Source organism: Benincasa hispida, chromosome 10 (assembly GCF_027475165.1).
Source record: "Benincasa hispida cultivar pf3 chromosome 10, pf3_genome.v1.1, whole genome shotgun sequence".
Taxonomy (NCBI): Eukaryota; Viridiplantae; Streptophyta; class Magnoliopsida; order Cucurbitales; family Cucurbitaceae; genus Benincasa; species Benincasa hispida.
Genome location: NC_143487.1, coordinates 29,127,152 through 29,199,240, shown reverse-complemented (window position 1 = coordinate 29,199,240; position 72,089 = coordinate 29,127,152). Strand labels below are relative to the sequence as shown.

Genomic DNA, 72,089 nt, shown 5'->3' with positions numbered 1-72,089 from the left:
TTAAGAATATAATTACTGAACTTAACAAAGGTGAAAAGCTTAATAGAGATAACTATGAAATATGGCTACCAAAATATAATATCTCCTAGAAGAGCAAAAGAGACTCTAGACATTTTGAACCATGTTTTAAGTGGGTCTGAGGAAGGGAACTCAACTCAACATAGAAGGAATCGTGAGGCTTATGATACCTAAAAAAAAAAACTCATTAACTCGAATCACTCTATAGAGCAACATGGACAATGATGACATACTTGAGTTTTGATCTTATGATCTTGTCAAGGACATGTGGGCTGCATCAAAGTTGAAAGTTGGTCGAACTTCTATCATCAAAGTTAGGTAGCTTACAATGAAGTTTGATACATATAAGAAACACGCTAATCACAACATGAGACAACATATGAGAGAGATGTATAACATGATAAGGGAGTTGAAAGAAGCTCGGTCCAAGGAGTAAGAAGAGTATATATATCTGACACTCAGAACACTAAAAAAGATACGTGGTTATTGGTGAACAAGCTATTGAAGTGTCACTGAATTCGAATAACGAGATGCAATTTTCTTGGAGAATGGTTTTCCAAAAAGAGGTGGGATCAATGTTGAGATATCCCTATATGGAAACTATAATAAAAATGATTTTCTTTTATCAAATCAATCATGGAAAACTCTAAATGAACCACCAACAGTATCTAATCTAAGCAGGAGAAATTTGAACACTATGTGATCTAGAAAAACCACAAACAACTCGTGATACATTAATACAAGTATCAAATCAACAAGTGAACGATAATTAAGAGAACCCCAAAAATGGCATAATAATCCTGGTAGAATACCAAAACGTTATTTTGAAGATGAAGTATACATGATTACACTCGAGGATGATGAAGAGTCAAAGATGTTCAGGAGGCTCTTCAAAGTCCTAGTAAAGAACATTGGGTGAAAGCGATGGAAGACGAAATGGAATGAATGAAAACCAATAAAATATGTGAACTAGTTAATCTCCCTAAAGGACAAAAAGCAATTGATAGCAACTGGATACTTAAAATTAAGCATAAGTCTGTTGGCTCTATTGAAAGATATAAGGCTTGTCTTGTAGCCAAAGGATTCACACAACAGGAAGGAATAGATTATGAAGAGACTTTCTCACCTATTCTGAGGTTTACATCTATAAGACTCATTCTAGCTATTATTGTCAATTTAGATTTGAAATTACATCAAATAGATGTGAAACCAACATTTCTAAATAATGAATTGGGAGAAAAAATTTACATGCAACAATCTATTGGTTTTGTCACCGAAGTACACAAAGATAAAGTATGTAAATTAATGAAATCTATTTATGACCTTAAACATTCTTCCAAATAGTGATACATTAGATTTCACTAAGTAATTATCTCATATGATTCTCATATGATCGATGAAGACCACTATGTGTATGTTAAAAGAGACAAAGATAAGTTTGTAATTTTTTCACTATATATGGATGTCATACTAATGGCGGGAAAGGATAAAGAGTATGTATTAAGCATTAAAGAATGACTATCCTCAAATTTTTAAATGAAGGATATAAATGAAGCAGCCTATATACTTGGAGTCAAGATTGAGAGAGATTGATCCAAAAGGATTTTAGCCTTGTCACAAGGGCAATATATCAAGAAAATCTTAGAAAGATTCAAAATGTAAACTCATCGATACTTCCATCACAAAAGGCAATAGTTTAAGTCATTGAAGGTGTCCAAAGACTTCTGAAGAAATAGAACAAATGAAAAAAGTTCCTTATTCGAGTGTTGTTGAAAGCCTCATGTAAGTCATCATGTATATGAGATCAGATATCTACTTTATTGTTGGTATGGTGAGCAAATACTAATCAAATCCAGGACAAACCCATTGGAAAATTGTTAAAGAGAATACTTCGATATCTCAACGCAACTACGAATTATTCGTTGTGTTATCAAGAAAATAGTTTGAACTTAGAAGGCTAAATTAATGCTGAATGAGGAGGAGATATGGTGAAAGAAATCTACGTGGTTGAGTTTTATGCCTTAAACTTGTGGTTGGTAAATAAACTAGTTATTGATATTTAATCAAATAAAATTATTATTTTATTTGTATTTAATTTTGCATTATTTAATCCAATAAAGCAAAATACTAGGTTATTGTATGAAACCTTGAATAATATGTAGTTGACATAGAGGTGGATTATGTTCAAGTAATAACTTAAAAGGTCTATAGTATATGGTTAATGTTGGATATCTTATCCTAATGATACTATGGATACGACCCATCTTGTAATTGTTACATATGATTTGATCCAAATCATCCATGTGGAGACACGTGAATGGTAGGATCCTATACAAAAAGTTTGTATAAGACTAAACCGTGAAATAATTAATCTATCTTTGTAAATCTGTTAATTGAAGAGATTAATATTTCATAGGATGATCATGTGTAACTCAATCTTAATCCTGAGTGAGTTATGAACCCTTACCTATGAGGGCTTGTTCTTTAATTTGTATGGATGAGAGAGGCCCGAGCCGCGGACTCAATAAGCAAACCATTTTGAGGATTTGACTGAACAGGGAGCTAAGAATATAATTTCAGAAGATGGAATTTGCTCATTCCCGTATAGGGAAAGTAAATGAGTAATTCTCTTAAGTGTTGATTTCGCGACTTGAACAATAAGACCCCATCCTTTCATCGGCCCAAGAGAGACTTGGCATGTTCGGACCATAGACAAATTATTCATTAGAGGATTGATGGTACTTAAGAATATAAAGGTAATTATAGGTGTAAAATGTGAAGAGATTAATCCCATATCAGAAACGAGTGATCGCTTGGCTTCGATTTTGTTTAAAATTACAAAACATAAAAGAAGAAACATACATCAATATGTAGTAAGTTAAGCATAAAATTAGAGGGAAGACAAAACATATTTTTGAAGAACCGTTCTTCAAACTTCTCTGGGTATTCACAATTCCTCAATGAACTGATCTTCCACAAACAGTATTGTGATGCCAACATATGGTCTTTCCTACTATTCTCTTGACAAGGAGTGGTTTGTGGGAACCGACTTTTGAAAGAGAGAGGGAATCTTGTTGTGGAGGATTTTTTTTTTTTTTTACATAAAACTCTTTTAAAAAGAAAAAAAAACTTGAGAGAGATGATGAGAAGATTGATGAGATAGGAGGAGGTGATAGATGGATATAGGAGGAAGGGGGTTTTCTCGACAATAACCAACTCCATATGGAAAAAAAAACTTACCCTCCTAAAAAACCATCAACTTCCTATTTATTTAATCAAAATTAAATTAAAATCAATAATTAATTAATCAAATAAATAAATTGATTTTAAGTTAAATATCTCATATTTAATTAAATGTATATTTAAATCATATTCAAATGTACATCTCTCTCAATCCTATGGTTTTAATATGAATCTTATTCATATTATTGATCTATAGTTTTAATATGAATCCTATTCATTTTAACTATATGAATCATATTCAAATAATAAATCTCCTTTTATTATGAAGTTTAATTTTGAATCTCATGCAAAATTCATTCAAAATTAACTTTATGTAATAATATATCTATATACATTATATTAATTGTACATATAAAATTAACATTATTCTCTTATATAATTTGAATATCCAAATTCTTTTAGAACTCTTGGTCCTTGTTTACCCATTGTGAGCTAGAAAAGGGACCTAATGGACCTATAGATTAAAAGCTCCAATGATTTGATATTAATTAATTAATCTCTTTCATTAATCGTGGGTCACTCCACTAAATACCCACAGTTGCAGTCTTCACACTATAGAAGATTTCTGCGTCCATGGATTTAACATTACAAGTAAGTTGATCCTTCACGAGTTAATCGTAATTATAGTTATGTTAAATTACCATTTTACCCCTATAATTATCTCTTACTCCTTAAGTACCACTAATTCCTCTAATGAACAATCTGGTTATAGTCCTACCATATATCAAATCCTTATTGAGTCAATGAGAAGGCGAGTACCTTTTGTTTGAGACTCGGATCAACACTTAAGGGAACAACTCCTCTACTTACCCTAAAGGCATGAAGGAGCGAATTCCATCTTGTGTAGCTATTTATCCAGCACCCTACTCGGACATGTCCCCAAAATGGTAGCCTTATTGAGTCTTCGACTCGGGCCACTTTCACCCATACAAATCGAATGATTGCCCTCATAGACAAGAATCCATAACTCACTCAGGGTTGAGATCGAGTTACATAGTTATCCTATGAAATATTAATCTCTTCAGTCAACGATGTTACAAAGAAAGAAATCACCACTTACATGTCTCTGCATGAACGATTTGGATTACATCGTTTATAACACTTACAAAGTGGGTCGTATCCATAGTGTTATTAGGATAAGTCACCCAACCTTATCCATATACTATAGACCCTTTAGATTATTACTTGAACATGATCCACCTGTATGTCTACTACATACTGTTCAAGTCTCATGAAATAACCTTGGATTTTTTTTTGTAATGGATAACTAATTATTGCATATTTAAAATAATAAACTATTATATCAAATAACTAATTTAATTATGAGGCTTTAGGACACAAATCCCAACAAAATGGACATTTGACTTAGATGTAATTATAAACAACTCATATCAACTTACGTGTAGTAATTATATCCATGGACACAACATGTCCTACAATGCATAAGAGTGAAACTATAGGTCTTTAGTAGTTTGCCCCATAGTTAATTAATAGAGGTTAATTTATCAAATAGTTTAATCAATCAATCTCTGACCATTAGAACTTATAATTTGTAGGTCTAAAAGGTCTATTGCTAGTTCATAACTGATCAACAAGGATCAAGATATTGAAAGAATAATTTGAAATGTTAAAATTAATTTAGAGAAAAATATATTTATTGTATTAGGTACAATAAATATAGAATGTAATTTATGTAGATACATATATAGTTAATTGTTATTGTGATTCATAATTAAACTATATAATATGAGAGAAATAATGTATTTGAATATGTTTCAAATAATAAATTACTATGAATGAGATTCGTACTATAGATTAATAAATTAATATGAATGAGATTCACACTAAATATATAGGTTAAAAGAAAAGTTGGCATTTAAATATGATTCAAATATTCATTTAATTAAATATGAGATATTTAAATAAAGTTATTAATTAATTAATTAATTAGTATTGTTTTAATTAATCAATCAATTAAACACCTTTTTCTTAAAGGAGAGTGGGGCAGTGGTAACGAACCACGGGAAAAACAATACGACATTTTAAAAAGAGAGAATGGTTTCTTTCTAAGGGTGAGGTTTTCATATTCTCTCTCTTAACACAAGAAACACAGAGAAAAAGTTCTCTGCACTTCTTCTTCTTTCTTTCCCATTCTAATTCCACCTTCTTTCAAGAAAGACTCCCACTAGACGGTACCTTGCCAAGAGACATGGCAAGAAAGGTTTTTTTTGGGAGAATAGATCGTTGTTAGAGATCTTGATCGACATTGGAAGAGGAGAAATACTGAAAAAGAGTTCTTCAAAGGTATAGTGTTCTTTTCCTTTTTATGCTTATCTATAAAAACTACAACATGAGATTAGTCTGTAATTTAGATTTTTTGTTTTTTGAATTTCTATCTATAAGAAATTCAAAGCAAAACACAATCACACGCTTTAGTTGGGATCCAATTAATTTACTTAAGATATGTATTCTTACATAACAAAGTAGCACTTTCTTGGAGTAGTAAGAAACAAACTTGTTTTGCCTTATCAACAATGAAAGCTGAATTTGTGGCACTTTCAACAATATTACAAGAAGAAATATGGCTTAAGGGGTTTTTAAGATATTTGGGATTTAAAGAACACATGTCTAACTCAGTATTAGTAAATTGTGATAGTTAGGCTGTCATATTCTTTACGAAAGATCTCAAATATCATTTTAAGACAAAATATATAGATATTAAATAAAATTTTGTTAGAAATATGATTGCACAAAAAGAAGTGAATATGCAATATATATCAATGAGCAACATGGTTACATATTCTTTAACTAAACCTATTCTTAGAGATATTTTCAACAGTCACATCAGATCTCTTGAATTACGTAAGTTTTGAATTTGCAATTCTCAACAAATTGTATTATGCTTATTTTAAATTATGGAACAAATTTTTTGTATCTTATAATGTGTGCACATAAATCTTTATTACATATATTCTAAAGTGTGTCGAGCACTAAATTGGCTTCCTCACACAAACAATCGCTTCTATGGCTTTTGTGTCAATTATAAACGAGATATTTCTAACGCAAGTTTGTTGTTATAATGGTACAAGAAATTGAGATCATATGTTTAAAAGAGTATATTGCAGTGCTAAGTGATCAAGATGAGATCATATTATGATTGAAGATGACAAAATCTCACTGGTCATTTTAAACTGTTTATAAATGCCAGATTGATGTCCTGTAATCATTAGTTGATAAAATAATAAAGTAGAGTAATGGACTCAAGTTGGATATTTGAATGTATCTGAACCATCATCTGTACAATATTGATTGAGACATACAATCTGATGCTATAGATTAAAATACGGTTTTAACATGTATTTCATTCCACATATGCATGATATGACCACATAGGGTAAGAAAAGTTCATTGATCTTTACTTCTTTGTTGTGTGAGACTCTTGAGATTAAGAAATCTCTATTGATACCCTTATGGCCTCTTCGTTGATTTTTTTTTTTTTTTTTGAAATTTCACTTCGATGTTAGTTATCTTAGGGAGGTCACTAATGGTCAAGAATGATTCAATCTAATGGGACCTCCCTAGTAAGTAATTGTTTTGAAAAGGAAATTAAAACACACTAAAAAAATACGTTTTTAGGCTTATAATTTTGTTAGTTTTATTGTTAATTTGTATTCGTCGATGCACTTTTTATGTTTAATTTGTTGGAATTGAGCATTTGGACTGGGACAAGATATTTTGAGATTAAAATGATGAAAATAACCCTATAATAGGTCAAAGTTTGACCTAGGACAAGAAGAGGGATCAAAGTTGATGAAAAGTAGCAAACTAGGAGAAAAAGAGGCATCAAAATTGCTTGGGGGTACTGTCCCACTACTTTAAACCCCACAATATGTATTTTGGTCATAACTTTTGATTTAGATGGTTGTTTTAGGCAACAACCACTTGTTTTCTTCATTTTTTTCATTCTCTATCCATCTACTAAATTAAATTTTAGATTTTCTTCCATCTACTTTCTATAATCAAGTAAGAATGTGACAGATATTATTTTTTATTTATCTAATTCTTATACAATTTGGGAAAATGTTTGCCTATCTAAGTCCTACACAATTCGAGAAAACATTTTCCTATATAAAAGAGGGTTTAACACTTCTCATGATCGGGTTTTAGAGATTTTGAAGCCGAGAGTAGGTGTTCTAAGCAGATTATAGAGGTTCTTTGGTGCCGGAGGAGATTGGAGAGCATTGGAGGGTCGATTCTATCATAGAAATAAGATCGGAATGCTAGATAATTTTTTCTTTCTCTCTCTCTCTGTGTTTTTTTTTTTTTTTTTTATCTTGGATTCTTTTCTGAATTTTTTCTTGCTATGGTTCTATCTATGGAACCATGTGAGGTTACATTTCTCATAGTCTTAGGGTTAAATGAATTCTTTGGTTTAATTGTTAAATACTTTTTTCTTGAATGCTAATTTGCATTAATGCTTTCTAGTATGATCGATCATAATGTTTTTAAATGTTTGGCTAATATTTGAATGATTTCATGAAATCTTGCTTAAAAATTAGGCTTTAAATTAGATCAGGCATAATAGACTATCGTTTGAACACACTAGAGTAGTCGAATAATGGCAAAGGTTGTTGATGGAGGATATTAATGCTTTGCTTAATTATCTAGTTTCAGGAAATTAGTGATTAGTAATTAGGTGAAATAAAGATTGATCTCGAGAGGAACAGTAAGAATAAAAGACTTCTAGATCTAGGTATTGTGTTAATTACTTTAAGAGTCAAAACAACCGTGTTTAATGATGCCATTGATGAACTCTATTTCCTAAAACATCTATTTGTCAATAAACTTCATATTCAATCACTTTTATTGCTTTCTTAGTTTAGTTTAGTTAATCAGCATCATATGTGGTCCCTAAATAAAATTGGAACAATCTTTGAATAGCTACAAGAATATAAATCCGATTTTCTGTGGACAATATTCAATCTTTTGATCGTTTAATTATATTATAACTCAACACGTGTGCTTGCACGTTATTAGAAATATTTTAGAAGAGTGAAGATCATTTCGAGTGTCACATTATAATGTATTCACTGGTTGACCATTTATATTCTTTGTAATATGTTCTAAATACATTAACATATATATATATTTTGAAATATTCAAAAAGAGATCATGAGTTTTGAGCTATGTGACTAAATGAATTTAGGGAACTTCATATCAAACTCTACTAAAATTTTTATGTCGCTTTACATACTTAATTGTTGTAAAGTGACAAGCTCTCGAAATAAAAGTATGACGGTCACATGAGCTATTTTCTTGTATGAAATTTGATGCAAATAAAAGGAAATACGTTCCTTGTTACTTTTTTTAGATATTGGAGAAACTCAATCAAATTGCGAAGTTATGTTTTATCTACCCAATTATGTACGAGTTGAAGATGAAAGATTAATCTGGGTTGTTTTTAAATATTATAAATGAATCAAATTATTTATAAATATAGTAAAATATCACTGTCTATCAATTATAGACACTGATAGATAGTAATAAACAGTGACAATTTTTATCACTATATCACTGATAAACAATGATATTTTGCTATATTTGAAAATATGTAGCAGCTTTATCATTTAAAATAATTACCTTATTAATTTAATATTCTAATACAAATTTGACAATTATGGAGGAGGAAATTTTTATAATTGTCACCTCATGATCTCCTTAACGTTTTTTTTACGTGGGTCAAAAAGAGGACTGCACAAAAGTGTGAAACAATGACAACTCTACATAATATGCAAAAATAAGTTTCTGGTTTTCTTCCTCTCCAAACATTCTCTTGATTGATCTTTATTCTTCTTCTTAAGAAAAATTTAGGCCATGAAAGATTGAGAATTTTCCTAGTGATAATTATCTATTGATTTCGCTTTTCTTGCTCGAGGTTTCTAATTCATTTCGCTACACATTATAAAAGGTTAGTATACTAAATTTTAGAATCCCAACAGACCTATTATGATCATTTCCAATAGTTGATGTATCGATTTTCTTGGAATTCATATTACAACACTTAAAGATTCAATTTGAAATAAACTTCTATTTTCAAGTAATCACTTGATCTTTTATTTGGCTATGAATAAAAATCATTCTAATAAGTCTAACATAATTAGAATAAGTGAAAATAATTTTTTTTTGTTGTGGTTGTCCATTATCTCGAGTAAGATAATTTTGGTGTTGTTCGACTATTGTAATATTGATGTGATAAATTCAATAAATACAGTATAGGCAAGACAATAATTTTAAAAGATCCAACAATGTACAATTGGCAAGAAGAAACTTAGTTTAAGGATTTTGTTGACTTTGACGCTAATAGTTGTTAACATATGTGTATTTTCTAAATTTTTGCACAAAAAAGGTATTTGTGGTAATTTTAAGTGCTTGTTTGATCTTCATTTTATTGGAAAGATGTTCGTGGGAAGCATAATTTTGCACTTCGACATTTTTCTTAGGATCAAAATATTGATATAATACAATATATATATATAAATAGTTTTTATCAATTAATTAGATAACTTGTAGAAATCTGTTTTAAATTTATGTTTTGTGTCGCATAAATCTCTAGATTAAAATATCATTTTGATCCTTATACTTTGGATATAATTTTATTTTGATATAGGTTCTTTCAATATACTTTTAACAAACCTTAAAATAAACCATTTATGTATTAGGCTCTTCAATAATAATAAAAAAAGTAATAATAATATATTATACAAATAAATAGATGTCCATTGGTCCTAAAAGTCACGTGTCAATCTTCATTTTGTTCATGTGTCTTATAGTTATTGGTGTCCATGTAAGACCATATCCTACTAGCCACTTAGCCTATAAATAGTGGCATTTGGTGGATTTTAAAATTACACACGTGGATGAGAAATCCACTTCAAATTTCCACTAAATTTTCATAATTTTAGTTATTTATTATTATTATATTATATTTTCTCCATATCCGTTGTGCCCCGTTGTGCTCCCAATTTCACAACACGTTATCAGCACAAGCTCCTTTTTCTTCCATCAATGAAGGTAGGTCCTAAAGGTAGGTCAGATTTTTTTCTCTTTATTATAATTATAAATTAAATGTTATTTTGCATATTTAGTACATATTAAATTTCTAATATAAATATAATATTTTGTGATAGTGTTGCCATGACAAACCTTACAAAATTAAAATTCACAACCCTTGACATTAATAACAATAATTATTTTTCATAGGTGTTCATGTCGAAATTTACCTGAATGTAACAAACTTGGGAGAAAAAAATCAAATAAGGAAATACAACATCTAGTCAGGACAAAGCAAAAACTATGATTTTTCTTCGCCATCAGAGATTAAAAATGGAGTATCTTACAATAAAATATCTCTGTATCTTGTGAAAAATTTGGAAAGAAAGGTACGATCATAAAAAACAGTTCTTCTTCCTAAAGCTCGTTATGAGTGGATGCATTTAAAGCTACAAGATTTTAAATTAGTAAGTGATTACAATTGCGCATTATTTAAAATCAGTTCAAAATTATTATTATGCGAAAAGAAAATTATTGATGCTGATATGTTAGAGAAGACATTTTCTACATTTCATGTCTCGAATATGCTCTTGTAGCAGCAAAATCGAGAAAAAAGGTTTTAAACAATCTTTTGAACTAATTTCACGTTTTCTCGTGGTCAAGCAAAATAATGAGTTATTGATGAAGAACCACAAATCTTGACTAACTGGAACAACACCATTCTTTGAAGTGAATGTTGTGAATGTTAATAATTGTGGTCGAGGTCGTGACCGTGGCAAAGGAAGAAATAATTATTATTTTTCGTGATGGTCGTTCTAATCATTCAAGTTTCAAAAGAACCACACAAAATGATGATCATAAAGAAAAAGCTCCACAAGATAAAAGTTCAAAGAGTGTTGAAAATAAATACTCCCAATGCAAAATGACTAGGCATTGGTCACGAATCTGTCGTACGTCAAAACACTTAGTTGACCTTTATTAAGCCTCCCTGAAGGAAAAAGAGAAAAATGTGGAGGCAAATTTTGCATACTAGGATAATGACACATTTGACCTATCCCATATGACAAATTTGGATGTGACGGGCTTCTTTGAATCTCCCAAAGAAAATATTGGCACAGTTGATGGAACTTCAAGTGTTTCTTTTGATTTTGAGAATATCTAGACTTGTTTTCTTTTATCTACCTTCATGTTTTTTTTAAATAAATTTTGTATATTTTAATTGCTATTTTTCTTATTGTAAATTTTATTGTAATTATTTTTTTTTAATGAAGAAGTATGGATCATTTTCATATGTTGGGTGATTAAAAAATTAGCAAAGAAGATTTATGTCTAGCAGACAGTGCAACTACACGCAAAACTTACAAATAAAAAAATATTTTTTCAAATTGACGATGTTGAAAGCAAAAGTAAATATAATATTAGGTTTTGCAAACTTGATTGCATGTTTTGAAAAAACAAATATTATTTTGCCTAGAGGAACAAAATTTACAATTGACAATGTATTGTTCTCTAGTCAATCAAAGAGAAATATTCTAAGTTTTAAAGATATACGTTGCAATGGTTATCAAATTGAGACTGATAGTAAGAATAATGTGGAATATCTATATATTATCTCTACTATCTCAAATGAAAAATGTATATTGAAAAAGTTGTTTGTTTTATCTTCTAGATTGTATTATACTCATATACAAGTAATTGAAACATATGCATTAATGAACCTGAAGTTTATGAATCCAAATATTTTTGCTATTTGGCATGATAGATTGGGTCATCCAAGGTCTATAATGGTGAGAAGAATTATTGAGAATTCAAGTGGACACCCATTAAAGAACCAGAAGATTCTTCAATCTAATGAATTATCATGTGATACTTACTCTCAAGGCAAATTAATAATTAGATCATCACCAGCTAAAGTGGGAACTAAATCACCTGCATTTTTAGAACGAATTTATGACGATAGATCTATTAACCTACCAAGTGGACCATTTAGATATTTTATAATATTAATAGATACATCCAATAGATGGTCACATGGGTGCTTATTATCAAGTTGAAATCTTGTATTTGCAAGATTACTTGCTCAAATAATTAAGTTAAGAGCACTATTTCCTGATTATACCATTACAACCATTCGCCTTGATAGTGCTAGTGAATTTACATCCTAAACTTTTGATAATTATGTTGGGATTGGTGTCTTAATTCTCCCAGTGGTCTCGTAGTTTGTAAACATTTTGCACACATATTGTTATTAATAAAATAAATGTTATTTTATAAGAATTTACTCAAATCCAATAAACTAAGATCCGTGGTTATTTCATGTAACTTAAATATGTATGTGAGACATACAAGTGGATAATGTCTTAACTAATAACCTAAATGGTCTGTAGTAGATGGATAAAGGAGAGATACTTTATCCTGTTGACACTACGAATACGGTCTGTTTTGTAAATGTTGTAAGGTGTTACAAATGGTCTGATCATGACCATTAATGTGGAGACATGCGAGCGGGGGTGTCCTATACAAAGAGTTTGTATAAGACCGAACCATGAGATGATTAGTCTCTTTATATAACGCCGTTGATAATTGAGACTTACATTTCACTAAAATGACCATAGGTGACATGACCTTAATCCTAAATGAGTTGATAACTCCTACCTATGAGGGCGATCCTTTTATTTGTATGGGTGAGAGTGACTAGATTGCCAATTCAACAAGCCTACCATTTTGGGATTCGTCTAATTGGGGAGCTAGGAACTCAGCTACACAAGACAGAATTTACTCCTTCCCCAAAGCAGAGGTAAGTAGATAAATTGCTCCCTTAAGGGTTGATTCTGGGTCTTGAACATAGTAGGACTTTGACTTATTGTTCATTAGAGGAATCAATGGTACTTAAAGAGTTAGATGTAACTACAGGGGTAAAATGGTAAATTGGCCTAGCTGTACTTACGAGCAATTTGTGAAGGGTCATCGCACTGTTGATTGATCATATGGACACAGAAATATATCTGTAATGCGAAGAGTGTTGCTGTCGGTCTTTAATGGAGTGGACAACAATTAACGGATGATGGATCTCGTGATTAAAGAGTTTAATAAGTTATTCACGTACCGTTGGAGCTTCAAGCTACAGGTCCATGAGGTCCCCTTATTAGCTCAATGGGTTCAAGTTAAGAATCAGATTTTTGGGTTAATTTGAAGTGTTCAAATTAAAAAGAGGAAATTCAATTATATGTGATATAATTGATATGATGTATTAGATACATTAATTGGACGAATTAATATAAATATGATTTATATTAAATATCATAAAATAGAAAAAGAACTATGGTTTATATGTTTCATATGATGAAATATTAAAACTATAGGTTATAAATATAATATGATAAGTTGGTTATTATATTTATTTATAAGATATTAATTATATGATAATTAATTCTTTTTCTCTAATAACCGAATTGAGTGGGAGGTTATTGGAAGTTTTATGGTAACTGTGACATAAAAGAAAATTTGTTTTCCAAATCAGTTAATAGATTTTTCACTCGAAATAATCTCACGAAAAAAGCTATCATGTAAAAAGGTTTTACTAAGCGATAGCATAGAGAGCATACACGATCAAGCTGACTATACGATAGTTACTCGTTTACTTGTTGCTAAACGATTGAGTAGTAAAGTCTGTATGATAGGCTTCCGTTTACTAAACAATTGATGATTTCATCTACACGATAGATAACTTCATCTCCCACTTACTCGATCGTCTACCTCATGCTTTCCTCAATCCAAAATCATACAGAACCCACAACTCCTGGATTCTCACATCGAGAATACCAAGGTAACCATTGTGGTGGTGTTCTAAATTCGTTCGTCAATCGAGTTGGACTCGATTGGGTTCGAGGTGCATCCAATTGTTTGTGTTGTTGGTTGTTTCGTTCGTTGTGTTCGTGTTCGGCTGATTGAATGATTTGTTGAACAATTGAGGGATATTTGAAGAAGAGTTCTTCAAAGGTTTGCATACTTTATCCCTTGTATCTTTCTTTATAAGTAGCATGCATAATTTTTAATTATGCATAATTTGTTCATTTTCATTTAGACTGTAATTGTTGTGTTCTTTCTCAATGGGATTTGAACCGATCCACTTCCGCTGCTCAAAGGATCTCTTTTTAGATTTCCTTCAAATTATTGTATGTCAATTGGGATAAGTGTTGAACATCCTATAACTCATGTTCATACACAAAATGGTTAGTAGAATCATTTATAAAATATCTACAATTAATTGCAAGACCATTACTTATGAGAGCTAAGCTTCCTTCATCTATATGGGGACATGCTATTTTGCATGTAGTGTCACTTGTACGCATTAGACCAATAGCTTATCATAAGTATTCGCCATTACAATTTGCTTATGGTCATGAGCCAAATATTTCCCATCTGAGAAGTTTTGGATGTGCAGTATATGTTCCAATTGCTCCACCACAATGTACTAAGATGAGTCTTCAAAGGAGGTTAGGAATACATGTTGGATATGATTCCCCATCAATTATTAAATATCTAACCCCTAATGAGTGATGTATTTACTACACGATTTGCTGATTTTCATTTTAATGAGACAAATTTTCCAATATTAGGGGAGGAATTAAATAATTAGAAAAAGAAATTACCTGAAATACATCGTTATTGTCTCATTTAGATCCCCATACAGATTAATGTGAATTTGAAGTTAAAAAAATAATTCATTTGCAAAATATATCAAATCAATTACTGGATGCATTTATAGATGCAAAGAAAGTAACAAAGTCATATATAACAATTGCAAATGTTCCATTAAAAATTGATATCCCAACACAATAAGTTGTCACTAAAGAATTTGAAACACGCTAGAAACGTGGTAGACTAGCGGATTTCAAAGATAAAAATCATCGAAAAAGAAAAATAATTAATAGTAAAAAATACTTGGTTGTGGATGTAAATTTCCATGAAGAAATCCTTGACATGACTAGTGAGGAAGACCTAAAGATCATAATGAGATTTCAATAAACTATGTCATGACAGGAAAAAGATGGAATTGAACTAATGTAGTTATTGACAACATTTTTGCGTATAATGTTGCTCTTAATATTATATCTAAAAATGAGGATCCTGAACCAAAATCTATTGAAGAATGTTGACATAGAAAATATTGACGGAAAGAAGCAATCGAGGCAGAATTAAACTCACTTTCAAAACGACAGGTTTTTGGATCAATAGTCCGAACACCAGAAGGTGTCAAACCTGTGGGATATAAATGAGTATTTGTGAGAAAAAGAAATGAAAAAAAATGAGGTCACATGATACAAAGCAAGACTAGTTGCACAAGTTTTTTCACAAAGACCTAGTATTGATTATGAGGAGACATATTCTCCAGTTGTGGATGCAATTACACTAAGATATTTAATTGGTTTGATTGTGTATAAAAGTTTGGATATGCATCTTATGGATGTAGTTGCAACAAATTTATATGGATCTCTTGATAATGGTAATTATATGAGAATCCTAGAAGGATTTAAGGTACTTGAAACATATAAATCAAATTCCCGATAATTATATTCAATAAAGTTACAGAGATCACTATATGGATTAAAACAATCAGGACGAATGTGGTACAATCACATGAGTGGATATTTATTGAAAGATGGATATCAAAATAATCCAATATGTCCGTGTGTTTTTATAAAGAAATTATAATCAGGATTTGCTATTATAACCGTATATGTCGATGACTTGAATATAATTGGAACTCCAGAAGAGCTTTCAAAGGCAATAGAATATTCTAAGAAAGAATTTGAGATGAAAGATCTCGGAAAAACAAAATTTGCCTTGGTTTACAAATAGAACATTTAGCAGATGGAATATTTATTCATCAGTGAACTTATATAGGAAAAATTTTGAAAAGATTTTATATGGATAAAACACATCGATTAAATATTCCAATAGAAGTCTGTTTATTTGATATAAATAAAGATATATTTTGACCTTGAGACAATAATGAACAACTTTTTGGTCCTGAAGTACCATATCTTAGTGCAGTTGGTGTACAACATTGGAATGCAGCGACTCAGAGATCTTAAATGATGTTTTTCATAAGGAGGAGTAAATATATTGTATTCTTTTAGGAGTATCTATTATATGAATTATGTACTATTTTTCCGTCACCAGGGATTTTTGCATCGGGATTTTCCCAGTAAAATTTTAACAAGACATATTATATATATATATATGGTCTAAGGGAGAGTATTATAAATATTATAAAAATAAATAAATGTCTATTGCTTAGTATCCTAAAAGTCATGTATCAATCTTTAAGTTGTCCATGTGCCTTTAGTTATTCATGCTTATTGTCTATGTAAGACCACGTTCTATTTGTCACTTTACCTATAAATAGTGACATTTAATGAATCTTAAAATTACACACATAGGTGAGAAATTCACTTCAAATTTTCACTAAATCTTCATAATTTTAGTTATTTATTTATTTATTATTATTATATTTATATATCATTATATTATATTTGCTCCTCAATTTCACGATAGATAAAGATTTATTGAATTATTATTATTATTATTGTTGAGACTAAAAATGTAATCTAACCGCAATTTAAATATGACTAATTTGAAATATGTAAATTATTGTTTGGTGGTCTTACTTGCAATTTATGGAGGAAATAATATAATTTACTGTTTTCCCCCAACATAATTTTTCTTTTCCTTCCTGGTCTGATACTTTCACTTATGGCAATCTTTTGACAACATTATAATACTATAAGAAATAGTAATAATTTACATGAATATGATTGAGGTGTATCATCACCACAAGTATTTTCTTTATTTTTTTATATATAGATATAGTATAATATTAATATATCCCTATAGTTTTAAAACATATGTTATCTTTTTCCCCTTAAAGTTGGTATAATGGCACATGGAATGAGTGGACAACTAAGTAGAGTATTTTGATATTGAGATATATAATAGGGGATGAATGAGTTGTTTTCTTGTAGAAGATGTGATGAAATAATTAAATATTTTTGTGGAAATATGAAACTACAAATTTTATTTAGGTTGAAATATTAAAACACTTTATATTATTGTTTGATTTCATCACTGTTTAAAATTGTCATTGATACAACAAAATAAATAAATAAATAAATATATATATATATATATATATATAAAAGATACGTTTAAGTTGATACAATAAGATAGAGAAGTATAAACAAAAGGACAAAAGTAAATTTAGGTCATGAAAATTGAAATGATTCTATTTAGTTCCTATTTATAAACACTATCAACTAAATACCAACAGAGAATCATCATTATTTGACAAGAAGCATATTACATTTGATACAAAAGGGTAATAATGTGAGTGGATAGGTTAAACCAAGATTAAATTGTTGTATAGCTATTAAAGGCTAATTGAATTGGAAAAAAAATTGGTTTATGAATGGTTAATTTTATTTTCATTTAACTCATGTACAAAAAAAAACGACAGGAAAAAAAAACACACTGGTACTTTCAAGATGTACGTTGAATAGGCTGCTTTGGATAAGATTCAAAGTCTACAGGTGTGAGTCCAAACTCAAAGAAAATCGAGAGGTATCATAAGGAAATACACATCCCAAAGGAAAAAGTTTGAGTCTCGAGTTTTGGGCCGACCAACTGAGTCAACAAATATATACCCATCAAGCGAGCTATGCTTGGTTAGATGCCTTTTGTCATAATCGCTCTTTCGGAAGCTTCTCTTAGCGATTGTGCGACACTTGTTCCCGCTCACGAACAAGTCAACCAACTCAAATATGGACTGCCGGTGGCACACCGAGTGCCTCTCGCAACCTCCACCCCCGTTTTTGGGAAAACGGTTTTAGAAAACGGGTTTGGAGAAAAAGGTTTTCGTAAGAATTTTTATGAGTGTGAATAAAGAAAGAAAGATTGTAGTAGACTAGAAAGCAATGAGCAAGATTGTAGTAGACTAGAAAGCAATGAGCAACAACAACGGCTTTATAGAGTACTACTCCGAGTATGAGGAAGTGATGATTAGTCTTATCCCCATATAGTGCATTCTGAACAAAAAGCCAACTGACACCCTTGCATATGCAAAAAGGCGAGCGGTCACTTACAATGGAAATGTAAAGAAAGCAAGCTAACAAACTAATACAATACATGACATGAAAGTATGTTAGAAAGGGGTTGGATCGGGCATGCGGCCATGGCAACAGGCCCTGGACAAGCATGACCGTAACATTCTCTCCCACTTAATTGGTTGACGTCTCCGTCAACCGACCTTGTGCAAACTCGGCAATTGCTGGAGCTGCATTCTTCAAATCTTCTGCGCGCTCCCAACTGATTTCTTCATCAGGGAAGTCCTTCCATTTCACTAAGAACTCTGTCAGTTCTCGTCTAGGTCTTCTGATACGGCGTGCACGTCTATCCAGAATCTGTGCAACTTCTTTCTCAGCTGAATTCTTCATCGTGACAGGTGGGCGTATCAACATATTCCACTGTTCGTCATCGGAATCGGGATGATAGAGCTTCAGGATACTCACATGGATGACAGGATGGATCTTCATCCATAAGGGTAACTAAACCCTATACAAGGTTTTCCCGACCTTCTCAATTACTTCCACTAGTCCTTCATATTTCCATACTAGCCGTTGGTCTCTCTGGCCTCGGAAACGAAACTGTTCTGGTCGTAGCTTGATCAGTACTTTGTCCCCAGCTTGAAACTCGAGGGCCCTCCGCTTCTTATCAGCCCACTTCTTCATCCTCCTTAACGCTCTTTCTAGACAGGCACGAGCTATCTCAGAGGTTTTGCTCCACTTCTTAGTGAAGTTGTGTGCCTGAGGGCTTTTGCCCGCATAAGGATGGTCCACCAGATGTGGCATGAGTGGTTGTCTATCGCACACCACCTCAAAGGGCGTCTTTTTGGTCGCGGAACTTTGCTGGCTGTTGAAGCTGAACTGAGCAACGTCTAACAACTGGACCCAATTCTTCTGTCTAGCGTCGATATAGTGACGCAGATATTCCTCGAGCATGCTGTTAAAGCGTTCTGTCTGGCCGTCTATTTGGGGATGGTAGCCAGAGGAAATGTTCAGTGTTGACCCCAATATCTTGGACAATTCTGTCCAAAAGGTCCCAGTGAATCTCCCATCCCAATAACTAACAATGCTCGGGGGGACGCCCCATAATTTCACAATGTGCTTGAAGAATAGTTGGGCAGTCATCACAGCTGTACACATCTTCGACGTTGGGATAAATATGGCATATTTTGAGAACCGGTCGATGATAATAAGGATCGATTCGAACTCTCCAACCTTGGGCAAGTGGGTGATAAAGTCGAGAGACACATTCTCCCATGGTCTAGAGGGCACAGGTAGGGGCTCCAACAGACCCACTAATTTCGCCCTTTCAACCTTATCTTGTTGGCAGACAAGGCAAGTCTTGGTAAACTGCATGACGTCGTCTCGAAGGCTCGACCAACAGTAACCTTGTTTCAAGAGGGCATAAGTTCTCTGCCAACCGTTATGTCCTGCCCATGGTGCGTCTTGACACTCTTTCATCAACGATCTTCATAACTCCCCAGATCTGGGGATGTAGAGGCGATTGCCCTTGGTATATAGTAGGTCATCTTCCACCCAAAATTGGCATGTCTTTCCCTCTTTGGCCAACTGTATAATGGGTTGCGCCGCTGTGTCACTTGCCAAGTGAGTCTTGATAGTTTCTCCCATTATTGCATTCAACGTACTTGCTTTTAGGTGTGCGAACATGCACAGGATCGCATATTCGCTCTTTCGGCTAAGAGCATCGGTCGCTTGATTGCATTTCCCTGGTCTATGCTCAAATTGGAAATCAAATTCTGCTAAACACTCCTGCCACCATGCCTGCTTTGATGACAACTTTGACTGGTTGAAGAAGTGGCAAATGGAGTTGTTGTCGGTCTTGACCACGAATTTGGCCCCCAAGAGATACTGTCTCCAGGCCCTCAAGTAGTGAACTACTGCTAACATCTCCTTCTCAGAGGCGACCTACCTCTATTCTGCATCATTCAATTTCCTACTCTCATATGCGACGGTGTGTCTATCTTGAAGGAGAACACCGCCCAACGCAAAGTCAGAAGCATCAGTCTCGACTTCAAATGGTTTGGTCACGTCGGTAATTTCGAGGACCGACCTTTCAATCATCACTTTCTTCAAGCCTTCAAAGGCAGCTTGACATTCGAGAGTCCAACTCCATTGGCTATCTTTCTTCAACAACTCGGTCAATGGTCCTGCTTTTCTCGAGAATCCTTCTACGAACTGCCTATAGTAGTTGGCTAGTCCGAGGAAGGATCATAGTTTGGTCACGGATGTCGGTACCTTCCAGTCCTTGATCGCGGTCACCTTACCCTCTTCCATACCTATCCGACCACACTCAATCACGTGGTCGAGGAAATTTATGCGCTCTTAAGCAAATGAGCACTTCTCTCTCTTTACATATAGCTGATTTTTCCTCAATTTTTCGAAGACTAGTTGGAGGTGATGTCGGTGGTCTTCCATCGAGGCACTATAGACCACAATGTCGTCTAGATACACTACATCAAATTTGTCAAAGTATTTGTGAAACACTTAGTTCATCAGGGTACAGAAAGTTGCCGGAGCATTAGTGAGGCCAAAGGGCATCACGAGGAATTCGAAGGCTCCATACCTTGTGACACAGTTCGTCTTGGGTTCATCTCCTTCAGCAATTCGGACATGATAATACCCTGACCGCAGGTCTAGTTTTGAGAAATATCTAGCACCGTGGAGCCAATCAAATAAGTCTGTGATGATAGGCAGGGGGTATTTATTGCGAACTGTGAGCTTGTTCAAAGCCCGGTAGTCGATGCATATCCGGAGGCTTCCATCTTTCTTCTTTTGAAACAATATCAGAGCTCCGTAAGGGGCCTTTGCTGGTCTAATAAATCTTCGTCTAACAGTTCATCTAACAGTTTTTGGAGCTCGGCCAACTCTGGCGGGGCCATATGATATGCATCCTTGACGGGCGGCTTCACCCCTGGTAACAGCTCGATCTCATGATCAATCCCCCTTTGTGGAGGCAAGGATTTGGGCAAGCTCTTAGGCATGACATCTCGATAATCTTCTAAGACAAATAGAATGTCTCGGGGGATTTCCTCTTCTGTGGCTTCGAATGAGTCTATCGGGATGGCCATGAACATGGGTTCGTCGTGGGCAAGGCCTCTTTTCAGTTGGAGGGTTGAGATCATTCTCACCCCATTTGGCTATTTTATACTGGCTTAAACTACGGTGGGTATAGATCCGACAATTATTAGGCATTTGGCGAGGGGCATCTGTATAACTTTGTGTTCAAGTAGGAATTCCATCCCCAACATCACATCGATGTCGTCCATCTTGACAATTACGAAGTCAGCAAAGCCCTTCCAGTCCCCTAACTTCACCGGAGTTCTCTTTGCTATCCCCGTAATCGGCAGGGCTGAGGAATTCACAACTTTCATCTTTCCTGCATCTCTTTCCCAGGTTAAGTTCAGGTGACGGGCTTCCGTATCAATCATGAAGTTATGGGTTGCCTTAGAGTCGACCATAGTGCTCTTGGGCGATCTCTGGTTGACCCAAACGTCCACATACATGAGTCCCCTTTATAGTGGCTCCGTCACCTTTCCCATTTTCTTTTGGAGCGCAGATAAGAATTTCAACACCCCCATCCTGAGATTCTCACTCTCTGCAGCCGACTCAATTTTTTTCTCACCCTTTTCAGCCCTGTCTTCTGAGCTAGAGGCCAATGTGGCTTGAAAATCATTGAAAGTAGTCCGATTCGGACACTCGTCCATTTTGTGTGGTCCTCTACATATGAAACAAGAAAGGGGGCGATTGTAGTTGTTATGTTGTTGTGGCAGCCCCCACCAGTTGTTCCCTGATCTCGGCTGGGAGGGCTTACAGTCTCCCCTGGTATTCTTGTCTCCTCCCCCAGGTCTGGAAGGACTGGATCGACTATTTCTGTTCCCACCGTTTGAGAAAGTTGACTGTTTCCTCACGTCTTGTGAGTCAGTGCTAAGGTCATATAGTCGTTCTGCTGCCGCATGGGCAGAGGGGAGATCTTATATTCTTTGTTCATATAACTTAGACTTCACCCACGGTTTTAGCCCTTCGACAAAGCAGAAGACTTTGTCTTTCTTGGACATGTCATGTATGTCCAACATGAGTCCTGTGAACTGCTTTACGTAGTCCCTGATGTTGACTGTTTGCTTCAACTCTTGAAGTTTTCGTCGAGCCAAGATCTTGACATTTTCAGGGAAGAACTGCAAACGAAGTTCTTGTTTCAGCCTATCCCAAGTATCTATTGTGCATCATCCTTCCTGTATGTCTGCAAATCGCAATCTCCACCACAGCTTCGCATCTTCAGCTAGATGCATCGTTGCTAATGTGAATTTCGACTCTTCAGTCACAGTGTTCATCGCCTTGAAGTATTGCTCAAGGTTAAAGACAAATTTTTCCAGAGTCTTTGCTTCCCGCACCCCACAGAAGGGTTTCGGTTCCGGGACTTTTATTCTGCTTACTGCCATTGCTCCCCTAGATGGGGTTGTTCCCTACTGCTCGGATGGTGAGAATCACCCTTGCACTTACATCCGCTATCTCGGCTCTGACGACGTCAAGGACCGACCAAAAGTCTTTAGACTGATTGGTTACCATCTGAATTATTGCTTTCTAGGAGCCATCCAACTCTTTGACGCGCTCCTCTATGTGGGCAACAGATCCCGATGAGCTATCACCACGTTCAAAACTGCTGGACCGTGCAACTTTTGTCTCAAGGGTCTCTACCCTCATCATCAGTTCTCTGACGGATAACTTGTCTAGGCGGCCAACTATCGCATCAATTCCATCAGCTTTCTCAGCAACTTCTTGTAACTGAGTCTCCAAGAAACGGATACTGTCTGGGACCTCTCTCAGATAGAGCATTTGTTCTTCCATCTCTATCAGCCTGTCCACATGGGACTTGTTCAAGTTCTTCGTCGCCGACATGATCGCTGATCTTTCCCTCTATAAGCCGACTTGACTCTGATATCAATTGTCACAATCGCTCTTTCGGAAGCTTCTCTTATCGATTGTGCGGCATTGTTCCGGCTCACGAACAAGTCAGCCAACTCAAATACGGACTGCCGGTGACACACCGAGTGTCTCTTGCAACCTCCACCCCCGTTTTAGGGAAAACGGTTTTAGAAAACAAGTTTGGAGAAAAAGGTTTTCGTAAGCATTTTTGTGAGTGTGAATAAAGAAAGAAAGATTGTAGTAGACTAAAAAGCAATGAGCAACAACAATGGCTTTATAGAGTACTCCTCCGGATATGAGGAAGTGATGATTAGTCTTATCCCCATATAGTGCATTCTGAACAAAAAGCCAACTAACACCTTTGCATATGCAAAAAGGCGAGCGATCATTTACAATGGAAATGTAAAGAAAGGAAGCTAACTAAACTAATACAATACATGACATGAAAGTATGCTAGAAAGAGGTTGGATCGGGCATGTGGCCATGGGCAACAGCCCTGGACAAGCATGACCGTGACAACCTGCAACCTTGAACATTATCATAAACAACTCCAACATCACCATGGTTACACAAATCATAGGGGACTTTAGAGAAAGGGTATTTTAAATAGCCTCATTTGATGACTCCAAAGTAGAAAAGTAAGTGATCTTCAAAAAGCTATGACCTTATTTATTTATTTATTTATTTTTAGCTATGAGGATCTCTTACGCAAGTTAGCTTGAAAAGCGAGATAAAATGAGGAGAAGCGAGTTAGAGGTCAAGTCCATGAGGAGCACGGACGACAATGAATATGTGCGAGATCCGAGTGCCAACATAATACAAATATTACTAATTTCATTGATATAAAACTTATGTTATATACTGATATTATCTTTTAGGTGTTGTTTGGGAGGGTGAAATGTAATTAGAATTACTGAGAATTAGAGAAGCACTGGAATGAGTGAGGAATTGAGAGCTAAATGAAAATGTGATTGTAAAACGTGAAAACGGTAAGAAAAGGGTTGAGTTGAAAAGTATGAGAATGGAATGAGTTTTGTATTGTAAATCGAGCAAAAAACACTCAATTCAAACATAAATTTTAGATTACATTACATTACAAACTCATTACATTAGGTACTTTTAAACAACCCCTTAATTCAATAATTATGAGGTGAAATATAAAGTCATGGATATTTAGTAATTAATATATATCTTATCCACTTCCATACTAAAGTACATGTAAAAATTTCAACAGACTTCACCATTTGATGACATTAGTATGAAGCCGATAATCTAGCTAATGGCTAACTTAACTCAAGGTTCTACGAGTTTCACCCAAAATTTACCCTCTTTTTTTTTTTTTAATTTATGTACAAAATTTTTACAACTTATCTCAATTTTGGTTGACTTACAAATAAATAAGTCTCATAAAAAAAATATTTTAGATGACAAAATCACTAAAAAAATATTTATATATAATAATAAAATATCATAATGATAGATTATTATTTATATCTATTGTGTCTATTAAATATGAATGTCTATTTGCGATATATTTTCCTTAATATTTATACATAATAAAAAAATACTATCGTGTATATGTGATAGATAGTAGTCTATTCGTGATCTATTTTTCTTTATTTGAAAAGAAAAAATTAAATTCACACAAAATTTGTCAAGGAAAAAAAAAAGAAAAAGAAAAAAGAAAGTGAAAGGTGTAAAGGGCCCCACGATAATCATCCCACGACCCACCCCCCACCCCCACCGCAAAGCGAATAAAACAGCCTGTGATCCAGCTGTTCTTTACACACAAAAAACACTCTCTTCTCATTCTCATTTTCATTTCCCCCAACCTCCCACTTCCCCCTTCTCCACTTCCCTTCCCCTCCGCCGTCTCCTCACCATGTCCTCCGTCGTCCACACCTTCCACAAGACTCGCTCCTTTCTCCCCTCCAGGCTTCTCCCCGACGCCCTCCCTCTCTCCCACACCGACTCCCCCGCCGACCAAACCCTCCGCCGCCGCCTCTCCTCTCTCTCCCTCCGAATCCAGCCTATCTCCTCCCCTGCAACCGCATGGGCCATTCGAAAATCCAAGTCCATGTCCTCAATCGGAGATCTCGCCGGCAGCTCCGTTAGAAAGTGGTGGGACTGGGGCTGGGCTTGGATCCTCTCTCGCAAACCTATCTTCGCCAAAGATCTCGAAATGAACGAAGAGGAATCCAAGATCCTTGGATCTCAAAACAGAGGTAGTTGGAGACACGTCTTCTTCAAGTTCAGATCTGAAATCAGAAAGCTCATCGGCTCCGACGTTGGCCTCCCTCAAACAACCTGCAAGTACAAATCCTTCAATTTCCCCAACAATGCCGGAATCAGAACCTAATCAAATCAATCTCTCATCGTTCTTTACCTTCTTCCTCCATTGATTTGTATCGAATTGTTCGTTTTGTTTATGGTAATTTCTTGCCGGCGAATGCAAAGATCGATTAGGGTTCCCATTTGACGATGCGGCATTGCTCTGGATCCAAGCGAAACAGGTAATATAGAACTTAAATAGGCTAGGGATATGGTTGTCATTTTTTAGATTGTTATATTTTTACGTGGTAAATTGTTTTTATTATTATTATTTTTTTATATTTCGGTGGATTTAATTTTGTATAATGGTGCTTTTATTATTTTTTTTGTATTGTATTTTACTTTTAATTCCTTTTTTCTTCTTCTTCTTCTTCTTCTTCTTTTTTTTTTTTTTTACTACGGAGGGTCAAATGTAAAAATGTTATTGTATTACTACTGTTATTATTGTTGTTATTATTACAACTTTTAAATGTTGTGTTGTTGATAAAATATACTCTCTTTAATTTCATAGTTCAATTAATAAAGACTTAATCTTGATTAAATTGTTAAATGTTTGAATCTACCCATCTATTATTAATATCATGTAGTTTTTCTCTTTAAAAAAGTTCAAATAAAGATTTGGAGTGGGAGTGATGGTTAAATTGGATCAATATAAGTTTATAGTACCTGGTTTAAAATTAAAATCCTTGTTTTTTTAGAAGTGGAATTTTGAATTTAATTTTAAAAGTGATAAAAATAGGGAAACTTAATTAATTATAATTTTCTTAACGATTTTTAATTTATTAATATCAATTAATTCCAAAAGACGAAAAGTGAATATTTAGGGAAAAATCGAGGTTAAAAGTGTAAATCGTGAGATGTAGAGACTAAATTGAAGCAAAAATCAAATGTCAAGGTAAAATTATAGCATTGTGAAACTTAGGGACTAAATTAATATCAAAATCAAAGTTTAAAAATTAAATGTGTAACATTTTAAAATCTAGGAATTCAATAAAAATGAGACGGCAAAAAAAATATTTAAATAGCGATATAGATACCTATTAAAAATTTGGGAACAAGAATAGCATGCCCTACCATTGAATAAATGAAATGATGTTGAATCTCAATGTAAAACTTTTAAATAGGAATAAAGTTAGGCAAGCAATAAAATGAGAATCAAATATTAATATTTTTTTCTTTGTTCCTTAGTTCTATTAAATATGACTTACAATAAATTTTTTCCGTATTAAATTTTTATTGGCACGTCGATATTTCTATCGATATTTTAACGTTTTCATGATTTTGATATCAACATAAGGGGTAAATCGATATTTCTATTATATTGTAGAAAAATTCACAAAAATATAATAATTAAGCAACAAAATACCACTAATATAAATATAACACAAATAATAAACATGTCAATTTGTTTAATAATCATAAAATGGTTGTTTACAAATTTAAATTTATTTTTTGAATTTTTTCGTTTTTATAACTTTTCCAAAAACATCCAATGAAACTGAAATTTTATCGATATTTTTATTAAAATTTTCGTAAATTAAGACTTTGACATTTTGGTCGACATTAGAAAAAAAATGCAGGGGTTAAAAAAAAACAAATATATCTAAGAAATTCACTATTTGCTTGCAATTCAATTATTAATTTATTAAAGAATTGATTAAAGGTTTCGAAAAATAGATCAAGGAAAGTTCATATTGTGTATTATTTATGACAAGGATATGAGAAATTAAAAGGGGAAAAAAAGGTAAACATATTGAAAATTGGTGGTAATCTAAATGATATTATATAGTGTCGGTGATGATGGCTCACAATCGTTGCCAGCGGGTTATTATATGCAGTCCAATGTGCAGCCATTGACTCAGTTATTCCATAATTTAATCGATTCTCTCTCCTCATAATTTAATCGAAAAAAATCATTTAATTTATATGATTTCATTTTTTTTAAAAAAAATCAAGATACTATTATTTAGAAAAATTTAAAATTTATTTGACGTAGTTTTATAATATCTTTAACATAGGTGGACTTTAAAAATATAAACTAATAGATTAATAATTAACCTGAGTTATCATTACTATTGATTTTAATTAATTTTTAAATATAAATATATTATTTAAAAGGTAATTTTTTTATATGATCGAGTGCTTGTACCATCAACCTCAAAATTAGATGTTTGATTCCTCCACTCCACATATTTACTTCAATACCTTTTTAAAAAAATTGTTTTATGTGGGGAAACTATTAAAAACATTTTTAAGTATGGTAAAAATTTGTTGTATTTATAAATAAGTTATCTTATTTTCCTTTATTTGAAAGTAACCTATATTTAAACTTAATAAATCTTAATTAATATTTTATATTATTATTAGAACTTTAATTAATTATTTTAGTAATAAATTAAAATTTTAATCAACGTTTGACAAATATTAATTTGTTTCATTGTAAGTGATCAAATAATGAATTAATATAAAATATTAACAAATACCGAGTTTAACTTATGAGTACGTTAATTACTCTCATATATTTAGTGAATTAATTATTTAATTTTTAATTTCAAAAATAAAATTAGTAAAACAAATAGCGATATTTAACTTTTAAACATTAATTATCAGGTGTATCTAAGAACATAAGTTAATTATTGGAGTCTTTTTAAATATAAAAAATATTTAAAAATATTTACATTTTATATTAAAAAGTTCAAAAAATACAAGCACTTTTAGTATTTTTTTACTATAAAGTATAAATATTTTTGGAATTTTTTTATTCATAAGAATTTTCCATTCTTTTATTTATAAGAATTTCCCTTAATTAGGAGTATTTTTAAATATAAAAAAATATTTAAAAATATTTACATTTTATAGCAAAAAGTTCAAAAATTCCAAATACTTTTAGAATTTTTTGCTATAAAGCATAAATATTTTTAGAATTTTTCTAAAACTACATTTAGTATTCATATCCAAGAAATATATATGATAAAATGATATGATAAAATAAACTATAATATTTATAAATATAACAAAACATCTGTCTATTAGTATCTCATACTAACTAACTACAATATATTTTTATATTTAAAAATAATTTTATCATTTAAAATAATTTTTTATAATCATATCCAAACAAAATATATTCTAAAATTTAAAAGTTGTATCAATTACACACATCAAGAAAGGGACAAATTTAGTATATTTTTCCATTGTTTGTTTGTTTTTTTTTGTTTTTTTTTGTTTTTTTTTTATAGCGAAACAAAAAGGGGACAAATATCAAACAGCAAATGGATCGGTGGAGGCCTATCGATTTACTTATAATTTTGTTTTTTTTTTCCCACAAAGCATCACCGACAATAAAAATTTTGGAAATTTGGATCCTTGCAAATGTGCAACCCGCGTGGCACTATTCCTATCCTCCAACTTTTATTTGTACTTAAAAGACGACTAATAAGATTATTCTCCTTTAAAATAAATTAAAATTGAACATAATTCAATTGACATTTAATATATTTAAATAATTTCCAATTTTTTCTTTTTATATTATACTAAAAACAAATAAGATGAACATCTCTTAATTGTGAGTATATATTTAATTTATAGGTATATTTGATTTAATTTGACTTAACTTTTTACATGTTTAACTTTAAAAATAAATTATTTAAAAAAAAATTGAAATGTTCAACCGTCTTTCAAAATAGTTTTGAAAGATTTTCCAAATGTATTTTAAACAATTTTTTTTAATAAAAAATAAAACTGATTCTTTTTTAAATATTTTTTTTCTAGTTAATCCAAACATAATTTGTTTTAATATTCTTTAGTAAAATATTTTGAATGCGAAGCAAATAAAATAAAATAATTATATATATATATATATATATATTTTAAAAAAGTTAACCATACATATAATATTTTAATTCTAAAACAGTTTTATTTATATATAAAAAAAATGTTATTAAACACTTCATCTGAGTTGACTTCTATCCTCTAAATCTACAATTTGTTTTAATAGCAAATTTATGTATTAGTTTCTTAAATGTTAAAATGGCATTTTAGTTTTGAATTTTACCGCTCATTTCATTATAGTTAATTTTTATCAATTTTTAAAACAAAGTGGAAACGTGTTTCTAAATTTTTTTAAAATGTACTCTTTTTTATTATTTATTTATTAAAAAACTCATTTTCAAGGTGAAATTTACATAAACATCGATATGAGTATTGAGAAAAAGACACATGAGTATTAAAATTGGTTTATATTAGGGGAAATAGTTATAAATAGTAAAAAAAAAAATGAAACTATTTATCCATATAGCAAAAAAAGTGAGAAATAGCAACACTGAATAACATTTTACACTTTTTAAAAATTTCTAAACTACCCTTCTTCATTTGAACTTCAACCAACGAATTCTTCTTGTTCATCATCGTTCGCTTGTTCCTGATCGACTTCTTCTTCATCATCTTTGAGATTTGATTCATCTTCATCTTCATCTTCATTTTCATCTTCATCTTCCTCATCTTCAATCATCTTCATCATCTTCATCTTCATCATCTTCATCATCATCTTCTTCTTCTTCTAATGATAGTGTTGTAACTCTAATGATAGCGTTGCAACGCTCTTATCGATTTCAAAACCTTAAGTGTTGCATGAGCATTGTAACTCTGATGTGATGCTCGGTTGTAGTAAGGTACATGTGCACGGAAGCTGGGTTTCCGTCAATCTCCGTAGGGTCACGACGTTGTGGATAGTGTTACAACATTGTCCTATTTCCTCGCCCACTTTCTTCATGCCGTTGCGGTTGATGTTCTAAATCTCGTGGGTTCTGTAATTTGTAATTGTAATGTACAAACAATTTATTTATCTACTAAATTTTGAGGAATTTTATTTGACATTTAGTAGCATGAACCCACAAAACCAATAAACTAAGATCTAAGGTTATCTTTTGTAACTTAAACATGTATGTGGACCCCTACAGATAGGTCGTATTTAAGTGATAATCTAAACGGTCTATAGTAGATGGATAAAACTGAGTACCTTATCCTAGTGACACTACAAATACGACCCGCTTTGTAGTTGTTACAATTGTTGTAAAGTGCTACAAATGATCTTATCCCAATCATTCATGTGGAGACATGTGAGCAAGGGTGTTCTATACAAAGAATTTGTATAAGACCGGACCACAAAATGAATAGTTCACTATATAATACCGTTGATAGAAAGAGACTTATATTTCACCAGGATGACTATAGTTGACTTGACCTGAATCTTGAGTGAGTTATGAACTTCTGCCTATGAATTATGGGTGAGAGTAGCCAGTTCACCAACTCAATATGCCTACCATTTTGGAGATTCGTTTGATTGGGGAGCTAGGAACGCAACTACACAGAAGGAATTCACTTCTTCCCTAGTGTTTGAGAAATTGCTCCCTTAAAAGCTGATTCCGGGACTTAAACAATTTGGCGCCACGCTATCTTTTGGCTTGAGAGGGGTTTGGTCATAGTTGGACTATGATTTAGAAGGATTAGTGGTATTTAAGAAATTAGATGTAACTATAAGGGCAAAACGGTAATTTTGGACAAGTTGTACTTACGAGCAATTTGTGAAGGGTCATTGCATCGTTAATTGGTTATATCTAATGGACACAAAATATATATGTAGTGCGAAGTGTGCAACTGTTGGTCTTTAGTAAAATGATCGGCAGTTAACAAAAATAGGTTAATTTGATCAAAGAGTTTAACTAATTAATTAAGTACCATTGAAACTTCAATCTATAGGTCCATAAGGTCTCCTTGGTAGCTCAATTGGGATTAATGAGAATCAAATTAATTTTGGATTATTTTGAATTGTTCAAATTAATTGAGGGAATTAATTATATATGATATAATTAATATAAATTAATTATATGTGATATAATTAAAATAATGTATTTGATACATTATAATATAAAATTATATTGGAGAGGAAATAAATATTTGAATATCATTCAAATATTAATTATATGAATTTGATTCATAAAAGAACTATAGGTTAAATTTAGTATGCATTTGATTCATATTAAATATTATAGGTTAAATGAGAAAATATCAAACGATAGGTTATATTATATTTGATATACAATAAACTATAATTATATATTATATTAGATATAACATATAGTTTAATATATATTACATAGTAAGTTGGTTATTATATAAATATATATTAAGTAAAGTTTAAAATTAGGTTTTAATTTTAAACTTTGAATTAATTAACGAGAGGGAGTTATGGAAATAACTCTCTCCCTTCTCTATATTAATGTTTAAGTGGGGTGGTTAATCTAAGTGAGATATTCTTCCTCACTAGTCTCGTGCAGAAGACGTGTGTACTCTCCCAGACCTTTTTTTACGTTTTGATTTCTCTCTAGATAATTCTCTCCCTCTACCAAGTTTATTACGAAGCCACTCCTCTCATGGTTGCTCAAAGCTACAGAGAATATCGAGGTAATCCGGTGATCGTGTCATATTGGATTTTTTTGGCAGTATTGTGTTCTTGAGAGTTCATGGTCCAAGAAGGTTCGTGAGCGGAGAAGAATTCGTGAAGATCTGTGACTTCAAAGGTATGTAATCTTTAAACCCTAAATTTCTCTTTAGTTTTCTTCTTAGCATGCTATAAAATTCAATGCTTCCGTCCTCTGTATTTAATGTTGCTGTAAATAATTGAATTGGGATTCGATCACACTTCTGTAGGGTTTTCACAAACTTTCAATTGGTATCAGAGCCAGGTTTTCTAGTCCCATTTTAATTATTTTCGAAATTAATTCAGAGTTATGGTGGGATTTATGTTATTCTATGCATTTATATGATGCTGTTGATTATGCATTTTTGGATGTTTTCAGGCTTTCGCTTATCGCTTTATTTTACAATTCGGTACGTAAGGGCCCTTTTATTTTTGGGCGTAATTGCAATTGAATTTGTAATTTGTTAAGTCCAAGTTGTTCGTGATACTTTCCGACGAGGATCTAGAGGTTTTGAGGCCAAAATGGAGAAAAATTAGAGCAGAAACGCATTGTACAAAAGCTTTCTGTACAGCAACGTCGCGATGCTCCGACGCGAGGCGAACGGGAAAAGTTTCTGTGGAGAGACGGGATGTGCACTTTGGAGCTGGTTCATCAGCGGTTCACGATTCACGGTTCAGTTCACGAGCGGTTTAGCTCTTTCCTAGGCGGTTCAATAACTTATTTTCTTTAATTATTAATGTAATAATTAGTTTTAATTAATTAAATTAATATAAATGTTATGATAATTTAATTAATTGTTAGGAAGTCAATCTCGATCCAAAATGTGTTTATTTTATATTATGCATGTGTCATATAGAGAAAATCCCACCATTGATTATGCATTATTTATGCGTTATGAATATTATGAATGTTATAATATAGTTGCATGATTTACCTGATTGCATGATCACACATCATATGATATAAAAGTTATAATATATGAATGCATGAATTAGTAACATTACCATGCATCATTTATGTTATAATGGTTATAATATATAGTTAGAATGTTTGGATGTATGTTATTATTTTTTTTCATTACTTTAGTATATAAATGTTATGTATGTTAAGTAATGAAAATGAGATTGCATGAAGCATGACTACTTTAGGTAATTTATAAATATTATAATCTTACAGAGTATGTCATAAGATGCAATCTTAGGTTTAATTTATTCTTTATAATAGTTATAAATAAATGAAATTAGAAATTAAAATCTATAATAAAGAATTGCATGCTCACATAGGTTAAGAATAATTTTTTTTAATAGTTTAAAATATGATTCACTTTAGACCTATGATCACATTATTTCTAATAATTAGAAATATATTTAAGCTTTTAATCAGTTTAATAAGATTAAATTGGTTAATATTAAAAGATTAGATTTGTAACAAATGTAGATAAGGGACCTTTGTTTAAGGTCGGTTCTGTCTAGGCTAGGGTATTTAAGCTGATGGAAACGGACATCCCTACCTGGGAACTAAACTGGAAGGTAAATTAGATAAATTTGTTACAAGCATGCAATTATTGATTAAAGTTCATTAAAGTGCGTAATGAATAATAATCAATATTGTTTAACTATCCAAAGTAAATGTTACATTGGACAAAATAAACAATCACTTAATAAAAATAATTTGCCATATTTTTCTAATTTATTTAACTCTAGGTCAGTGCGAGGAAAATGAGGTATATGATACTTTATTTTTCCTATCACATTTCTCCCTAAAAGTTCACACTGTGAGATCTTTAATCGGCCTCGAGGCACCTTTGCTTGTGTCCCCCTACGGGTGGTGTTTGTATCGATCAATAACAAGGTGAATGGAGAGAGTGTTTATAGTAAGTGAGAGAGGGACGCATGTCAATACATCCCACGGTCTCTCTCATTAGTTTGTATTAAACTTTCATGCTTGACATCGAGACACCTTTGCCTGTGTCCCCCTATGGATGACATTTGCATGACCTTTTACTTAAACTCCAGAAATGGATAGAATTGCTTTATTTTTCTCCAATCAGTTTTTCCCTATGATTGACTCACTGGGCGGAACTTTAGAATCTAAAATGAGGGGATACACTTACAAGAAAAATGTTAAGTTAGTTAACAATTTTTTGGACCAAACAATGGTGATGGATAATTATAGGGCTAAGAGTTGCTCTGGTGTAATTATTGGTTGAGATAGTCTCAATTCAGTGAAAGGATAACGGTTCACCCTACTGTGGCTTTTACCTTGCCCAACTAAAGCATCATTGTAAAATAGATAGGGTGCATTAATTTATTTTGCTAAACTGATTAGTTGTTTAAAATGGATAATGCTTGTGTAACTAATATAGATAAGGTGTATGTTTCAACAATATTCAAAATGGTGTCTAATATTGTAAACATGCTTGCCGCCGATAAACTTAATGACGATAACTACGCTACATAAAAACACTATCAATATAGTTTTAATCATTGATGACCTGTGATTTGTCCTAGTTGAGAGTGTCCTCAAGTCCCACCTGCCAATGCCACCCGAAATGTTAAGGAGACACATGAACGATGTTTGGACAAATGAAAAGTCCCAAGTGTACATCTTGGCAAGTCTATCGAGGTCTTTGCCAAGAAGTATGAGCCCATAGCACTGCCTATGAGATCATGGAGTCCCGAAGGGAAGGCATGATCATGTATTTCCCTAGGTGTTCCCGTGAATTCTCGATATGAATGATGTGGAAACAATCCTAGTACCCTTATAGCCTGTCGAATGTGCACATGTCGACAAAATCCCATTAGACGTACTATAGACATGCTAATAATTTCCCAGGGTACAATCCCAGTTTCCAATGCAAATCACAACAAGCGAAATAACATGAATTACATCAACCAATAATATCCAGAAAAACACATTTCTCGATCATGCCAATTTCCAAACTTTGCATATATATATATATATATAACATATATATACAATTCAAACATACGAAAATAATAAAATCACTCACAATCCTCATGTTATTTCTCAAGAGTTCTTCTAGAACAGCTTTTGACTCGAATTTCCTTGAATTCCACTTCTTTTCAAAGAAATCCCAAATTAGTCCAAAATTCCTCCAACAATTCCATTTTTGTAAAAAAAAAAACTTTAAAATAAAATAACCAGCCTACCCCTTTAAAATACCCAAAATAAGCCTAACTTCCCAATACACAGCCTTTGGAGGTTATTTTGCAGGCTGATGGGCATTGTGGCTGCAAGGTGGGCATTGTCGTGCGCAGCTGGGCATCAGGCTTCACACAGAGTGGGCAGGACATAGTGCTGAGCATCGCATAGAGCTGGGTATGCGCTGGGTGATCGTGCGCGCGAGGGCTTGGCGGTGGGATGCACGCAAGTGTGCACTGGGCGCTCAGCCGCAGGATCGTGGGTGCTGATGAGCATCCACGCGCACTTATTATTGGAAGTCCGTGCGCGCCTAGTGTCATGATCATGCTTGTCCAAGGCGTGTTGCCCATGGCTGTATAACCGCCTCCACCTCCTTTTACTATGCTTTCATCCTATGTATTTCCTTTTGCTAGGTAGTTAGGTTTATATGTACTTTTCTTAGTGAGTGACTGCTCGCCCATTTCCATATGCAAGGGTAGCATATGTGTTTTTGTTCAGAATGCACTATATGAGGATAAGACTAACCATCACTTCCCCATATCCGGAGTAATATGTTATAAAGCTGTTGTTGTTGCTTATTGCTTTCTACCCCACTACAATCTTTCTCTTCTCTATTCTTATAATCAAACTATTTGCGAAAATCTTTTCTCCAAACCCGTTTTCTAAAATCGTTTTCTCTAAAACGGGGGTGGAGGTTATGAGAAGCACCCGGTGTGCCATTGGTTGTTTGTATTTGAATTAGCTAACTTGTTCATGAGCGGGAACAAGTGCTGCACAATTGCTAAGTGAAGCTTCGAAAAGTGCGATCGTGACAGTTGGTATTAGAGCCCAAGTCGGCTCGTAGAGTTAGAAAGCTGCGATCATGTTTGCTACAAAGTAGTTGGGCAATTCCCATATTGACCGATCGGTCGAGATTGAAGAGCAAATGGTCTATTTAATAGAAGTCCCGATCAGGTTTGGTTCCTAGAGACTTGGTTACAGGAAGTCGCCGACAAGGCCAATGAAATTGATGCGGTGGCTGGCCGCTTAGACGAAATGCCCGTTAGAGAATTGTTGCCAAGGATTGAGACTCTAGAGGCAAAAACCATGATGGATAGGCCTCTCGAGCATGGGGATGGTTTGTCGGAATCTGTTGCCCCGATAGAAGAGTATGTCAAAGAACTAGATAACTCGCAAAGAGCGATCATTCAGATGGTGACCGAAATGTTTGAGGACTTTCGAGCCACCATCGATGTCATCTGGGCAAAGATTGCAGACATTAGTGTAAAATTTAACCTCACCATGAGAGCGGTGGGAAATTAAGCCCTAGTTGGGGGGTGCAACCCAATTCAAAAGGGTAAAAGTACCCGAGCCTAAGCCCTTCTGTAGGGCTCGCGATGCAAAAGCGCTAGAAAATTTTATCTTTAACATGGAACAGTACTTTAGAGCTAAGTACACAGCGACTGAAGAATCGAAGATCACCCTAGCGACGATGCATCTAGCAGAGGATGCCAAGTTATGGTGGAGATTTCATTTCATGGAGGTCCAGGAGGGTCGGTGTACCATCGACATGTGGGAGAGACTCAAACAAGAGTTGCGTTCTCAGTTCTTCCCCGAAAATGTTGAGATTTTTGCAAAACGCAAGCTATGGGAATTGAAACATACTAATACTATTTGGGACTATGTGAAACAATTTGTTGGATTGATGTTGAACATTAGAGCATGTCCGAAAAAGACAAAGTTTTCTATTTTGTCGAAGGCTTGAAACTGTGGACAAAAACAAAGCTGTATGAGCAGAGAATACAGGATCTCCCAGCCGCATACACAGTGGTCGAACAGTTATTTAACTTGATTTATGAATCTCAAGAGATGAGGCAACACTCGAGATCCCTTAACAGGAGGAGAAAGAGCAACGGTCTGAGCCCATCTAGAAACAGTGGGGAAGATAAAGACAACAATGGGGATAGTAGACCTCATTAGCTGACGACTGGAAATACGTGGCAAGGGCAGAATTAGAAGAATTTTTATCGACCCTTATTCTTTTATATATGCAAGGGTTCGTACAAGGCGAGCAAATTTTCGGAACGAGCCGCCTTTAATGCTTTTCAAGCCTCATTAGCTTCAGACTGGAAAGGCAAAGCTGTTCAGGTAGAAGACGAGAATGTACAAGCAAAGGAAGATAAAACCCCACAGGTTGGGGCCCTGAGATATTTAGCTACCCTCCAAAAGGATGTAGGGGAAGAAAAGGGATCCCATGGAGGCGGACTAATGTATGTTAATGCTTGGGTTAACCATAAATCGGCCAAAAGTACCATGGTCGATTCGGGAGCCAAACGACTTAATCTCCATTGGGAAGGAGGCACAGGTAAAATGAAAGCTGTGAACTTTGAGGCCTTGCCGATTACAGGAATGGCAAAGAGGACAGTCATAAAGTTGGGAGATTGGAGTGGCCTTGCCGATTTCGTGATTGTTAAGATGGATGACTTTGATGTGGTGTTGGGAATGGATTTCTTTCTTGAGCACAAGGTAATATCGATACTCCTCACCAAATGTTAGTGATCACCGGGTCTACACCCACCGTTGTGCATGTTGAGATTAGACGGCTGGAGGGGATAAGGATGATCTTAACCCTCTAGTTGGAGAAGGACTTTACCTACGAGTTAGTCGAAATCTTGGAAAAGAAGAACCCAAGACATTCTGCGTGTCTTGGAGAAGTGTCGGGTTGTTGAGCCGGACAGTTTACACAAGTCCCTGACTCCATAGAGGAAAAGAAGGATAAGAAGAAAGCCTAGACAACGAGAGTTCCTACCAGGAGACTGGGTTCGAGTGAATTTGTGCCTGGGACAGTTTTGAAGTCGAGGGAAGAGAGAACATCGCCTCGTGAGCAACTTTAGAGGACCAGTGGAAATCATCAAAAGGGTTGGGAAAACCTCTTATCGGGTGCAGTTACCATCGTGAATGGAGATTTATCCTGTCATCCACATAAGTAGACTAAAAACCTATCATCCCAACCATGTCGAGGAGAGATGTAGGGTGGTGACCCATCTGCAAGCCACAACGAAGAGAATGGTAGGAGAAAAAGCCAATGAAAGACTTGTGGGAAGGAGCGATAAAGCGGAAGAACGAGGACCTGGCTAGGAAGAGTTCCTAAAAAAGTGGAGAAGCCTCCAAGATGAAGAAGTTCGTTGGGAGCGCATGGAAGGCCTCAAAGGCAGTTGCTCAACAGTATGCTAAGTTCGAGCAGAGTAGGTTGACGGAGATGTCAACCAATTGGGTGAGGGAGAATGTCACGGTCATGCTTGTCCAGGGCGTGTTGCCCACTGCCGCATGACCGCCTCAACCTCCTTTTACTATGCTTTCATCCTATGTATTTTCTTTTGCTAGGTAGTTAGATTTATATGTACTTTTCTTAGTGAGTGACCGCTCGCCCATTTCCATATGCAAGGGTAGCGGATGTGTTTTTATTCAGAATGCACTATATGGGGATAAGACTAACCATCACTTTCCCCTAAATAGTATGTTATAAAGCTGTTGTTGTTGCTTATTACTTTCTAGCCTACTACAATCTTTCTCTTCTCTATTCTTACAATCAAACTGTTTGCGAAAACCTTTTCTCCAAACCCGTTTTCTAAAACCGTTTTCTCTAAAATGGGGGCGGAGGTTGCGAGAGGCACCCAGTGTGCCGTTAGTTGTTCGTATTCGAATTGGCTGACTTGTTCATGAGTAGGAACAAGTGTTGCACAATCGCTAAGTGAAGCTTCAGAAAGTGCGATTGTGACACCTGGCAATGGGTGTCTGCGCGTGCCTGGCCTTGCGATCAGCTGGGCCTCTTGCCTTCCAATGCCGATTCTTCTCTTCTCATAACTCCAATTCAAATGGTAGTCTTTTACTTTACTCCCATCTGAACACTCTCTCACCAAAATTTCTCAAATTGCACGAATGGTTTGTGAAATCTAAGCCTCCTAAGTTTCCTTATTTATAGGCATCCAAAGGCCACCAAATTTTGACACCTCCTCCTTTTTTCCATGTCTAGTTTCCTTTCCCTTGTGTTGCCAACACCTCCTCTTGACACTTCTGCCCTGAAGTGTCTTATACTCCTCAAGCCAATGTATGTCCCTCACTTTGCATGTCTTCTCATGCTTCCGCCTCACCTTGGTTCAAGCCCAAAAATTCCTTTGTCAGCCACTTGTCCGGATGAGTTGTTAACTTAACCATGCTCTCTAAGTCACTCCTTGTCAACACATGACTTATCTCATGGCTGCATACCTCTATTGATCGCATGACATTGTCTATCGCTTGGCTCGTTTTTGTGCCACACTAACCTCAAAACCATCGCAAGACTCTCCTTGGCCACACACTCCTTCCTACACGTCTTACTCTTGGCGCTTGCGCTTGTCACACTTAGGCCATCGCATGGCTTTAATGCAAGGAAATTGCCTTGTCCACCCATGCGATCAACTACCCTCAATTGCCTTGGCCAATACCTTGCCCTAATCTCTCAAGTCTTTGTGTGCCGCATGCTCCGTGCTAACGTATGACACACTCTCGGCTAACACTTTGCATTTGACATGTCCCTCATGGGCCTAGATAATTCTTCCATGTCATCGCTCGACCAACCCACGCCATGCGTCCATCATGGACTTGCCGAGCACAATACTCATTGCTTGGTGTCTTGGCCGCATATTCCATACCAATGCATGGTGTCTCTATGCATTCAACCCTTAGTCAATAAGCTCGCCTAACCTCTAATGACAATGTCATCGCTTAAACTTCAAATGGAAAGTCCATTGTTTTGCACACATTCATCCCAATGCATGACATCAACGCATGCTTCTCATACTTAGCCAAAATTTTGTCTCTTAAAATCTCACTTAACTACAACTTATGTTTTAGCCTTTAAGGTCTAGTTCAACACTTAATCCATTTTCCTCCTCTTTTATCCTTATTCCCTACTAACCAAATTCTAACCTAATTCACTTAGGTGAAATTTCACGGTTTTACATAAGAAAAGAAGAAGAGGAACCAACATAAAAAAACATCATGGGAGAAGTAAAGGAGCAAACCTTGCGTGAGTTTGCAATGTCGAATTACAATCAACAACCATTGTGCATAGTGTACTATAGACTACCGTTCCTTTCGAACTTAAACCCGAACTTGTGCATCTTTTGCCTATATTTAGAGGATAACTCGACGAAGATCCACACAAACACATGAAATAATTTTATCTAGTATGTGATGGAATGCACTCGAATGGGGTAACCCAAGAACAACTGAAGAATAGAATGCACCATTTTGCTGCAAAATAGGGTCGCATTGCAATGCTTCACCCAGCATCGTGATGCTCCAAAAATTGACGAAAAAATAAAAATGCGCACGCACCTGCGCAAGCCAGCGTCAGACTCCTCGATTCGTACGGTCACAACGTTGCGACCCTCATTTGATACAAATTGTTCATTTTCCATATTTTCAACAGAGAGGGAGAGTTTGGAACAAGAAAAATACATATTTGTTGATAGAAAAATCCCACGAATTTATTCTTGTATTGAGAGATTTCTTAAAATTTCACATGTCTTCTTTTTGAATTTATTCATGGATTGCATCAATTGTTCAAGGATTTCTTTCAAGACTTCTCAATTCTATGGCTAGGTAATTGTATTTCTTGGAAAATCTTAATTCTAGGTTTAAATTCTTGAGTTCTTTTGTATATTTTCTTGATTTTTCTACATTTTTTAATGTTCTTGGGTTGAATTTGAATAGAAATAATAAAGGATAATTGACGCTTTGATTCCATTGAATTCTTATATGTAATTCTTGCTTGGCACTATTGCATAGTGGTGAGATAGATTACAAAAATTAAGTTTTCTTGTGTTAATTAGGACTTACTCTTGAATTTCTTAATTTAGAACAGTCATTCAATCATTCTTGAAATTTACTCTAATGTGTTTCTTGAATGTCATAATCATGATAACCCATGTTTTTAAAGCTATCTAAGAAAAGAATATGAGAAATGTTATATGGAAGTGTTTGTTAACTTAGATTAGGGCTAATTGATATGATTTATGCTAATTGGCTATATGGGTCTTTAAGAGTCTTTCCTTATTGGATTATGGGATGTTGAGTTTTCAAGTAATTGTTCAAGAACAATGATAGGATTAAATCTGGTAACAATATTTCCCAAAAATATTTTTCTATCAATTCTTTACAAAAAAAAAAAAAAAAAAAATGATTATGGGATGTTGAGTTTTCAAGTAATTGTTCAAGAACAATGATAGAACAACATTTGGTTTAAGAACAACCATCTTGTTAGAGTAGCAAGTCTAGACAAAGAGAAATTAATATGGCCTTCTAAAGAAAATTTTGCGAGCATAAAAGAATAAGTAAATCCACAGAATTAACACAACAAAATTAACATAACTTTCACTAACGTGTATGTACATAGATAGAGGTGAAAAGAGCTACCTTCATCGTGTCTAGTTAGGGCCCACGAGAAAAGAGCGATAGGTTCTCGGCGGTGTGAGTGTGAACGTTATCCCTCTAGGTAAAAGAAATGACAATTACATTTTGTGTGCGTGAGTTTAAAAAGGTACCCTTGTATTATAATTTCCTCTCTCCAGTGCAAGTTAGGTATATCTTAAATTGATAATCGGGCCAGTTTAGGGCGAAGAGAAATTGAAGGTTGGATGTCACCTTTCTACTAGTTTTGGCCTATAAGTAAACTAAAACTTAGTAATCTTTTATTTTATGACTTTATAAGAAAAAAACTTTTTCTTTTCAAAATAAGCTTAAACTTTTTGTTAGCAAAACTTTAAGTTTCTAAATGCTTGCTTGCATTCTTACTTCCTTAATTAATGAGAAAAGAGATGAGAATCAATTCATTTTATAAGACAATTGAATGTATAGACCATTTGAATGAGTGGATGAAAATGTGCCAACTTGAATAAATCAATTTGAATAAATGAATGAAACTTTGAATAAATAATAAACAATTCATATTTGCTTGAATGAATGCATACTTCAATTTTCAACTTGCTCGGGACGATCAAGAGCTAAGTTGGGGGTATTTTGATAGGTTTTAAAAGAACTATGTTTTGTATGTTAATTCCCTCAATTATACTTCAATTCTTTGATTAAAATGTCTATTTTATAGGTAAATTCCATTCCTGACTCAAATGGAGCTATTTCGAAAAATTTGGAGCAAAATTGAGCTAACCTACACCAAAAGAATCACTTTAGAAGAAGAACCAAGACAAGTTACCACATTGCCTCTCAAAAGAAACAAATCAACAAGCTTCAGCAATACTCGGAGCGTCACAACGCTCCCCACAACGCTGAAAGATAGAATGCATCGTTTTGCTGTAAAACAGGGTAGTGTCGCAACGCTTCACCCAGCGTCGCAACGCCCCGGAAGTTGATGGAAAAAAAAAACGTGTGCGCATGCTTGCACAAGCCAACATCGAACTCCTTGATTCGTTGCGACCCTCATCTGATACAAATTATTCACTTTCAAGATTTTTAACAGAGAGGGAGAGATTGGAACAAGAAAGATACACATTTTTTTGATAGAAAAATCGCATGAATTTGTTTTTGTATTGAGATATTTCTTACAATTTCACAAGTCTTCTTTGTGAAATTATTCATGGATTAATTGTTCAAGAATTTCTTTCAAGGCTTCTCAATTCTATGGCCAGGTAATTGTATTTCTTGGGAAATCTTAATTTTAGGTTTAAATTCTTGAGTTCTTTTGTATATTTTCTAGATTTTTCTACATTTTTTTAATGTTCTTGGGTTGAATTTGAATAGAAATTGATAGAGGATAATTGACGCTTTGATTCCATTGAATTCTTGTATGTAGTTATTGCTTGGCACTATTGCATAGTGGTGAGATAGATTACAAAAATTAAGTTTTCTTGTGTTAATTAGGACTTTTGAATTTCCTAATTTAGAACATTCATTCAATCATTCTTGAAAATTATTCTATTGTGTTTCTTGAATGTCATAATCATGATAACCCATGCCTTTAAAACTATCTAAGAAAAGAAAATGAGAAATGTTATATGGAAGTGTTTGTTAACTTAGGTTAGGGCTAATTGACATGATTTATGCTAATTGGCTATATGGGTCTTTAAGAGTCTTTCCTTATTGGATTATGGGATGTTGAGTTTTCAAGTAATTGTTCAAGAACAATGATAGGATTAAATCTAGTAACAAGATTTTCCAAAAATCTTTTTCTTTCAATTCTCTACAAAAAAAAAAAAAAAAAAAGTAAGATTGTGTTAAAAATTGTTTTTATCTTTATTCTAGTTAGCTTTTTAATTTCTTTACAAACAAATTCCCCCCCCCCCCCCCCCCCCCCCCCACCCACAAATTGCTATCTTTTTTAATTCAAAGGTTATCTTTGGCCAATTAAAAGACCTTGGGATTGACCTCTTACTTCCACTTTAGCTACATATTACTTTTAATAGTTGTTTAAGCATTATAAATTTCATTTGCTTGGGTAAGATAGAATTAATGACACATATTTTGCATCGATCAAATATCTTATCCAATATTTCTACTCATGTTTACTTCCATAGGAGAAAAGCAATATTGATGCTATCATTAGAGGGGCTCTAACTAACAAGACGCCGATCGAAGCTAGTCAACTCATATCCACTATGGCGAAAATTTCTCATAATTTTAAATCAAGGACTCTCGACTACAATATTGCTCAATCCAAAGAGGTAAGTGAGCCTAGAATGAAAGTTTATAACCTTGTTTCTCTTTTTACTCAGGTTGTTCAAGGTGGTCTCCCTCAAGTTAAGACAAGTGGAGCATGTGGATTAGTCGGGCATACTTTCGAGGCTTGCCCACAAGCTCAAGTGAATGCAATAGAAGGCTTCCAAAGGAAGTACGATCCACATAGGCAAACCTACAATCAAGGGTGGAGAGATCATCCTAACTTCAAGTGGGGATCTCAAGGACAATTTGAAAACCTAAACTAATCTTCCTTATCATCTTCCTCAGGTATGTCTTTAGAGGATGTTGTAAAATCCCTAGTTGACCACTCCTTAAAATTCAAAAGGAACTCCATCAACTACAAAAAGACAACATTCAACTCCAGCAAGAAACGAAACTACTTCAACAAGACACAAAATCCTTTCAACAAGAAACAAGACAAGGCTTTTCAAACTTGAACACTCAAATAATTCAGCTTGCAACCGTTGTAAGCTAGAAAGCAAGTCCTCTGGAAAGCTTCTTGCCCAACCGGAGCATGCGAACGTAAGTGTAATAACTCTTAAGAGTGGAAAGAAGATTCCCTCCTCCTCTCAAGAAGCTAGCCTGGTTCAATCATCTTCCAAGAAGTAAGAAAAGATAATGAATGAACAAGAGAGCAAGGTAAGTGAACCAAAGGAAACTTCCATTTTTCCCGAGGTATGTGATTACTTCCCTTTTAAAGTAGAACCTTATGTACCTAAAGCACCATTCCCTAGTAGATTAGCAAGACCTAAGGTAGAAGATACCAACCTAGAGCTTATTGAGATGTTCAAGAAGGTACAAATCAATATCCCTTTACTTAATGTTATACAACAAATTCCTAGATACACTAAATTCTTGAAAGATTTATGTACAAAGACAAGAAAAGGGAAAGAGGAGGAGAGAGTAACAGTTCGCAAAAACTAGAATTGATGTAGATAAAGGGTCTTTGTCGGTAGAATTTGATGGAGAAGTAAAGCCATTCATTATATATGATGCCATGAAATTCTCAGAGGAATATTTGTCTTTTTTCTCCATAGATACATGCGATATGTTTAATGGACTATTGTTGTCTATTGATGAAATTTTTTATTGTTTGGTTGCCCCCTATTGATCTTGATGATGATGACTCTTCAATTAATAATTTACTTACATTCTAATGATTTTGACCTGAATGATAATTCTTCTAATAAGGATATTATTGAATCTCAGGTACAAGGGATCGAGCTTAAGACTCTCCCTCTGTAAACCCTGAGCCCTATTTTCCCTACTTAAGTATGTTAAGTAGCATGTTATTTAAGTATGTTAAGTAGCATGTTATTTAAGAGTAAGCTTATAATAGTGTTATGATTTGAGGGTATGATAGTGTTATGATTTTAGGGAAGAAGCTTAAGAATGAATGAAGAAGGAAGAAATATTCTAAGTGTTAAGGTGGAAGCTCTTAGGTATGGTATGTACGCACTTAGTAGGAATTTTGGCTAAGTGTGGAAGCTAGGGCTGGTTGGCCTTGTGCGTTGAAAGGTGATGCCTAGTGTGCGGCAGTCATGTACCATTGAGGTTAATTTGGGCACTTAATGAGCTATTAAAGTAAGTAGTAGGCGGCTAATTATTGATCGAAGAAGATGTCATGTGTTGGGCCTGAGCTATGCGATGGCCGAGCATCAGGTGGAGGTTAAAAAGGGTGTTGACGCACGCGGCTGGCGCAAGGATGCCTTAGGCACTATGGCCATGCATGTGTGCAATGGCCAGGCGAGGTGTGCGTTAAATGAGGCCCTAGCATTGGGCATTGGCCTATGCATTGGGTGAAGAGGCGATGATGCACACAATTGAGATTAGTTGGCTGCGAAAAGACAAGGCAAGGCCATGTGATAGCCCAATGCTAGGCGATGGTGCAAGGAGGTGTTGAGGCATGCATAGGCTGAGAAAGATGCATGCGCCGAAATGTGCTATGCGATGGCAAGAACTTGATAAGCCATGCATTGGATTAGGGGAAGATCACAACTTAATCACCGTCTTGAGTGGGCCAGCGATCAAGATTATGAGAGTTAAACCCACTTAATGGGCTAACTGGCACTTTGGTCTTAAGATGAAGCATGTATATTTTAGTATAAAAGGAAGGCCTCAGTTCAAAGCTCGATTTAAGCAGTCTTCTCATGCAAAGGAGGTGATTCTAAAGCCATTTGAATGGTTCATGAGTGTAATTGAAGTGCTTGGGTTGCCGGAAGAAATCTTATAAGGAATCGAGTTGAAATTCGAAGATTTTCTCAAGAAGGTCTAGTTCTCGGATGAATCAAGGCTAGAGGTGAAGATTGAAGAATTTTGACTAGACCGTGAAGAATTTGAAGCTCAAATTCGAAGGTACGTAAGTTAAGACCTGCATAAGTTTATAGAAGGAAATTTCCCGAATTAATGTCTAGAAGAATAAGTAATTTAAGCTTGAAGTTGAGTATGGATTCTTGCAATGAACAAGCTGGCAGCTACTTAAAATGAGTAAGTAAGCAACTTGAAAGGCCAGGCGGAGACGCTGGTAATTGCGTGCATGAGGTCAAGGTTGAGTGCCAGATGTTGCACCAAGTGTTTATGCAAGGGTTGTATTGAGGGGCGCAAGGCATTGTAGTGTGTGAGGAGACGCACACAGCTATGCTGGGCAGTAAGTGCTGACGCATTGGTGAGGCGCGCGACATATGGGATGAGTGTGGTTGGCGCAAGAAGTGAGTGCGTGAGCACATAGCTTAGCAACTTGATCCAAGGTATTTTACTAAGTGTTGTATGCGTTGGCGAGTGATGCGTTGGTGGGCATGCATTGGTTGGTGTTCTAGGTTTAATGTTAAGCTTGTTCACATGAGTCTATCTCACAAGGAATAGCATTGACCAAACATGTTTATTATTTCTATAGGGTTAACATCAATAGGGAAAGTTTATTAGCCCTAGGAAGGATGCCCAAGGTTGTGAGTGACAAAACTAAGTGTTTTCCAATGTTTTAGTAAACTCATGTTTTACTTAAGAGTTTAGACTCATGCTAGCTTTATTTATGAGGAAGTTTTCCAAGCAAATTGATTTTTAAAATGCCTATTAATGCATGATTTAGTTTAAAGAAATTATGAAAGCATGTTCAAGTATTTATATACTTTATATTACAAGCATGCGTTAGAAGTTCGTGATTTTACGATAAGGATGTTAAAGCATATGTTTGATGTTACTATGCTTTTATGTATACATATTTTAATGAGTAAGTTTTCATAATGATTATGATGAACCCGATACTGAAGGAAAATGAGATTGAGAAGGTATCCAGACCATAGTACCTAAGGCATGACGATACTTAGTTATCACCACGTGCACATAGGTAGAGTTGACTTTAGTTGTGTTGAGGTTACTCCAGACCAACTAAGGATAAAGGTTGAGGGATTGAGCAAAATGGTTCTTTCTCAACCAGGTTTTAAGAAGTTGTGATTTTTTAATGTTTCTGGAGATTCTATGTTTTAAAGTTTTAAGTATGAGTTTTCTTAGCAGTTTCTATTTAAAGCATGATAATTAAGTTTTATAAGTCATTCACTGGGCTAGTAGCTCATTCTTTCAAATTTTTCCTTTTCCCTAGGTGGTGGTCATCTCCCAAAGGTTAGTTGTGTTACTGCTTTGCCACTCAAGGACTCAAGGCTAGTTAAGGACTACAATGACATTCTAGGTGTTTATTTTGTCTATGTCTGTACATATGTGTTGATCATGTTAGAGGCTAGTGAAGAGTGCTAGGACCCACTGAACTCTGTGTATGTTGATATGATGTAAATATGTTGTATGCAAAATCCTGGTTGGTTTAAGTTTGGTTGAGTAACCTTAGCATGATGTATGTTGTATATGCTTTCTAGGGTTCTCTAAGCAGGTTAAGAATGTAGGTTAGGCAGTATGTGCCAAGAAATGGTTGGTAACGGATGATATCACATTCTCTTGCAGATTAAGAGGGTAATCTGGAAGGGGGTGTGGCACCCTTCACACCTCAAGTATATCTTCCTCAGAGATGAGAATGCTTTTCCAGTTATCATTTCTAAAGAACTCACATCTTCTCAAGAATGTACCTTAGTGGAAACATTGAAAATCTACAATAAGGAAATTAGGTGGACTTTGGATGATATCGAGGGGATAAGTCCTTCCTTATATATGCATAGGATTGTTCTAGAAGATAGAGAAAAGGCCATCGTCCAACCTAAAAAAAGGCTTAATCCAACGATAAAGGAAATAGTTCATAAGGAAATCATCAAACTCCTTGAAGCCAGAATAATCTACCCAGTTCCAGATAGCCAATGGGTAAGTCTGATATATGTGGTACCAAAGAAAATCGGCATGACCATTGTAAAAAATGATAAAGGTGAACTAATTCCAATGAGAGTGCAAAACGGTTGGAGAATGTGCATAGATTTTAGAAAGCTAAACGAGGTAACTAAAAAGGACTACTTTCAATCCTTTCATTGACCAAATGGTTGAATAGCTTGTCGGGAAATTGTATTTTTGTTTTCTTGATGGCTTTTCAGGATTCTACCAAATACCAATAGAACAAGAAGATCAAGAAATGACCACGTTTACATGCACTTACGTTACATATTCATTTAGGAGAATTCCATTTGGGCTATGCAATGCCCCATGTATGTTTCAACGATGTATGATGAGTATTTTCTCTAACTATGTAGAAAAGTTCATAGAATTTTTCATGGACGATTTCACTGTGTATGGTAATTCCTTTGAAGAATGTTTGCACAATTTGAGCTTGATTTTAAAATATGCATAGAAACCAATTTAGTTCTCAATTATGAAAAATGTCACTTCATGGCTTTACATGAAATTGTATTATGACACTTTGTATCATCTAGAGGCATAGAAATAGAAAAAGAAAAAATAAATGTTATTGTTAACTTTTCCTATCATAAAAACATTAAGAAAGTGCACTCTTTTCTTGGTAATGCAGGGTTCTATAGGAGGTTCATTAAAGACTTTTCCAAAATTGCACTACCTTTGTCTAGTTTATTTAAAAAAGATGCCACATTTGATTTCAACGATGAATGCAAGGAAGTCTTTGTTAAACTTAAAGAGAAGTTGACTTCAACTCCAATTCTCCAACCACCTTAATGGAACTTGCCATTCGAGATCTTGTGCGATGCTAGCAATCTAGCAATTGGGTCAACATTGGGACAAAGAGTAGATAAGAAGTGCCATGTTATTTGTTTTGCATCGAAGACTCTCAACTCAACTCAGATCAATTACTCCACCATCGAAAAGGATTTTCTTTCAATTATTTTTGCTTTAGATAAATTTAAATCTTATATTCTTGGTTTTTCAATCATTATTTACACTGACCATGCCGTTCTTAGGTACCTTATGACAAAGAAAGAATCCAAACCCAAATTTATAAGGTGGATCCTTCTTTTGCAAGAGTTCAACTTGACCATCAAAGACAGAAAAGGATCGGAGAATTCAGTAGCCAACCACCTAAGTCGAATTGTGTAAGAAGAAGAGTTAATTCCAATCAGAGAAGACTTTCTTGATGAACATCTTTTCAAGGTAATCTACTTTCCTATCGTGGTATGCCGACATGGTGAATTACCTTGTAACTAGTAAGTTTTCCTTTAACATGTCTTCATCTAGAAAGTCTAAACTAAAAAATGACTCTAAATACTTTGTATGGGATCTTCCTTATCTATGAAAATTTTGCTCATATCAAATAATTAAGAGATGTGTCTCTAACAAAGAGTTTGAATTTGATTTGTCCTTTTGTCATGAGCACGTATGTAGAGGTCATTTTAATCCTAAAAGAATTGCTAGAAAAATTTTAGACTCATGAATATTTTGGAATTCTTTGTTTGTCGACTCTTACGCATTTTGCAAGTCTTGTGATAAGTGTAAAAAATCTGGATCTTTGTCAAAATGAAATTAAATGCCATTTAACTCCATTCTTGTATATGAGATATTTGATGTTTGGGGCTTAGATTTCATGGGCCCATTCCTTATTTGTTTGGTTATCTGTACATTTTACATGTAGTAGATTATGTTTCCAAGTGGGTTGAAGCAATCCACACTAGGACTAATGATTCTTTTGTTGTTTCAAAATTCCTAAAAAATAACATTTTTTGTAGATTTGGAATTCCTAGAGCCATTATAAGTGACCAAGGAACACTTTTATAATAGAATCATAGAAGCATTATTGAGGAAATATGGAGTACATTATCGAGTTGCAACTCCGTATTATCCTCAAACAAATGGTCAAGCGAAAATTTTCAATTGAGAAGTGAAAAGCCTTCTTGGAAAGACGGTTAACCTAAAAAGAAAAGATTGGAGCTCCTAACTTAATGATGTACTTTAGGCTTATAGAATCTCTTTTAAAACACCTATTGGAACAACCCCGTACATAATTTTATATGGAAAAGTGTGTCATCTTCCCATAGAGGTTGAACATAAGGCATATTAGGCTGTAAAACAAGGTAATTTGAAATTAACCCAAGCTGGAGAGGAAAGATTTCTAAAATTACAACAATTGGAAGAACTAAGACGTAATGCTTATGAAAACTCCAAGATCTATAAAGAGAAAACCAAATTTGTTCATGATAAAGATTTGATAAGAAAGGACATTAAAATAGGACAAAAAGTATTGCTTTACAATTTTGCATTACAATTAATGCCTGGAAAACTTAAGTTCAAGTGGTTAGGTCCTTCTGAAATTACTAATGTTTTCTCTTATGATGCAGTTGAAACTAAAAGTCCTGAAACCGGAATGATTTTCAAGGTGAACGGGCATAGGCTTAAAGTCTACAACGAAGGGCATGTAAACAAAGTTCAATCAGACTTGCGCTTGACTAATCCCTTGTACATGTGATCCCCCTCTTCACCAACATCGAGCAAGCGACACTAAAAATTTGCAAAACAAGATGAATTTTCTCTTTCTTTTCACTTTCAATTTTTTTCTTTTCTTTTTCTCTTATTTTGTTATCTTGTATTTCATAGCAAACTCTGTTAATAAATAAAATAATGAAATAATAATTGATTTTTCTTTGTAGGTAAACTCAAGAAAAAGGAAAGCTCAAACAAAAACAAAAACAACAAATTCTCACAATCAAAAGAATGATCAACCACAAAAACCAGGAAAGTTTCTCTCTACATCCCTTACTTTTTATTCTTGAACATATATGCATAGTTTAAACATTGAGGACAATGTTCAATTTTTTAAGTTGGGGGTGGGAAACGCTGCTTGCATGTTTTTGATATTTTTTCTATAGAAAAATGAGCTCTACTAAAATTCTTGCTCTATAATGATATATAAATGCATGCCTGAAACCCTTGAGCATCTGAGCTCGGATTAGATTTAAATTTTGTGATTTTGATATTTTGATATCTTGACTATATGTTTGTGGCTCTATGATGATGACTTTGAGATTGTGAATCATGATTTCTTTTTTATGCTCCAAAAAACTATTTTGCTTTGAATGAATAAATGCATGATTGAATGAATACAATTAAACACAAAATAAAAGAATCACATTCATTTTATTTTATGCGCCATTTGATTTTCACAAATCATTTCTATCTTATCAATGAAATTTTGATGATTCGCTTTTTTTAGCAAAGATGCAAGCAAAGTTTTAGATATTTTAAAATTTTCTAACAAAATTTTGAAACCTTTTTTCAAAAGAAAAATTATTTTCCTTTTAATTAAAAATTTGAATGCTTTGCTTTTACATTTATTTAGAAACTTAAACTTTTAGAAATGTAATTTCTACTCAATTTTCTTCGTCATCCCGATAGGACAACTTTTGATCTTTAGAGCAACAAACTTGTTTTAGAAGCAAGTCTAGACAAGGAGGATAAAATAAGGTCTACTAAAAAAAGTTGCTAGCATATAAAAATAAATAAATAAATAAATAAATAAAGCAAGCTTGCAAAGTAACATAACTTTCACTAACGTGTGTGTGCATGGATAAAGGTGAAAAAAACTACCTCCATCGTATCTAGTTAGGGCCCGCGAGAAAAGAGTGATAGGTTCCTTAAGGCGTAAGTGTGAAAGCTATCCCTCTAGGTAAAAGAAATATCAATTAAATTTTGTGTGCATGAGTTTGTAAAGGCACCATTGTCTTAGAATTGCCTCTCTTTTTTGCAAGTTTAGGTATATCTTAGACCGATAACTGACCCAGTGTAGGACAAAAAAGAATTGAGAGTTAGATAGAACCTTTCCGCTAGCCTTTGACTTTTAAATAAACTAATACCTTGCAATTCTTTCATGATTTTGGTAGAAAAAGAACTTTCTTTTAAAAAATAAGTCTCCATTGATTGTTAGTAAACTTTAAATTTCTAAATGCTTGTATTGTATCAGAAAAGAGTTAAGAATGAATTATTTTTGTATGTCAAACTAGCATAAAACCAATTTGAATGAAAAAACAAATGAATAAACAATTAAGTGAGTCACATTTTGACTGAATGCCTATTTTTACTTTTAACTTGTTCAGGACACCAAGAGCTAAATTGGGGGTATTTTGATAGGTCTTGAAAAGAACTATGTTCTTAATGTTAAATCCCTCGATTTTATATTATTTGTTTGCTTAAAATGTTAATCTTGTAAATAAAATAATCCCAGAAGTATTTTGGAGTCATTACAAGAAATTTGGAGCTAAATGGAGTCAAATTAAACAAAAGAATCAATTAAAAAGAAAGAATTGTTTAGATCGGGATCGATGTCGTTAATTTGACTCCAAACCAAAACAAAATAAAATTTATAATACCAAACTACTCTTATTACCACTGAAACGTAGTAACAGTGGTAACTACGGGGTCAACCCATAGAGAAATGAAGAATTAATTTATTTTGGGTTAGATTTGACCGTGAAAAAATAGTAAAAATGGGGTTTGGGGTTTTGGTTTTGATATTGAAAACATGCAAGAAAGATAAATTGCAAGGGATATACGAAATGGTAATGGATTCATCTAGTTCTCGAATCAAGTAGCCATTCAATGTAAATTAAATCATTGTTTTCTGTCAAAATATCATGTATTCGAATTATGCATGCATAACTACCCAATCGATAATTAACTAATCTCTACAAAGGCCGAAAATCAATTAATCTGAACCAATCGAGTGTCCTAATTCATAATTAAGGCTGGAAAGACCGTGCCCCAACTAACCTACATGCTCCTAGATGCAATTGGGTCCTTAGCGGCCATAAAGAACTAAAAACACATGCATTAAGAACAAGGATTCAACTATGTTGATTAAGTGTTAGGAAAGACATGTTCAAATAATCAATCTATTCTTTAAATCTGGATTAAACGTGCGATGAAAAGATTCAAGGTTAAGTTATACACCTAAGCATGCTCATCTAATCAATGCTATAAGGGTAAATTCAAAGCATGGATGATTACAAGGATACATGCGAGTCTTAATTTAACTAGCTAAGATATGCGATTGTGATAGGGGCGTCAATCCAACACACGAAAGGAAATTTGAATCATGTGAGATTCAAAGAAAAACACAATTCTAACCTAAAGAACAAAATTGAACAAAAAACTCATCAAAATACAAGAACGATTGATCCAAGAGCTAGACGAAAGAATTACCTCATCGATTCATAAACAAACCAACAATATAGGTTTCAATACACGTCCATAATCCGAAAATAAAATAAAAACTAACCTAATGATCCTGAAAACATAAAGGAAAAGGAAGAAGTCAAGGCCTCTCCTCGGCCTCCATTGAAGAATAATACAATTTTCAGCATAATTTCGTCCTAAAACGAAGATGATTGTTTATAGAAAAATTTAGGGCAGCGTCACAACGCATGGAATAACGCTGCAAGGCTGATGCAATTGAAGGAGAGCGCCAAGGCAGAAGTCTAACGCTGCGTCCAACGCTTATTTGCATGCGCGCTTCGCTCCATGTCCGTCAATTTACGTAGCATCACAACGCTTGGAAATAGCGTTGCACCACTGAGTGTTCTGTTGCACAATGTTAGGTTGGAGCGTTAGGTAGTGTTGCAACGGTGGCATTGTTGAATAATCGGAGCACTGTGACGCTCGGGGCAGCGTTGCAATGCTCCCCTGCACTCCAAGCTATTGCCTCCAAGCGTTGCACAAGCGTCAGACTTAGGCCAATCTTGAGCGTTGTGACACTTCGATAGGGGCATTTTTTTCATTTTGATTCTTTGAAGTCTGGATGCTCAAATCAACTCCAAATTGCTTCAAATTGACCTCGATCAGCTCTAAATCACCAATTCTACCTCTTCGTTGCTCGATACCTACGAAATAGGAAAATAAACACATAAAATCTAATAACGAGCCCGAATTAAGCTAGGAATAATAGCTTTTTTTAGAGCTATTAGAGACCATGGAAAATTACCATTCTGCCCCTCAATTGAATCAAGTTTTGTGTGCCTCATGCAACAATCATAGCATCATATTGCTCCACCAAAACTAAGTCCAACGCATTCCTGACGTTGGAAAATAGTAGCTGCAAAACAGGGCAGCATCACTACGCTATCTTTAGCGTTGCAACCCTCCGAAAATTGATGGAAAAATAAAAATTCGGGCGCATGCCTTTGCGCTAGTGAGCGTTGAGACAGTGTCGGCCTAGTGTTGCAACGCTCGAACCTTCAACCAATAAAACATTGATTTTTCCAGATTTTAGGAGGGAGACCCTTTTTTTTTTTTTTATGATTTTGAGAACTTTTCTCTATATTTTTTTATAGGAAACAATACAGATCATAAATATCAAACAAGAGATGATGAAGATGTTTAAAATGACAGATATAGGGTTGATATTCTACTTTCTTGGCATTGAGATTAAGCAAAGGCAAGATGAAATTTTCATACGCCAAAAAAAAGTATGCAAAGGAAATACTGAAGAAGTTTTAAATGAATGAGTGCAAGACAACAAGAACTCCAATGAATCAAAAAGAGAAATTGTACAAAGAAGATGGTGATGACAAAGTTGATGAAGGATATTTCAGAAGTTTGATTGGTTGCTTGATGTATCTCATAGCAACAAGGCCATATATTTTGAATGTTGTAAGTATTTTATCTCGATTTAATGCAAGTGAATTATATCTTAAGGTTGTCAAAAGAATGATACGATATGTAAAAGGCACAATTGATTTTGGTATTAAGTTCACAAGGAACAAGGAGTTCAAGCTGGTTGGTTTTTCTGACTGTGATTGGGGAGGTTCCATTGATGATACGAGGATCACTTCAGGCTACTGTTTTACTCTTGACTCTAGTGTTTTCTCATGGAGCTCAAAGGAACATGAAATCATTGCCCAATCCACTACTAAAGCAGAGTTTATTGCTGCAACAGCTACTGTCAACCAAGCTTTATGGCTAAGGAAAATTTTATTTGATCTTGACTTGGAGCAAAAGAAAAGCATAGAGATTCTTGTTGACAATCAAGTTACCATTGTTATTTCTCATAATCCCGTGTTTCATAGGAAGATTAAACACTTTAACATCAAGTTATTTTTCTTTAGGGAAGCATAAAAAAATGGAAATGTGATTCTTATCTACTACAAAACAGAAAATCAAGTTGTAGACATCATTGCCATTACCTATTTACAAGTTCGAGTTTCTGTGCTCAAGACTTGGTGTTTGCATTCTCTAAAATAAGGAGTGTCAAAAAAAATTGCTTCAAGACTGAAACAACTCCATATTTGTTTGTTTGTTTTTTTTCCTTATGATAATTATGTTAAAGTCTGTTTCTACTTTCTAGGAAATAGTTAGTTTATTCCTACTTTGTAGGAATTAGTTGTTATTCATGCTATTTAATTGAGGAGCATGGCTAGGAGCACTTTGTTACTTTTAGAGCTTTAAATACTATTGTATTTTGATCATTTTGTGATGAAAAGTTTAATCTAATCTTTCTGCCTCAATAACTTGAGTTAATAATACCTTGCTTCAATCTTGCAATGAATATTGTTATTTTCTCATATTGAGAAAAAACACTCAGGAAATAACTCCACGGGATAGAATGTGTTGCAGAATCTTGAAATCTTAAAATTTATATTATAGCTCTCAAATTGGAAAAACAGATTGATAATTATTATTTATTTTTTTTAAAAAAAAATTAAACATACAAACACAAACCATTTATAAATTTCTTTGTTTTGTTTTACAAAATCAAGTCAAATTTTGAAAACTAAAAAAAAAAAAACATTTTTACGCATTCATTTTTTGTTTTTAGAATTTGACTAAGAATTTAAGTGTTTTCTTTAAAATTTTAGCACTATAATATGAAATTTACGAGAAAAAGAAGTATACATTTTCAAAACATAAAACTAAAAACCAAATCATTACCGAATGAGGGTCATCCTTCCGTTTTATTCAAGAAAGTATAAGAACTTGTCTTAAAATTTTTACTTCGTTTGAAACGAGAAAGATTTGAAGTGAATGTAATTAAATTTTTGTGTAACCCAACAAGAAAATAAATTTCAAAACCTTACTAAAATAAACTTTTGATTATGATTTATTAGTTGAAAATTAGAATATGCTAAGATTAGATAAGAGTTTATCTTAAAATCATATCAAATCATGTGAAATCTACTTAATTTAGTTTGGAAATATTTTTATGTAAATATGATCGGAAATCATTTTAAACTTCAAGTCATTCTTTTTCTTGAGGTAACAAACAAAGAAATTCATTTGAAATTCGTTATGATTCAACTGTTTAATTGAGAGATGATGTGATAATTAAGGGTGTTTATGCACAGAGTTGGTTATAGTAGTTTGTGATTATTATAGGTGTGTAGGGTTATAATAGTTTGTCGGGTTGAATAGTTTGTGTTTTGTGCGTATACTATTTTAGTTTGGGTTTAGAAAATCCATGTTTGGGTGTAGATTATTGTAGTTTGAGTTTAGAATTAATGTATAACATGAAGTACTTTATGGATTTCGAGTTATTTTTTTTTTTTTTTTTTTTTTTTTTTTTTTTTTTTTGTATTGTATTGTATTATACAAGTATTGATACCTTAAATATCATATTTTGTAAATATAAATATAAAAATTTGTTCCACCAATTTTTAAAATGTATTGGATCTTAGGTTATGTTAATCCTTTGGTCATTTTGGGATGTATCAATGTTGTTGAATATGGGCATAATAAGTGAGACTAGACTAAAAATTCATATAATTATTTAGATAAGAATGTTCCATACTCGTCGGAGCTAATCGTCGGAGATGGTCGTTGTCGAAGTTGAGTGTTGGATGTCGCCATCGATGGATGAAGTCATTAGAAATATTGTAGGAAGGGAGAGTAAACCATTTTAAGTATTAAGTGTATGCTATTATAGTCTACTGAATTCCAAGTTGTAGCTCCCATCACGCCCTTGACTAGAATTGATTTAAAAAATGGTTGATTTTGTAATATTTTCTTAATAATATACAGAGGGAGAGAATTGAACATATACTCTCAAAGTTGAAGAATTGAACAATGTCTCATACCTTTGTTTAGCAGCAACCTTACTTTAAAAAAGAAAATGGGTAAAATGTGTGGTTAATTTTTCTTGAATTTGATCATGGGTTTGCCTCTCTAACCCACTAAAAGAAAAAGATTTGTTCATGGGCATCACGATTCAGTTCTTAAAAATCACAACCACACTGTCATAAATCCCGCCATGGCTAATGATTAAAAGCTTCGCTGTGCTCCACACTCAATGACGGTCTTTTTATGGTAAGCTTGTCTTTTAAACACCAAAGAAAAGTCACTATCTCCTTCACTCGATGATGCAAATTTGCATCAATCTTATTTGTTAACAACACTGAGTGACCCACCGATGAGTTTGGCTTGAAGGAATTTGTCTATGGCGATAATTTGGACTGATCAGCTAATTAGGTGATTTCTCTTTTCCATTTCTGTAAAACCCTAAATTTGATTTAACCCCTCAACCCGCCGCACTTCTTTCCGCGATTCCTGCAACAAACTTCGCTCGCAAAACTCGTCCAAGGGAAAATTCGTCTTTCTTCTTCTTCTTCTTGGCTTTTGATTTATCGAGAAAAACATGCATCATTGGGAGGGGTGAAGTGAAATTTCACTGAAAATTTGACAAATGGAAGCTTGTAGATGACTGAAAATGAAGAAAACGCTGCGGGTAGATCAGAAAGAGCTGACGTGCAGTGAAAAGAGTGAGTCGCAGGGCAGGTGTCGAACAAGAAAACAAGGAGTGAATAAAATATCATATTAACTTTTAAGTATTACATATGTTCTTTTGCTTTTGGATCGGTCTCTTTCGCCTTTCTTCCAGCTAATAACATTGATGTCCTTTTTCTTTCTTTTTTTTAACTTGCTTTTTCAATTTGTTGATCTTGTCTCTTGGGTATTAACTAGGTTTTTGCTGTCATGTGAAAACAGAGCGTTTCATGGCTGTCTCTGCTGCTGATGGTCCCTGAAATTCTCATCAGCTTCACTGCTTTTTCTCAATAGGTCATTTCTGCTTTGTTTTCTCTCTTATGCTGGATTTGAACAACTAGGTTTACATTTAACCCTTCCTTTTTCCTTTTATGGTTGATATTCTTTTGTTATCAGACTATTTCTATATCAATCTTGAGTTAGATTCTGAGTCTGGTGAATGGGGATATTGATTCTTTCAGAGGAGCTTGATTTTTGTTTGATTGTTTGATTACTGATCTGGGTCTGTACTCTTTTAGGTTTCTTGGTCGTTGGTTTTGAGATTTTCTTGACGATTTGGGGAAGCAAAATGAGTGGTTCTGTTTTGGTGGCTGTTGCTGCTGCTGTTGGAAATTTTTTGCAAGGATGGGATAATGCAACTATAGCAGGTAGATTCATTCTTTCTCTGTAAATTTTTCCTTGTTCCAAGGTAAAATCATCGAAGTTGTGTCCTTATTAGCAGCTTTCATGGTGTTCTTCGATTTTACTTGCTAAGCTCTTCAATCTTAAAATATGATTCCGTGGTTGCTGCAGGGGCTGTCCTGTACATAAAGAAAGAATTCAGTCTGGAAAGTAGCCCCACTGTAGAAGGGCTGATCGTGGCCACGTCCCTTATTGGAGCTACTGTAATCACAACATGCTCGGGGGCTATATCGGATTGGCTCGGCCGTCGGTTGCTGCTAATTCTATCATCTGTTCTTTACTTCATCGGTGGCATTATAATGCTGTGGTCTCCCAATGTATATATCCTTCTCTTAGGCAGGCTCTTGGATGGTTTTGGAATAGGTTTGGCTGTTACGTTGGTTCCGGTTTACATATCTGAGACCGCTCCCCCTGAAATTAGAGGATCATTAAACACACTTCCTCAGTTCACTGGTTCTGCTGGAATGTTCTTCTCATACTGCATGGTTTTTGGGATGTCTTTGATGGAATCACCAAGCTGGAGATTGATGCTTGGGGTTCTCTTTATTCCTTCTCTTATATATTTAGCATTGACAATAATTTTCTTGCCTGAATCACCTCGGTGGCTTGTCAGTAAAGGCCGGATGCTTGAGGCCAAACGAGTGCTGCAGAGGCTCCGAGGCAGAGAGGATGTATCTGGTTAGTTCTTGTGGATGCTAATTTACTATTCTACCGTTGGTGGTGTTCTTTCATACTTGCTGTTGGAAGTTTTAAGACTCTGCTTATTAATGGTTCAGGCAGAATCATCTTTAAGTATTTAAAACTAGAAAAATTTTAAAACCTTTTTGAATGGTAGCTCATACAAGAAAAAGTTTGAAACCTTTTTGATTAAACTGTGGATTTATGACTTAAGTAGTCATAGCTGGGCTTGTGACTTATTTTGATGCAGTTGCACAGGCATGGTATCCTAAGTACCATTGTGCAACTAAAGCATTAAAAGTAGATTTCTAATAGTGTACACTGCAAGTACTTCAGACATCGAATCCCTGCATTAAATTAGTTGTTGAATGTAGCTCTAGTCATTGTGTTTAAATATAGTCCTTAATGGTTTTTTCAGTTCGTTGTAGTTGCTTCACTTTCTGGCTAAATGGATGGTTTTATACCCTAATTGTTCTAGGAAAGAAACTCTGGGGTCAGTTAGTGTCTTATACTTGTTGCTGGCTTTTATGACAATGGCTGATTCAAGCGAACTAGTTTCATCGGATGTTACTTATCAAATCTTTGATGAACAGGTGAGCTGGCTTTACTTGTTGAGGGTCTTGGAGTTGGGGGTGAGACCTCTCTGGAGGAATACATTATTGGTCCAGCAGACGACCTTGCTGACCAAGATCTATTAACTGACAAAGATGAAATCAAATTATATGGACCTGAACAAGGACTCTCCTGGGTTGCTAGGCCGGTTACAGGACAGAGTTCTCTTGGCCTAGTATCTCGGCATGGAAGCATTATAAATCAGAGTGGGCTTGTCGATCCTCTCGTCACTCTCTTCGGCAGTGTACATGAGAAGCTTCCTGATACAGGAAGCATGCGCAGTACACTCTTTCCACATTTTGGCAGCATGTTCAGCGTTGGAGGTAACCAACATAGAAATGAAGAGTGGGATGAAGAGAGCCTTGCTAGAGAGGGTGAGGACTATCAGTCAGATGCTGCGGGTAATGATTCTGATGATAACTTACGGAGTCCTCTGATGTCACGACAGACTACAAGCATGGAAAAAGACATGATTGCACCTGCTCATGGAAGTCTTTCAAGCATGAGACAGGGCAGTCTTGCTGGAGAACCTGTTGGAAGCATGGGGATTGGTGGGGGTTGGCAACTTGCTTGGAAATGGTCTGAGAGAGAAGGCCCTGGTGGAAACAAAGAAGGGGGGTTCAAAAGAGTTTATTTGCACCAAGAGGGCATTTCTGGACCTCAGCAAGGATCTATAGTGTCTCTTCCTTGTGGCGATGCCCTGACGGATGGAGGCTATATTCAGGCTGCTGCATTGGTCAGTCAGCCAGCTCTTTACTCGAAGGAGCTTATGCATCAGCATCCGGTTGGACCAGCTATGGTCCATCCTACTGAAACAGTAACAAAAGGGCCGAGTTGGGCGGACCTTTTTGAACCTGGAGTCAAACATGCGCTGCTCGTTGGAGTAGGAATTCAAATACTTCAGCAGGTAAAGTTGTCTGCTCTTTTGACCTCGAGCTTCTTCTGCTTCATTTATCTAGTCTTTTCTCAAACTTATTTTATTTGTAGTTCTCTGGCATAAATGGAGTTCTGTATTACACTCCCCAAATTCTTGAGAAAGCAGGTGTTGGAGTTCTTCTTTCAAACTTGGGGATTGGCTCTTCTTCTGCATCTTTGCTGATCAGCGGCCTAACCACATTATTGATGCTCCCTTCAATTGCAGTGGCCATGAGACTAATGGACATCTCGGGTCGTAGGTAAAACACTTTCTTTTATCAATGCCATTGCCTAACAAGCGAAATGCCACATGCCTCATACCATTCTTAAACAACAATATTGTTGACCGAGAAATAGAAGTTGAGTTTGTTACATTATTCATCCAGTTTCTACATTTCACACACCATATATTTGCCCTCATCATGCAGGACTTTATTACTGTGGACTATCCCTGCCTTGATAGCATCCCTCATCATCCTAGTTATCGGTAGCCTAGTTCACATGGGCAGCATAGTGAATGCATCAATCTCAACAGTCAGTGTAGTTGTTTACTTCTGTTTCTTCGTGATGGGGTTTGGGCCAATCCCGAACATATTATGTGCAGAAATCTTCCCGACCCGAGTCCGTGGCCTTTGCATTGCGATTTGTGCATTAACATTTTGGATTGGTGATATCATCGTCACGTATACGCTGCCTGTGCTGCTCAACTCTATTGGGCTTGGCGGTGTTTTCGGGATGTATGCAGTTATTTGCATCATATCATGGGTGTTTGTCTTTCTAAAAGTTCCTGAAACTAAGGGAATGCCACTTGAAGTCATCACTGAATTCTTCTCTGTTGGTGCCAAGCAGGTTTTAGCTGCCAAAAATGTTTGAAATTCATCATACAATTCAAAATTTTGACTGTTTGATATCGGTGGTTGGATTTGATATTAATGATCTTTGAATGCAAGCTCGGTTACTGTAAAGGGTATTAGTTCTTTTTATCCTACTCCGTGTCTCTGTTTCTTTTCCCTTAGTCACTTTGCTTTATGAAATAAGATGAGTTTCAAATTTTATTGATGTTGGAGTGATTTTTTAAAGAGAAAACTAAGAGATAAATGAAGACTCCATTTTGGTTAGTGGTAAAAACGATATATACGCATTGAGTTGAGAAATGATTGATGCATAAATTTTGATAGCTATATTCAAATTATTCAAATTAGTGCCTTGTTAGTTCACGAATAGTAATTAATTTGGTTTAAAGAGTTTAACCGATTAATTATAAATCGTTGGAATTCATGTTCTGTATGTCCATTAGGTTCTTTATTAGTAATTTGGTTTAAAGAGTTTAGCCGATTAATTATAAATCGTTGGAATTCATGATCTGTATGTCCATTAGGTTCTTTACTAGCTCATAAATTGGAATTAAAAATTGAGTATTAATTGGATGAATTTTGGAATTAGGGTTATAAATTTGATACAATTAAAAACGTTTAATTTAGTTGAAATTAAACAAAATTGAAGAATCAGTCAATATTTAAATTATGATTTAAATATTTTGAATCATATTGGTGAAATTGGTGTTTTATTAATTTAATATTGAGATATTAAAATAATATTCTTTTAATTAAAATTAAAATTAGTTTTATTTAAATTAGGAAAAAACCACTAACTAGAATTTAATGGAATCTCATCAAATTCTAATTGATTTATGCAATAATCACCAAGTAGATGGTGTCATATATGCAGTCCTATTGGTTTGCATGATTTCTATCTATATATAGAAGCCCCATGCAGAAAGAAGAGGATTATGAGTTTAAAGGTGAAAAAGATCTGAAAATCCTACTCAACCCTCACTAATTCATCCACACTTCAACTTGGTTTGAGTGTTTCTACTACCCATTCCTTCTTGAGTATAGTGGAGAAGATCTTGGTGGTGGTCTTTTTGAAGATTCAAGCTCAATCTTGGTGAAATTCTGCTGAATTCGTGGAAGAGGTCTTCAAAGGTTAACCCTCTTATGAATGTCATATGAATAGCATGTTTAAAACTCAAAATTTAAGTGCTTATTGATTCTGAAGTCTTCCGTTGAATGTTATATTACTCTTTCATCGATGCAAATTAACTAATCTCTACAAGCTTGAAAATCAATTAATTCAAACTAATCGTGCGTCCTAATTTGTAATTAAGGTTGGAAAGACCATGATTCAACTAACCTACATGCTCCTAGATACAATTGGGTCATCAGCGGCCATAAAGAACTAGAAATACATACATTAAGATTAAGGATTCAACTATGTTGATTAAGTGTCAGGACAACCATGTTCAAATAATCAATTTATTCTTTAATTCTGGATTAAACGTGCGATACAAAGATTCAAGACCAGCCTATAAACCTAAGCCTACTCATCTAATCTGTGCTACAAGGGTAATACAAAGTATGGATAAATACAATGATGCGTGTGAGCTTGAATTTAACTAGCTAAGACATGCGATCATGATAGGCGTGTCAATCCAACACATAAAAGCAAGTCTAAATTAAACAAGATTCAAGAAAAACATAATTCTGAATTAAAGCAAAAATATTGAACAGAAAACTCATTAAATTATAAAGAACATTCGATCCAAGAACTAAATAAACGATTACCTCATCGATTGATAGAAAAACCAATGGGATGCAATCCAGAACACGTCCATAATCCGAAAATAAAATAAAAACTAACCTAAAGATACTGGAAATTGAAGGGCAAGGAAGAAGGATGAAGTTTTACTTCGGCCTCCATCAATTTGACCTCATAAATTCGGCATATTTTGACCTAAAGACGAATGGAGGCATTTATAGAAATCATCGCAGCGTCACAACACTACGAAGAGCGTTACAATGCTGGCGTTGTGCAAACTTCGGAGTGTTGCAGCGCCACACATTTTGTCTTAGAGCATTAGGGTAGAGCATCAGGCTAGCGTTGCAACCATGTGATAGTGACAATTTTGTAATTTTCACTCTTTTGAAGCTTGGCTGCTCAAATCACCTCCAAATTGCTTTAAATTAGTCCCGTTTGACTCTGATTTCTTAGTTCTACCTCCTCGGTACATGATACCTATAAAATAAGACAATAAACACATAAAATTCATTAACGAGCCTAAATTAAGCTAAGAATAATACTTCTTTTTGAGAGTTATCATATGTTAAGCATGCAATGGTTGTTTTTAATTGTTTCATTTATTTATAATTGTTATAACTAAATGAAATTAGAATTGAATCAATAATAAAGAGTTGCATGCAAACCTTAGGCTACAATCACTTTTTAAAATTGTTTTAAAATATGATTGAGATAGACCTAAGATCACATTTCTAATGAGATTTTATTCTAAGTTTAATCTTTTAATTGGTTTAATAGGATTAAATTGATTCTTAATAAAAGATTAAATGTGTAACAAATGTATCTATTAAAGAGTTTCATGAGACTTAAATCAAAATTGTTTAATTATCAAAGACAAGAGTTGTTTTTTAGCAAATTTAAACAAACACTTAGATAAAATCAGTAGCCGGATTTTCGCTAAGTTAATTAACCCTAGGTAAAACACTTAGTGGGAGGAAAATGAGGTATATGATACTTCATTTGATCCTCTAAACGTTTCTCCCTATAAGTTCACACTGTGAGATCTACCCTCGGCCTTGAGGCACTATGGGTGTCCCCCTACGGGTGGCACTTGGGTAGGTCAATAACAAGGTGAATGGAGAGAGTGTTTATAGTAAGTGGGAGTAGGATGTGTGACAGCACATCCCTCGGTCTCTCTCATTAGGTTAAATAAAGTTTCATGCATCACCTCGTGGAATCGTGGGTGTCCCCCTAAACGATAACAGTATTGCATGACACTTTATTCAATCTCTAGAAATGGATAGGGTTGCTTTAGTTTCATGTCCCAATCGGTTTTTTCCTACGGTTGGCTCATTGGGGCAGAACTTTAGAACCTAAAATGAGGGGTTACACTTACACAGAATTATTAAGGATGTTAACAAATTCTAGACCGAACGATGGTGATTGTTAGTTACAGTGACAAGATGTTTTTTCTGTCTAATGGTCGATAATGTCTCATTTCAGTGAAGGGGTACTTGATCACCTTACAGTGAATTTTGTCCTGCCTCACTGAAACATCATTGCAAAATAGATGTAATTTAAGGTACACTAGACTTTTTAGCTAAAATCTTATTGGTTATCTTAGGATTTATCGCAAGTAGACTAAATGTAAAAAGTTTGTTATTTTTTCAGCAATTTCTTTAAAAATGGCTACCGTTACTTTAAGTTTACTCACCACGGATAAGTTAACGGGAGAGAATTACGCTGGTTGGAAAAACACAATCAACACAATATTGATCTTCGATCATCTTCGCTTTGTCTTGATGGAGGATCTGTTGGGGATGATGCCCTAACATCTCGTACCCAGTAGTTTGTAAACACATTTTGTACGAACGCTTGTGATGTATAATATATGATATTTTTCTCACTTCTTGACTTTGCATATTGATTATTTTATTTGCTTTACCACAAACCAATAAACTAAAATCCCTGGTTGTCATTATATAACTTAAGCATGTATGTGGTGACATACAAGTGGATCATGTCTTGATAACCAAAATGGTCTTTAGTGTATGGATATAGGAGGGAAACCTTATCCTGGTAACGCTACGGATGCAAACCGCTTTGTGGAATGGTTACAAGTGTTGTGACTTGCCACAGATGGTTTGATCATGATCATTCGTGTTGGGACATGTGAGCGGAGGCGTCCTATACAAAGAGTTTATATAAGACCAGACCACGAAGTGTTAACGTCTCTTTATATAACGCTGTTCATGATAGAGACTTCACTTCATTAGAATGACCATAGGTTGACCTCAATCTTGAGTGAGTTGGGAACTCCTGCCATTGAGGGTGGTCATTTGATTTGTATGGGTGCGAGTGGCCAGGTCGCCAACTCAAACCTACTACTTTAGGGATTCGTTTGATTTGGGAGCTAGGAACTCAGTTACACAAGATGGAATTCGGTCCTTCCCTGAAGCAGGGGTAAGTAGATAGATTGCTCCCTTAAGAGCTGATCCCGAGGCTTGAACGATGTGGCGCCACACACCTTCTCATGGCCCGGAAGGAGTTCACACATAGTAGGACTAGGTTGTATTGTTCATTAGAGGGATAGATTGCTCCCTTAAGAGCTGATCCCGACGCTTGAACGATGTGGCGCCACACACCTTCTCATGGCCCGGAAGGAGTTCACACATAGTAGGACTAGGTTGTATTGTTCATTAGAGGGATAAGTGGTACTTGGTTGTATTGTTCATTAGAAGGATAAGTGGTACTTAAGAAGTAAGATGTAACTACAGGGGCAAAAATAGTAAATTGGCCCAACTGTACTTACGAGCATCTATGAAGGATTATCGTACTCATGATTGGTTATATCTGATGGACACAGAAATATATCTGTGGTAAGAAGAGTTCAGCTGTCGGTCTTTAGTGGAATGCTTGGTAGTTAACGGATGGTGGATCTCATGGCTAAAGAGTTTAGTCAGCTATTCACGTACCGGTTGAACTTCAAGCCATAGGTCCATAAGGTCCCCTTTGTAGCTTGGATTTAAGTTGAGAATTAGTTTTTGGGTTAATTTGAAATGTTCAAATTGACAAGAGGGAGTTCGATTATATATGATATGATTGAACTAGTTAATTATATATGATATAATTGACTTTATGTATGAGATGCATTAATTTGGAGAAAATTGGATTTAAATATGATTTATATCTAGTAGAGGAGAAAACCCTATGGTTGATATATGATATCAAACTATAGGTTAATAAATATAATATGATTATATTTATTATTTATTAATTGGACAGTTATGGGATAATTGGCCGACGTTTTCTCCGTAACCATGCATTAATGGAAAGTTCCATTTGGTTTTTGTAACTGAAGAATAAAATGAAAAAGGTTTTCATTTTACAAAGAATGCAATTAATAGCTCACGAAGTGTTTTCATTCAATCGCTTAGTAAATCAAAGCCTATACGATAGCGCATCTTTTACTAGACGATCGCTTACACACGCGCGCACTTCTTTTAAACGATCAACCACATTTTACTAAATGATCGCTTAGTGCCCGAGCTTTACTAAACGATCGTATAGATGATCGCCTAACTTTTCCTACACGATCATGTGCTTCGCCTAAACGATAAAGCATCTTGACTATACGATAGTCGTTGCCTTCCCCCACTTGCTTGATTGTTGTATACGATCTCTTTTCCTCCTCCCCTCTACCAAATCCGAACAGAGCCCACTCTTTGGATTCCCACTTCGAGAATACTAAGGGCTCCAAGTGGTGGTGTCGTCCCCATCTTTCTGTTATTCTTGTGAAGCCGTTCATGGTAGACGATCGGAGTGGTGTTGAACGATAGCTTGTCGTTCCAGTGAGTGTAAGAGTGTTTGTTCGTGGAGAGAGCGAGATTTGCTGTGAAGAAAGTCTTCAACTGGTAAGTTCTCTTGTTTATTTGTTTCTTAACATGCCGGTAATTTAGTAGTTTAATACATGATGTATGTGTGAATATAAATGTAGAAATTCTGTCACAATGTTTTGGAAAGATCCGCTTCCACTCAGATGTACTCTTGTATAAGAGTTCCAAGATCATCCTCCCATTCGAGTTGCCAATGTTCCTCGAAATATTTGGGAAGCATACGAGCGTTGGACGCGGGCAAACGAAAAGGCCCAAGCTTATATCTTAGGTAGTCTTAATGATGTCTTGGCCAAGAAGCATGAGCCCATGCTCACAGCTCGTGAGATCATGGAGTCCTTGTTTGTTTTATGTTCTAAAACTCGCAGTTTGTAAAATGATTAATATTTTCTATAATCAATATACTTATTATTGATTTCATAAATTGTATGAAAGACTAAATCCAATAAACTAAGACCCATGACTATTGTATGAGCACTTGAACTTTATGTGGAGATATAAGAGTGGATCAGGTTCGACTTAATAGGCAAAATGATCTATGGTACATGAATAAGTTTTGGTACCTTATTCTAGTAATACCATTGGATGCGGCCTACTCTGTAGTTGTTACAAAGAGTTGTAAAGTGCTATGCAATGAGTTTACACATGAGAAGTGGGGGCGTCCTATGCAATGAGTTTGCATAAGATCAGGACCAAGAAATAAGTCACTCTTACTTTATAACATTGTTTACTGTTTAAGACTGACTATTTCACCTAGATGACCTAGGTAACTCGATCTTAATCCTGAGCTAACTATGAACTCCTGTTTATTCAGGATTGCCTTTAGATTTGCATAAGCGAGGGTTGGCTCAACAGCGCCGGCTCAATAAGACTCCCATTTTAAGGGTAAGATCGAGTAGATAGCTCGAGACATATGGTGCAAGACGGAGTTCACGCCTACCCAATTTAGCGATAGGAGAAAGTTTGTTCTCTTAAGTACTGAATCTAGGTGTTGAACAAGGGGCCCCACCCTCTCACTGAGCTAAGAGAGTTTGGTTTAGTGACTAGATCACAAATCAGATGTTCATTAGAGGATCAGTAAGGATTTGAGGAATAAGACGTAATTTCCGAGGTTGACCCATGCGTTATTATGAACAACCTGTGAAGGGTCAGTTGCTGATTATGGTTAAATCATGTGGACATAATATATCTGCAGTGAGGGGAGTGCAACTATGGGCTTTAGTGGAGTGACCCATTAGTTAACGAATGAGGATTAATTTGGTCTAAGGGGTTTGGCCAATTAATCTCGGATCATTGGAGTCCATGATCTGTAGGTCCGCGAGGTCCCCCTACTAGCTCGTAACGGACTAGCTCTAAAATAGCATGATAAGTTAATTTGGGTCGTTCAAATTAGAATTAAAGAAATAAGTAATTATTTGTTTAATTTGAGAATTAAACAGAATAGGAGAATTTGTATATTTAAATATGATTTAAATATATAAAGATGGATATGTGTTAAAATTAATTTAAAATTTGATATTAAATTAATTAAGTTTTATTTTATAATTAATTTATGAAATTAAGTAAAATTTGCAGTTTTAAAATCAAAATTTGATTTTGAGATAAAAATTGAAAATTAGAAAAGCAAAAACACAAATGGAAAAATTGGGTTTTCCATTATCTATCTTTCAAGTTGCTCATACAAAATGCAATCAACTTTGCCTTGTCTTCTCCAAGCATGAGCTGCAACTCATACAACTCTTTCCTTTGCATGTTGGTATGCAATATAATGAAGAGTTTGGAGTGAAATTCGGTGATGCAATCTACAGAGAATTTTAAAGAAAATTCGGGTTGAAGAAAGGGTTCTTCAACAAGATTACCGCTGTGAGTTTTTCTTCTTCATCCCTTGATTCAAGCTTATTTTGAGTCCCACAACTCAATCTAGAGTAGCAAGAGAATAGTGGGGAAGATCTTGAGGTGGTCTGCAACAAGATTTGGAGAAGATAGTAGCTGGAGAAGGAGCTTTGAAGAAGTTCTACAAGAGGTATGTCTTGAAACTTACTTGTTTTCTGCAAGAACATGCGTTATATTTTGCCAAAATTAGTGAATTAGAGTGCTTAGATGATTATTGTGCTTCTACTATTGCTGATACATTCCTACAGTCCTTGAGGGAATGTTTGGACAAACGTTTGCACGGCTCAGACATGACACTTTGAAACACATCTTCAATGCCTGTATACAAGAAGGGGCATCTATTCGAGAACATATTCTCAACATGATAGTCCACTTCAACGTGGCCGAGATGAATGGGTCGAACGTTGACGAAGCCAGTCAAGTTAGCTTCATTTTGGGATCTTTACCTGAAAGTTTCCTTCATTTCCATAGCAATGTTGTTTTAAACAGGATTGACTACAACCTGACCACTTGCTCAATGAACTACATGAAGGAACTCTTAACAAAGAGAACCAATGAGCAGAAGTAGATCGTTTCAAATCCCATTGTGAAAGAACATACACATTTACAATCAAACAAAAATGGTTATGCATAAACTTTAAATTACAGCATGATTCAAGAAGAAAATACAAGAAATCGAGTGAACATACCCTTGAAGAACTTTTTCTTCTCGTACTTCCTCGATCCAACAACACGAACGTTCACAAGCACGAACACTCAATAGCACGAATGCAATGCCTTTGGAATGCCTCGAACACAATCGAGTAACACTCGACTCTCGACCCTCAAACAACAAGAAGACACTACCACGAGGCTACCTTGATATTCTCGGTGTGAGAATCTAGGAGTTGTGGTCTCTGTATGGATTTGGTTGAGAAAATGAAGCACTAGACGATCTGATAAACGATCCAGTAAGTGGGAGAATAAGGAAGTCTATTTTATAGACTTGGATACACGATCGTTTAGCAAGCGAGTCACTATCGTATAGGTAAACTCGATTGATCATTTACTCTCTCAAGGTTATCGTATAACTTTTTCTTTATGCACGTTTGATTATGAAAAAATGAAATCGATTTTCATTTTGTCCATCAGTTACCATAACTGATTACAACTTCCCACTAAGTTGGTTATTAGGAGAAAAAACCAAAACCAATTATCTCATAATTGATTTAATTATAAATAAATATTATATTCATAACCTATAGTTTTAATATAACATCTCATGCAAAATATAAACCATAGTTCTTTTTCTCCTTTATGGCATTTAATATTAATTCCTCCAATTAATACATCAAATCAATTATATCACATATAATTGAATCAACTTAATTATATCATATATAATCAAATTTCCTCTTGTTAATTTGAACACCTCAAACTAACCCAAAAACTGATTCTCAACATGAATCCATTGAGCTACCAAGGGGACCTTATGAACTTGTAGCTTGAAGCTCCATCGATACGTGAATAACTGACTAAACTCTTTAATCACGATACCCACCATCTTTTAACTGTCAGGCACTCTACTAAAGATTCACGGTCACACTATTTACATTGCAGATATATTTCTATGTCCATTGGATATAACCAATCAATAGTACGATAACCCTTCACAAATCGTTCGTAAGTACAGTTGGGCCAATTTACTGTGTAGTTACATCTAACTCCTTAAGTACCATTGATTCCTCTAATGAACAACATCATAGTCCTACTATGAAACCCTTATCGGGCCAAGAGAAGGTGTGGCGCCACATTGTTCAAGCCCTAGAATCAGCCCTTAAGGGAGAAATTTATCTACTTACCTATCATACCCCGCCCCGAGACCGCACTCCTGAGCCCGGGAGAGGTATGAGAGATCGCAGATACCTCCCTTTTGTGATACTTACTGCCCATCTAAACCTCTTTAATATACTGAGTAAACTTTAAGTCAAGGAGATAACAACAAATGATTTAGTAGGCCCATTTTATTACTACAATGTAATGTTTATACAACTCCAAGACTTAACTACAAAGTTTACAACAACCACTCTTAAAACCCTCCGGAAGTGTAACTGTGGCTTGTGCCAGACCTTGACCTTAGCAGCACCCTGGAACTTCTCACCTTTCGCTACCTGGAGGAAGGAAAACATTTGAAAACGGGGTGAGGTTGCTAGCCCAGTGAGTGAAAAAAAAAATTGATTCTTATGTAAAAGAAGTACCATCATGCCTTAGGTACTTTTGCTTAGATACCTTCTCAAAATGTCCTTCAGTATCGAACTGCTCGGATACCTTCTCAAATGCCCTTCGGTATCGAGTTTGAAGCAAAACTAGTCATACAATGACTTTCTTTAAAAAGCATAGAAAACATGTCTTTATCTGAAAGATCTTTCTTTAGAACATGGTTTCTTAAAACATTGTAAATATTTAGTCAAATATGTAGTCACTCACCTTGATCGTTTAGGAACGTTTCTCTCTAGAGTTCCTCGATCACCTCAGGCTCCTTTTTGAACCCTAAGATCCAGATTCAATTTTCAGCTTAGATTACTCATAGTTCTAGAACTTATTTTAAGATATTCCTTCTGTAAACATGTTTTAAAATGTCTTAGGAAGCTTACCCTAAA

At 34.7% G+C, this 72,089-nt stretch overlaps 2 protein-coding genes and 1 pseudogene across 15 annotated transcripts; all 3 read left to right on the top strand.

The window, feature by feature from the left end:
- Positions 1-25,153: 25,153 nt before the first annotated feature.
- Positions 25,154-26,195, top strand: LOC120069048 (uncharacterized). The gene has a single exon (XM_039020718.2). It carries the CDS (start codon positions 25,258-25,260, stop codon positions 25,732-25,734), a length of 477 nt encoding a protein of 158 aa, XP_038876646.1. The 5' UTR covers positions 25,154-25,257; the 3' UTR covers positions 25,735-26,195.
- A 28,778-nt stretch (positions 26,196-54,973) lies between these two features.
- LOC150033253 (secreted RxLR effector protein 161 pseudogene) lies at positions 54,974-58,461 on the top strand (annotated as a pseudogene).
- On the top strand, positions 57,479-62,052 carry LOC120069049 (monosaccharide-sensing protein 2-like). Of its 14 annotated transcripts, none has more exons than XM_039020723.2 (7): positions 57,479-57,745; positions 58,424-58,495; positions 58,720-58,848; positions 58,994-59,560; positions 60,154-61,079; positions 61,160-61,347; positions 61,516-62,052. In XM_039020723.2, the coding sequence occupies exons 3-7, from the start codon at positions 58,770-58,772 to the stop codon at positions 61,958-61,960; spliced, it is 2,205 nt and encodes a 734-aa protein (XP_038876651.1). In that variant the 5' UTR covers positions 57,479-57,745; positions 58,424-58,495; positions 58,720-58,769; the 3' UTR covers positions 61,961-62,052. The 14 variants fall into 14 exon arrangements, with proteins under 14 accessions (XP_038876651.1, XP_038876650.1, XP_038876658.1 ...); XM_039020722.2 differs by having other exon boundaries at positions 57,513-57,907; XM_039020730.2 differs by having other exon boundaries at positions 57,610-57,745; positions 58,424-58,542.
- The last annotated feature ends 10,037 nt before the right edge of the window (positions 62,053-72,089 follow it).

What these genes read in the sequence shown, in the direction of transcription:
- LOC120069048 (XM_039020718.2), top strand. Translation starts at nt 25,258, where the DNA reads ATGTCCTCCGTCGTCCACACCTTCCACAAGACTCGCTCCTTTCTCCCC.
- LOC120069049 (XM_039020723.2), top strand. Translation starts at nt 58,770, where the DNA reads ATGAGTGGTTCTGTTTTGGTGGCTGTTGCTGCTGCTGTTGGAAATTTT. An exon ending in GGATAATGCAACTATAGCAG is followed by an intron (nt 58,849 to 58,993) that starts GTAGATTCATTC and finishes TGGTTGCTGCAG; the next exon opens with GGGCTGTCCTGTACATAAAG. An exon ending in AGGCAGAGAGGATGTATCTG is followed by an intron (nt 59,561 to 60,153) that starts GTTAGTTCTTGT and finishes TTTGATGAACAG; the next exon opens with GTGAGCTGGCTTTACTTGTT.